The sequence below is a fragment of the Apteryx mantelli genome, chromosome 4, assembly GCF_036417845.1.
Source record: "Apteryx mantelli isolate bAptMan1 chromosome 4, bAptMan1.hap1, whole genome shotgun sequence".
Taxonomy (NCBI): domain Eukaryota; kingdom Metazoa; phylum Chordata; class Aves; order Apterygiformes; family Apterygidae; genus Apteryx; species Apteryx mantelli.
In genome coordinates this window covers 43,866,871-43,938,959 of record NC_089981.1, presented here as the reverse complement: position 1 = coordinate 43,938,959, position 72,089 = coordinate 43,866,871, and the positions used below count along the sequence as shown (strand labels likewise).

Below are 72,089 nucleotides of genomic sequence, written 5' to 3'. Positions count from 1 at the left end.
TAACAGTGCATATCCTACAGAGCCCATTGATAAATCCATCCCTAATAATGATGCTTTTCTGACCCTAGTTTTAAACCTAATACAGTGACCACTTCCCACATTAAGCCTAATGCATTTTCTGAGACCTTCACTAGCCTCTCTTAACACTACAAATCCCAAATATCTCACCAAAACCCCTTTTAGTCTCCTACTGTTCTGAATCCCACCCAACCCTAGCTTCACCTCAAGCCACCCTGACTGGGACTTAAACATCCATTTGCCCCTCTTGGACCCAGAGCTCATTCTTGCTCCGTATTTCTGGCAAGACAAAACAATAAATCCTAATTCTAGACCAGATCCTGGCTTTGGCTCTGGCACAAAGGCACCAGGCAGTTGTGTTTATGGTACCATCGCTTGTGCCTAATTTCAAAGCAGCCTTATGACTCTGCACTCTCACAGAAGACAGAGTTAGGAATAAAATTACTCAAGACCAAGTTGCATTCACAGACGCAGGCTGAAGTACAAGGGTAGACATCAGGAATATCCTAAGAACTACCATTGTTTTAGGATCATTGGGCTTTAGCAGGCTACAGTTCAAACTAGCACTATGGGGCAGTAGTAAAGAACAGCTTTCACTGCAATGCCAGAAGGCTTGCAAAGATAACGAAGGGTGTTGTGGTAAGGACCCAGTGACTTCTGACTCGCTTGCAGGGAGGCCTATTTCAGTGCTATGTGAACTCCAGGGTTCAAACTGGATATACACTTCTTTTTCCAAAATATAAGCATCAGTTTCAGTTCTGTCTCCTTCTTGCAGGTTTCCAAAAGTAAGCTGTGCCTGGGTGCCAGAAGGCTCCTCTAAAGCACAGTTACTTTTAAGGCCACAGAGCCTCAGCAGCCTTTGATTAAAATTAGGATTATGGAGAGGAAGTAACTTGGAGTTCCTTTTGTTGATGAATCCCAGAAATCTGCACAAATGGGCAAGAACTATTGCAGCTAGGGCCTCTGGACTTGTGTTTCATTTGTGGTCCAGCCTGAGACTTCAGACTATTTTGAAGGCTAGAGGTATATTTGGAGTAAGGTTTTGCTTTTGGAAAAGAAGTACTGACTATGGGGAGTTCTTATTATGCCCTCAAGGCTTGCAGAGGTAGACCAAGAGAACAGCAGTATTCAAAGGTGTTGTTTACAAGACACAGGGTCTCAGCACATTATGATGTAGTATCAGGATTTGCAGAAAAAAATGAGGAGGGTGTAAATTGTTTTTACGTACTAAAAGGCTTCAATGGATAAGTTAAACTAATTTCAATAGGATACTATAGCTTGTAGTTACTTTAAACACTATGCTGTCACAAAGGCTAGGGTTGAGAAGGAATCAGACTGAATTTGTCTCCCCTGATCAAGTAACAAAACTTGCTGGCAGCAGGTTTCCTCCAACTGTCGATTATTCTGGGCACAGCACTGTAGTACTATGGGAGCTGGGGTCATGGTCAAGGGTCCTTCTTGGACCTGAGAAAAAAAATATGAAAAAAATAATTTTTGGGGGTGCAATTTACAAAGGCTTCAGAATTAGTGTAATCACTCCTATCAGCAACACTGAAATGCTTACAGGTAACTTCAGTGCTTGGTTTCATCACTAGAGGTCTACGCTTAAATTTAGGGCTTGATTTCAGAATGGGAGTAATTAGAAGTAATTGAATTATACAAATGAAATCCAAACGTTGTAGAAATTTCAGGAATACATCATGTTCTGACCCTTTTGATCCTAAATCCAAACATAAGGTTATTTGCGGGCCAGCTAAACACCTTAGGAAAAAAAAAAAAAATCTATTACTCCTTGGACCCACCTGGCACCAGAATTTTTTATATTTGTAGTCTAGACCCAAGCCAATCAATAGATTGATCTTTTCAACCCATTTCATCCCAAACTAAAACATTACCTCTTTTTTCAGTGCCAGAAGTTTTTTAGGATTCAGCAGTAAGGGGTGTCCTTCAGTATGTCCTATCCCAAAGCTTGAAGCTAATCCTAAATTTAGCCAGCTATAGATTAGTAACAATTTCCAGTACAAGAAATTTACCTAAACCACTTGCACTGTTACTCACTGTTCACTCTTAACTAATGTCTCATTTCATTGCCATGAACAAAAAGTTACTGAAGCCACTGAATCCTGTCAGCACCAGCCTTCATCAGTTTCTGAGGACTTGGATGGATCCAGCAGTAAACTCTAGCTTCAACATTTCTTGCCCCAACCCTCACTGTAGCTTTTACTTGTAAATAGGTCCACAAAGAAAATATTTTATATTAGACTTTGCACCCATATTCTTCATTACTCCACACTGTGCTCTTTAAACACTTCTTGTCCAAATTCTTGATAACCCTAAACCTGGGTTTAGGTTCAATGTCACAAATACTAACACCACCACCACCAGACTATTAAGACATTCTCTTCTTCTGTCACTAGTTAGCCCATTGTAAACAGGTGAGCTTTACAGTATTAACCAAGAACAAGCTTTTATTTTCCCTTGCCTAGATTTTAACCATAATATTTTCTCTCCAGTTATCTATGTCTTTCTTTACTGATGGATCCTGTTAGTTACTGAAATCTGACAAAAGCAGCCTTAAGCATTGCAAGCCTTCCAGTATCCTGCGATATGCCACACTCTCAGCACTTTTGGTCCTGGGCTTTTATTCTTATGTGAAACATCCCTGCATATTATAAATGAATTAAATCCTTCAATTGTAGTCCTCTTCCTGCAAACAACAGTACACTCAATTTAATGCTGAATTTTACCATGACCACACAGTAGGACAGGCAGGTAGAAAGTGCTGCATTAAGGACAGAGTTAGAATTATGTTCACATGGTACAGACTTGCTGGAAATATTGCAAAGTTCCTACATGGTCCTGATGGCAAGCACAAGGAGTGAAAACAAAGAAGTTCTGTTAGTTTGAGAGAATAAAGGGTTCAGTGGGAAGCAGCTGTCCTAGAGATTTCAGTGGTTAGACAGGAGCTAGCAGACAAGAATGGCAAACGGCTCACACAGATGGCTTGGGGTAGGCTATCCTTTCCTATCAAGCTGTTTTCAAAGTAGAGACAAAGAGATAGCACCTTACTGTACCTCTGCTTTGCTCTCCTCTTTGCTATTGGAGCATGGCAGCCTTCAGCACAGCCTGAAATGAATTCAAGAGGAGAGGAAAAGAGAAGATCTCATTACCACTTTGCCTCCTATTAAAGAGTGAGACAATCTAGCTGTGGTAAAAATAAATAGCCATATGTAATTATGAGAATCGCCAGACATCTCATTTTATGTCAGGCAAGACTATTGCCTAATAGGAAGACAATGTAATCCTGCTGTTGTATTGCCCAGATGAGAGAGTGCCTTGAGCTAATTAGCTTCCACTAAAGCCAGGCCTGAAATTGCCAACTTTACAATAGCCATCTGATCAGCAACGTGCTCTCTGCATCTTCTCATCACATATAAACTGGTGTAACCAGCTTCTTCGCTACTCTGACAAAGTGCAAGCTCTTCACTAATGACCACGGTGATATTGAGAGAAAGTTAAGAGAAAACAAGGGAGAGTTCCACATCCCAAACATGCTTCTAGCCTGCAGCCTTTGCCGCCCAGAGGGATGTCTTCCCACCTGTGCTCATATCCTGCCAGTGCAAGGGGATTCTCTACAACCAAGGGAACAAGTCAGCTCTACCTGCAGCAGTCCAACCCATGGTTTTGGGCAGCCAGACTTTCTCACCAAGTTTGGATACTTTATTAGCTAAAGCAGGAATTGCTGGGGACTTCAGGAATAGCTGGCAAGTGTGAGAAAGAATACTCAAGCTGGGGTGTTACAGGAGGCAGAAGACTGTTTACATAACATCTGTGGTGAGATCGTATAAAGTAACAGAGAGACTGCCAATGCTTGGAAGGATTCAAAAGGCAACTCCAGCAATCTAGTAGATTGTTTTATAAACAACGGGTTTCCAACGGATCCTGAAACATATGGGAGAGGCAGCAGAGCTACTTACAAATAAAGGTGCTGTGGTTTCTTTATTCCCTGCTGACTCCTTGCACAAACACCCTCCATACGCCAGAGTGCTCCCACTCGGGCACAGGAGATGCATCCGCCCCTTCAAGCCACCAGCAAAAACCAACGCAGCAAACCTCGATATGCTGGAAACCAGCCACCTGCTGCACCCAGCCCTGTCTCTCGGCCATGGTTTTGTGGAGTTCACAGGGGTGACGGCAGGCAGCTCGCTCCAGATAGCCAGCTCGTCCGGCGGAGCAGGAATATGAGGGCCCACCTCGCCCGTAACCAAGCTCCTGCTTCACCTGTACCTGCTTGTCCAGCCAGGTTCCTGCAGACCAGGTGGAGCCCCTTCGTTAAGAGAAACTGGGACTTCCCTGAGAAATCTGCTTCCGACATCTCCTCGAGTACAGATGGGCCCCCGTGCCCCTCTGCCCCTTTTGGCAACCGCTGAGGTCCGGGTGGCCCAGCCACAGACACATGCACCTCAGCTGCAAGAGGGACAGCTTGTCCCGCTGGCCTTCATGGCCAGGTCAGAGCCCCGCATTTCCTCAGCGCACAAACCTACCTAGCCAGGCTGGCCGGCACCACCTGCCACACAGCGCCGAGGCACGTGCCTTGGCCGCGGGGCAGCGCGCTGGGGCTTCGCTTAGGCTCCTTCGGGCACGGCCTCCCCGCCGGCAGGACACCCCAGCTCCCACTGCGCGCTCGGTGCCGCCTGGGGCAGAGAAGCGCGACCCCCTCGGCCCACCACACTCGCGGCTGACCGCCTCGCAGGAGAGCAGCGCCGAGGCAGCGCACAAATTAGAGCACCAATTACAGCCAGGCCCCTTTTTGCATAGTCATTCAGACAAGCTGGGGCAAACAGCTGACAACAAACACCTGGAAATAAACCCGTCACCTTCCCACCCCTCCCACAGCGGGGCCCTGCCCTCCACTCTGGCTCCCTTGCGTTGGGGCAAACCCAACGCCATCTCTGACGGTCTGCGGCCACCCCGCGCCCCGCCGCGCCCCAGCACCTCCCTCTCCTCTGATCCCTGCCCGGGCCACAGGCCCACACTGCCGCCCCCCCCGTCCCCCCCCGGAAGCTTCTGCGGAGGCGCCCAGCACCCCCTGCCCTCGCTGCTCCGGACCCCATGTGGGCCAAACGCGCGGCAGCCCCACAGAGCAAGCCGGCTGCCAGCACCCGCGGCGGCACAAGGCCGGCGCCCGGCTCGCTGCTGCTGCAGACGGGCCTCCACCAGGGCGCCCGGTGCCAGGGCGTTTTCCTGGGGAAGTTCGGCTCTTCCCAAAGCTACCGCTTAGCCTCGCTATGGAGTCTGCTTAATCTTTAGGCTAAAGTAAATGCGTCGTTAAACTAAGAACATTTGTGCAGCTGGCATTTGCCCTAATTTGAAACCTTCTGTGCGCTGCCGTCTCGACACGAACTGGCTTGGGGCTCTACCCCAGTTAGGCCTGCCCCGAGGGACGTGCTGGGCACGTGCGTGGTGTGCTCGTCCGAGCTCTACTTGCGGCACCAGCCCCGTTTTTAGCGATTGCAGCTGCCTTCCCCTACCCTTTCCACGTCCACCTGCTCAAAATTTCAAGAAACATTACCGAGTTTTGTGACCAACCCTGAACGTGCCTAGCAGTGTGGTCTGGTTTATTTTACATGATTGTGAGCACCGGTCAGCTCTAAGGCAACCAGGGAGTTCAAAACCACCGTGTTTCCTGAGGACCTAAACCATTAAGAGAATTATGTGTCGAGCAGAAATCACAGGCCGTTTGCAGGTACGTGTTCGAGACCCGCAGGTGTAGCTCTACCGCTGAGACCAAAAGGCTTCCACACACTCGTATGGACAGTGGCGCTGGTGTGTTTGCACTCTAAAATAAACAAACAAAAAAACCCTATATTGATGAATACTGTTGTCAGCGTGTCACAAATACAAGCTGGTGGGATATGGCTTTTCAGAGTCACTGTATTAAAATCACTTTTCCTGTTTATAATAGGTTTGTACCATTTCCTAATTTTACATACCGCTTGGAGAAGTTACTTCCACGTGGGTTGAAAAAGCCGTGAAAGCAGGAGTCAGCTTTTTTGCATATAAATTTCTGCCATAATACTGACCTATCACATATTTTAGATTGCATAATGGAATTCCCTATCCTCTTCCCTTCCCCAGTTGAGAAAACATCTAATTAAACATTTGCAGTAGGGATAACATGTGACATTCAGATAAACAGTGTCATGGTTCAACACACACAGCTGGGTTTGCCTCATGTGGGATTGATTTCATTTCAGGTGGGGATTTCATTTCAGATGGGGATTTCTCAGCTATTTTCTGTGTTTTTAAATCTTAACACAGCTTTCTTGGAAGCTTCATGCATCAGATATACAGTATACATTTTAAAAAATAATCAGATGCTTTATTTTTAGACAGAATATGTTCAAAGCACTCCTGAAAGTCAGTCCACAATAAACCTCTTCAATTTAAATTCAAGAAGAAATACTATTGTTAAAATTCTTAATACAGACCTGAGCACTGCACCATGCCCCCTCCACACTCCGTTTCCAGAATTTCATGTGTTATTGCTTTCCCAGAGATGAATTATCAGACAAGATTTCTGGGGCTGAAGTTTTTCACAGGATGCTGAGATGTTTTAAAATACAGTCTGGCCAGAGTGTCAGCCTCAGCTACAGCAGGAAAGAACATGGACAGTCCTTAATAGTAGATGTCAAGGGGAGGAATAACAACAACAGAAAAACAGGGCATGCACAGACTGATGCTTCCCTTGACAGACCTTCCCAGCTTCCAGCAAACCATGGCTGAAGGATTTCCTCAAGCAGAGGTTGCATCTGCCTCTGTGTATTTAATAGCCCTTGATAGATTTTTTTCTCAAAATCTTGTCTAATCCCTCTTTGAACACATATACTTTTAGCGCTTGCAGCATTTCATGGCACCTCCACTGGTCTCTCCCTGACCTCATGGCATTTGAAGAGGCACACTAGCTTTTTGCTGGGCAGCAGTGCGAACTCAGTCACACATCTGACGCTGTGCATGCACTGGAATAGAAGTTACAGCCATGTCTGCAGCCAGAGCACTGGGGCACTCCTGAGCCCCAACTTATATTTTATTGAAACAGAGAAACATCAAGAGACTTTTCTTTAAGAAAGGCATTTCAGATGACTACTTTGCTAGCTCAAGGCACTCCACAGAGCTTTATACTTCTGTATTTGAACAGAGGTGTCAAAAGAGAACAGTACTGGCACTCCGGTTAGTGCCAGTGAACAAAAAGTGCTTTGTTCTAAATGAACCTACAGCTTCCAGGGAAAAAAACTGTTTTGCCAAAAGAATTCCCAACCAGTGCTAACCAGAGTCATTTACAACATGGTATTAATAGGACAGCTTCTCTTCAAATACTTAAGAGCGTCATGGAACAGCCTCTGCCAAAATTAAAGGTCTCTCTTCTGGGCTATTATTCCAGGCTGTCTGCAGACATCACTGCATGAGTTATACTATTCTGACATCATTTTTCAAGTTCAGTGCCCAAAGCATAAGCCTGTACTATAATATGGTTTTGATGGGACCTCACATTTCCATTCAAGTAAATCCTAAATAGTTTCCAGAAGTGCTATGTAGAAAATACCCAGGAAGCATGCTGGGTAAGCAATTCATATGATCATATGCTCTGGGATTCTTGCTGTCTCCAAAAAACTTCCATATGCCCAGTCTGTAACTCCAGGCAGGACAAAAACAAGAAAGTTAGTGCTTAGTGCTGGAAGAGATTAGAAGAATGAGCATTGGGCTATCAGAACCATTAAGGTTAGTTACATGGTGCCAGGGCAGCCACATTCAGGAAGAACTACAGACCAAGAACTTCCAGGGGAATTGCTTGGACAAGAAGAGACAACATGGAGAAGGCTTAGGGCTATATACAGCAGGCAGCACTGGCAGGAATCAGTACAAGTTGTCAGACAGGGTCTGCAACTATGGTCACACAGTGAGGGTGTGGAGTCCTGTGGCAGTTCTAGATCTGGCTCAGGTCTAGAACAGCAGTATGATAGCCTCACATGGGCGTAAGAAAATAGTCCCTAATCTGGCTGCTATTGCTCAAAGCAACACTATGAAGGAATGGGAGTCACTATCAGCTGGAGCCCACATGAGGGAAGAGAAATGCCTTCCAGTTTCCCAGAAAGGTGGGACCTGTTGTACTTCCGTTAGTAGGTTCCTTGATTTTCTACTTAGCTCTGGCTTGTTGGGGACAAGTAAGCCACCTCATGATGCTGCTGGTTAGCAGAAGAAGCAAAGGAAGGAGGACACCAAGACATAAATTTCATTGAAGTGTGTACAAATACCATCTTCAGGAGGTAAGGAGAATTTTTCCCTCTCAGATTCTATGCCTCTTAGAGCACTCACATACTACTTTGAGCATTATCCTTTTCTGAAATCCCTATTTTAAGTAGTGGTAGTATTTTTGCCCGGAGAACTGAGAGTACCTTTTTTCCAGACACAGAGTATCCAATATTCCCCTAGTCCCTCTCCGCAAAAACCAAACAGCACACACACATCCCAAACAGTTATATTATTGGGAGCTTAGAAGGGAGAAACCAGAGAACTTATACATGTGAGAAGCAGCAATCGATGGCTAGCATTATAAAGTCTACTTAAGAGAAGTTAGCTTCCCATGTTTGGCACAAGGCAAGAATTTGCATGTGTTGTGCCTGCACACACCTGCTAGAGATGGTTTATAATGGCTAAAACACACTTACAAGCTTAGCTAGCAACAGTTTACTAATAGCATAGCTTTGTTTCAGTCATCCTTTGGCTAAGGATCTTTTGCCAGCTTACAACTATTTGAAGACTTCCATGTTAGCAGATAGTACACCAACAAGTTTTTAGTGTCAACCTGGCTTAAAATCTCATTCAGAAATCCTGGCTGCTAACTGATGTTTTTTCTGTGTAACAAAAGGCCAGGGCTAGAGCCAAGAGTCTCAGAGGCTAATGGGTTAGAGCCAGACCATGAATAACTGAGGGTGTTCTCCATTTATGGCATTGAGTGATAGAAACTGATTGCGAAAATGCATTTGTAGGAATTCCACGGTCCTCAGGCTTTTCAAAGGGCCCAGTGGCTGTTGTTACTCACCTTCCCCGACTAAGTCACAGAGTCTGACACCACTGCTTGCAGTCCGTCCTTCAGCAGCTGGAATGTGGACCTCTTTTGAAGCCTATCAAACTCATCCTCAATTTCTGAGCCAAGCATATAGGGATTAGCCATACCACCACATGTGGGAGAGCTAAAAAGGGCAGCAGCCACATGTTACATTTGGGTATGGGCCATGCAGAAACCATCATAGATAACATGATGCCTTGTAACCCATAGGCTTACCCATATCAACTCTAAGTAATGCAAGTCCTCTTCCCATTCCAGAAGGAAAAAGTCCCATGGGGAGAACTATAGCAGCTTCTGGTCCCTTGTGATCATGCAGAATGAAGAATGTCACCATTTCATTACCAAGGACCTTACTTGAGGCCACAGGGGGATTACAACTATGCTGATACTATACTAATTATGGAACTGAGATGGCTATATGTCAGCTTATTGGTTATGTACAATGTGATCCCACGTGCTAAGCTACTGCAGACACCTGCATTATGGGTTTTGCTGGAGAAGCACTGCAGCTCCCAAGACACAAAGTCCATGTGTTACTCTGATTTCTAGTTCCAGCAGCAAAAGTTCACTTCAGGAGATGAGCTGGAAGTTTGGCCCAAGATACATACACACCATGGGAGCAGCATCGAGCTTCTTGCTCTCTGAAGTTCCAGCCTCTTGGAGTCATTTTTCAGAACAGGTTTGTAAGCAAACTTTTTTGCAAGTGTTTTCCCCCCTTCCCCCAATGTACTTCCCAAAGGGATTGGGAATAGAGAGAAAGGGATGGGAACAAGGAAAGAAGCAGGAGGAAGAGCTCCTCATCCTGTCTTCAAGTTCCAGAGATACTTAGGGCAGTAACCCAAGAAGGAAGCACAACCCATATACAGTACTAAAAGAACATGCAACAAAATATCCAACTGCATGCTGCTCCAAGGGATGGCGGGGTGGGAAATTTGTCCCTAAAATACCAAGCAGGCAGCACAAATTGTTTACAAGGAGAATACATTTGTAATTACAAGTTATTTTAGCTACCCTGCTGCCAGGAGTAACTACTAGCAGAAGGAAGCCATCAGTGTCATCATCTCTTCCCCCAGGGACCAGTCAAAGCAGATGATATTGCAGCACCAGGTCTGAGCTTTCTTGGTGAACAACTCCCTCCAGTGGCGAAACAGAAGTTGTTGCCATATAGCTCGGACAGTTGGGAACTGAACTGGGGACAAGCAGTAGTCCTATTCTTCCCCAATTTCTCCTTCCAACTCCAGAGAGACTTCAGGAGAAACAGCAGCATCCTTCCCCACCCAGAAGCCATCTGTTCAGGTTCAGTATTTTTGCCTTAAGCATAGTACTCTAAGTTATGGATCCCTGGGACAGTGTTGCCACCTGACTAGAGCAGGGCTCTGGGAAATCCGCCAAAAAGAGGGGAGATCCCATACAAGTCTGAATCAAGCTTTCCTCAAGCACAGTCCAGCATGGCCTAAAGAAACAAGTTTTACTTGCAGGTCATTGCACCCCCTGTGATCCCAAGTTCTCCAAGATGCATTCAAGCACCTTCTGCTCCCTGCTCCACAAGTCAAGGCAACTGAAGTCTTGACTTTATGCCAGTTTCCAGTAGTGTTTGTTGGTAGCTGTAAAGTTCACACTGCTTCTTTGACCACATATTAGGACTTATGCCATGTTTACGATTCCCTGCCAAACCAATGACTTCAGACTCCACTACTGCTTGAGAGGAAATGCAGGTCTAAGAACAGCCATTTTAAATGTGTGCATGTAGCCAGCAACTCACCACAGTGCAGCAGGATCTGAAGTTTTGAGAGCCAGCTCACAGCTGCTTCTTAACTCTGCTTAGCTAAGGGAGGAAGATGATTTATACAGTTGCTCTATCTATTTCTCAAGAACTTTCCAAACACTCAAGCCCAGTCTATGGTGGTATTACCTACAAAAACAGCTGCCTCAAACTTCTTCCTCCTCAGTGGCAGGACAGGGGCAAAGAAATCTTTTCTAACAGAAGCCTGGAGAACACTGCTGAAGGTGGGAAAGGAGGGCAAAAAATAAAGCTAGCTAAAAGGAGGAGGGAGAGATCATGTGCTGTAGGCACAGTAGCAAGCTTTTTTTGGTCACAGAGTTAGTCCCAGAGGCTTATGACTTCATACAACACAGACTGTACAGAATTTGAAGTGATGTCTTCAAACATGGAGTTTGTTCAGCTTGGGAGATGGCAGGTAATTCAAACGAACTATCATTTAGCTCACCTAAGAAAGCTCACCTTCATAAAACAAGGCAAATTTTATACTAGATATAGCCTAGTAAAATTGTCACCTGCCTTTGATGGGTGATAACTTCATAGTTCACATTAATCTCAGAAGCAGGCCTCAAAATTGCATTTTAAGATCTCAGAGCATACTGGCATATATTTCCTGCTTTCTGACAGATCATTTGCTACCTTGAATAAACAAGGTGTCAGTGGTTTGCATGTAAAGCAGAAGGGGTAGAGAGGAAGCAGGGGAAAACCAATGTAATGCACAAGTCTTGGGGGGGGGGTTGTTTTTGTTTTTTGTTTTTGTTTTTTTTTTAAGCAAAGTCTTTATTACAGAAATATTCATCCTCTAGGCTTTTAGATCTGTACACGCATTTCTTCCAGTGGGAAGATGTTGCTAAAAACAGACAAAAACAAAAGAAGGAAACGCAGCACAGGTTCCTTTTTACTTGCTGCTCAGCATTGGCATCTGTAACTGAACATGAACCTTACAAATAAGAACACATTATGGAATAGACTTTGAACTACAAAAGCTAGCAAGCTTTACTGCTAAGGGTGCCTTCTGCTATAGCAAAGGTCAGCTTGGAAGATCTGTGTGGGAGGGGACAGGGGTCTCAAAACGGCAAAGCCTTATCAGACCTCCATGAAGTCAGTTGCCCAGTTATATCCACTCTCCCCAGTCATCACTATATCCAGAGATGAGGACAGAGCAGGGCCTCACTGCTGAGACCCTGATCCCCTAAAACGGGCCTTCACCACTTCTTTCTTGTCAGAAGGAAAACAAAGAAGATAGTGGAGCCAACCCTTTAAACTGCTACTAGGGCTATTCCTACCAACCCCACCCCTGACAAGAGACAGGACTCTGACAGTCTTCAGACCACACCTGTAAGGAAAAGGCAAAGGCTCCCTCACCAAGTACCTTGTATTCAAGTTCAGGTCTCAGACAAGAACCATCCACTTCTCTCCCACATCACTTTCCGCTGTCAGAGTAAAGACATGCATATGCAATTGCAGGATATCTACTCTGCCCAAGTCACCTCTAAGACTAACTGAGGATTTGCACCCAGCTCCTTTATCAAAGAAACTGGGGAAGTTTTTCACCTGCATTTCTTACTTTCTTGTGCTCTAGATCAGTCCTTGCTTCTGGCCATTGGCTGAATGGAGCCAACAGCCCAGCCATTAAATAGAGAAACTACCCTGCCTGCACCAGTGCAGAAACCAGCTATTTATCTGCTGCAGTGCTTTCACACAAGACAGAACTCAGGATGCAGCAACCAACAGCCACAGCTCCAGACCACAGTGGAGGCAGCAGACTTTACAACTAAAAGCAAGTTATCCTTATATCCAAACTACATAGCTCAAACCTGGGCACTGGTAGCAGAGATAACTCCAAGATACAGAGTCTGCAATCCAGTCAGCTATCCCTCCATATTCATAATTAAAAGCCACAACTAACAAATCTTATGTTCGTAATGGGAGCAGGGGGAGAATCAAATTAATCATAACCTCTACAAAAGTTGGCAACCCAAGAATGCAACCAGCAGAGCCAGCCTGGGGCTGAGCCCACACTATGCAGCAATCATCGATGTGCCTCCAAGCTGACAGGAGCAAGCAAAGCAGTGCTAGGGTGAGAGGAAAGCAAAGAAAGGCAAATGGGAGAAACGTGTCAACTCCAGAACTCATGGGACCCATTCCAAGAGCAGCTGAACAACACCACCACAATCTGTCAGGCCACACTTGGAATAGGAAGGCCTGACTCCTTCCTGGTGGCTTCTCATCACACGACACAGGAAGAGCTCTGCTGAAGGCAAGGCTTGGCTGACTCCAGAAGCAGGAGAAGTGAGTACGAGAGTAGTGCTCAATGTTTCAGATGAGTATAGGCTAAAAGATGCATCGTAGGGTTAACTGCAAGGGAAGAGAATGCCTATAAAGCATGACTAGTTATCACCACAAGTCAGTGAAGTAGCTGAAGTTATGAAAGCACTGGAATCTCAATAGGAATCCTGGTTCATAGGACAAAAAGATGATTTTTCTTTCTGGGAGGAGGGGGAGATGGGGGAGAGGAAATGGGAGGGAGGAAGAGAATTATTCTATGCTAGGCCTGGTGAATTGTAGAAGAATGGAGATATGAATAGGATTATATAACATGGAGCAGGCAGCAAAAGCATTGTCCCCTCAGATTAATCAGTCTCATGTGATACAAGAGAGTTAAAGTTCTGTTTCTTGAAGTAGAAATAAACCAGCGGCAGGATACAAATGGCCCAAGGGCCCTATCGCCAGAAGATCAGGCCATATTGCAGCTCTAACAGTTCTTAGCAGAGTGGTATCAGAAATGGAATGTCACAGGAATAATGGTCAACGGTTGGACAGTCTGGATATGAGGCAGGAATGTTCTGTTTGCTCCTTCCTCTGGGGTGCCGTAGCTCTGGGGTCAGCAGACTCAAGACTTGGGCACTTTGGTGTAGTCTTCACTGTGTATGTTCTTGCAGAGTGCAATGGACAGTATCATCCCCAGCAGCTGCAATAAGTAATGAAGAATGGGAAGTCAGTCATCAACCAGAAAGATAAGGAGGTGTGAGGAAAGGGTGGTACAGAGGAGCAGAATGCAGTGGTCTCCTTTTAATGACACCACTCAGGTGGGCAAAGTTGGACCCCAATACAAGGGAAATCCAATAGCCAGGATGCCAAAAATATTTTGCTGCAGAAAAATGTGCCTTCATCTGGAATCTGTGTTATGGGCTTTACAAGGCAACAAGTGGGATCCCACTAGTGGGATGTAGCTTGTCTCATTCTTCCTGGTTATGCATGCGGTGAATTCCCAAGTACTAGACACACCAGCAGGAACCACGAGCAGACAGGGCTCTGACCAACTTTAATTCCACCAATAAAAGGAGGAACTCAAAGCTCCAGGTAGACACAACCAAGAGCTACAATTGCACTGCCTTAAACCAGATGTCTACTGCTATGAAAAATATAGCTTTGCCTTTAAAAGAGTTTGCATGGGAAGATAGGATCACATGGCAAGGAGTCACTTACCTCTATAACAGCAACACCTGTGCAGACCCCAAGAATGATACCAAGGTTGTCCTTCAACCACTTCTGGACACCATCCATGCATCCCTAGGGAGAAAACACGGTCACGGGGGAAGAAGCAGAAATCTAAGCATCTCAAGACTAAAGATCCATAGCATATCTCCTCTTTTGCATGTAGAGATTATTCCAGTTGCATGCTATACCAAGTTTCACAGCAACAGCAGAGAAGGGCAGGATCCCTCAGCTGTTCCCCATTGCCCCAACTTCCATGGGCACTTCAAGCAAAACTGAGGTGAAAAAGTGCTCTAAAATAATTCCCAGAGGAGCAAGGACAATGCGATTTCAGTGGAAGCTTCACAAGACTGAGCTTCACTCACCTGCTGATGAACAGGCCAGTCAGCAACTGCTGCAGTGCTGTTTAAAGGGATATCTAGATTACAGAAACCGCTATCTGCCACGGAGTCCTCGGAACTATTGGAGCAGGAGCAGGGATATGCGGTCATGCTTCTGTTGATGAGAATTGCATTGTCTTCCCAGTCCTCTGCTCCAACCCAGCCACAGCAGGCAATCTAATAAACAGAGATAGAGCATTGTGGTCTTACACTCTGCACTGGTAACATACTGCAGGTGAAAACAAATGAGCGGAGCAGAGGTGCACAGGACCTCTCCATGCAGTAACAACAGTTGGGACATACAGTTTGCATGAAAAAGTTGCATCAAACTGTAATCCTACTTACCAGTCAATAACCTATGCACAGAGCAGTCCCAAAGAAAGGGACATTATTTCCTACCAAAGGATCACTCTGCTAGCAAGACAAGAGTTAGAGGGCCACTTCTAACAGACTTTGAGCATAGCATACCATGATAATGCAGGATGCAGAAGCCACAGAGAAAGCCTAGATAATCAGACTTCAGTAAGGCCACAGAGCTTGACATCAGTTCTACAAAATGTGATTTTGACTATAGGTTTTGTAGACTAAAACTAGAAAACCTCATCTAACTTCAAGGTGACAATGCTGAATAGAGGTAATACTGCAAAATAGATGTTGCTGATGAGTCAGCTGGAGGAGGGCAGTGTCCTGTATGATACATTTAAGACTTTGCAGTCCCTCTGGTTCATTGTCAACAGATTGATTTGGCAAAGGAGAAGCCATGCAGGCAAGAGATTAACATATTAACATTTCAAAGATGTCATAGAGGACTACTACCTAACCTTCCATTAGACATGCCATTTCCATAGGTTTAAATGCTGAGGGTTTGTTTTTCTTCGAGTAGCGCACACTGAGCAGATGCAAAGTAGAAACCTGAAAGTCAGAAGTTCCTGACTGCAAAGTACCATTTAACTTAGCTTTGAACCCAAGCAGCACACCAGCAGCCAGCCACCGCACGATGGCGTTGACATGCTGCCAAGCCCCAGCAAGCAAGAACAAGTCTGTGCCTGCCTCACTGCAGCCAGGGACTGGCTGGAAAATGGGATGAGGAAAGTTTTCCATTCAAAGAGACATTTACATTCCTACACCCCCACGTGATAAAACTGCAGACATTGGAGGGGAAAACACATCAGGAGGTCCAGCAAAGACTAAGATCTGGGAACTTCGCTGCAAGCGTGAATCCCAGTGCTTCCATGGTGGCACAGAACAGGGAGGCTGTTGGACTTGAGGTGTAAGTCTAGGGAAAACCCTCTCTTCTCAGAAGGAAAATGTAATGTTTCAATCTGACCTAATGTACATCAGAGTGGAGGCATGAACAGCTGAACACCCACACTGGGATTAGCATTTGGTTTCTGAAGAAGTGTTGAAAATTCAGCATTTAAGAACCTCCACAAGGAACTACCTCTATCTCATGGAGGTTAGGACTTTTAACTCTATGAATTCTACAGAACAATTCCCCCCTCCTGCCTGAGGCAAATGCAAACTCTAGCGTATGAGATGAACTAGATTCCTAACACTCGACTTCTCCACCTCTGCAAAACTTTTTTATTCTGCTCCTATATAAAAGGGGGACTAAAGCAGAATTCTCTCTCCACAGTGGACTCAGCCTTGAGTCCATTAGTGAGGAGCTGCAAATACAGTGATAAGACATGAATAAATCATTCTCACTCCAAAGAGGAGAAATACCACAGGTCAGTGTTGCGGAGACACAAGAACAGACAGAAGAAACCTCTATTCCTTGTACTTACTACATGTCAGCCTCATGCTGGGTGTGTATTTAACCACAGTAGAGAGCCAGCGCTCGTGCTTGAGGTTTGGCAGTAAATAGCTATCATGACTCCAGCATGCCTTAGTACCGACCTAGTTGCTCAAGCACTGACCCTGATGCGAAAGCAGAACCCATGGGCAGTTGGATGGCTCCCAAGAACACTGGCACTTGCAGAGGAGCTGTCACAGTAAACCAGCAACATGCACCAAGAAACAAGGCAGCCAGTGCAGCTGGCTTGCCTGGCAATGAGCTAGGGACTTTACTTGCTACAAAAATAGCCTGCACTGTGGCTTTCATGCAGACTAAGACATTTTGAAGACCCTGCAGATAAAGGAAAGAGCAGAATGGTTGAGGTGCCATGTAACAGGCCACACACACTGGGTGAGGCAGCCAATACTAGTTAGTCTTACCAGCCAGCATATAGGAATGGTTCAAGGTCTTACCTAGCACTAGTAAGCAAAACAGTTTTCTGGTAGACAGGCACCAAACCTCACGGACAGCTCTTTAGATCAGCCAAATTGCAGAGCACAATATGTTGGATTATAGACACTTGTGACTGTAATGGCAAAGCTGGAAAAACCTCTCAACTTGGATAAACAGACAGCCACTTAATTTTACATGGCCCACAATATTTTTTTCTGTGTGCTATAGTGTTATCCAGCAATCTCCTATGCTAAAGATGTGAGTCAAAGACATCTGAGAGGTGCATATCAACAACAAGGCTCCCACACTTACACACAAGTCAAGTGCTACAGAAGGAGATGGCTCCTGTCCAGCACTGAGAACCACAAGGATAGACCATATGACAATCAAAGCTAAGAGGGAATCTTCAGGAGGTGAAGGACATGGTCAACAGCACAGTTTAGAACTGAAAAGAAAAGGGAGAAGATTGAGAAATGTTACCAGGCCTCTTGCAACACCTGTTCCCTATCCTCAGCCTAATTTTAACAGCCACTTGCTACACTTGCAAAACAGCATCATCTGCCTCTTGCTGGCCCTGCCCAGTGGCTCACCTGTCTCTGCACGTAGTCCCATGCATCCTGTAAGTTCTTCTCTTCCTCGTTCAAAGGGTCATAAGTTTCAATCAGCCTTCCAACTATGCGGGACAACTCTTCTTTCAACTGGTAAAGGAAAAAAAAAAAAAAAGGGAAGAGAGTTAGATTGGTCAATTCCTTGTAGCCTCTTCTTTGGCATCTAGGGCAGAAGACAGCCCTACCAGGTGTGCTAGACCTGTAGTGGGGCCATCTCCCTAAAGGTGGGGAAAAACACAGATGTACCGTGGTCAGGGAGATTTTAGCATTAAAAGACTTTGCTTTGCTATAGCTCCAGTGAATAAGGCTAGAGCAAAGCAAACACCTTCAACACTATAATCTCCATGATGGCAGTTCTGGTGAGTGAGGCTAGAGAAAAGAGACAGACTGCAGACAGAGATGACAACACTGCAACAAAAAACACAGAGGAAAGGACAGTATCTTCTTAGTCCTCTTCCAAAGGGCCTGAAGCAGGCAGTAAGAAGGGCTCAGACCATCATAGTCCCAGAACACTAGCAGCTCTTTTAAAGTTGCAGCAAAAAGACAAATAAAAGTATTACTAAAATGATGGAAAAATAAATATTTAAGAGGCCCACAAGCTATGCTTAAAGAAAAAAGCAACACAGGCAGTGACAAATCCCCCAGACTGACATTGAGATGGCTTGCTCTGCAGTCTTGTCTATGTTTTTAAGAACAAGCAATAAATATAATCAACACGTGAAATACAGAATGGGTTTACCAAGATAAAATCCCTCTACAGTGACCAGATGGCATTTGCTGAGAAATTTTTTTTTCTAGGCAGACCTAAACCCAACAAATCCAGCCTAGATTTCAGTGATGCATGTGGTCTGCTGCTGTGTGAGAAGGCAGTTATTCTAGAGAAGGTGAGTTAATTCTAGGTCCCTATTTCCTCCATCAATCAGTTTCTTCTCAAGCTTACTGAGTGGAAGGGAGACTGCTACTCAAGTTCCTCAAAAGATGAGGCTTGGAACAAATTCCTCCCCTTAGTGACTACAGCAATATATTTAGAGTGTTGGTGGGAAGCATACTTCATGCACAGAGTTCAAACATCAGACAGAGCGATCATGCAACCCCTAAAACCAAAATAGAAAGGAAAATAAATTTCACTATCAGGAAGTCAAATTTGTGAAGTCATGGGCCAGTAAGTGTTATAAAGCATGGAGATCAACCAGATACCACAGAAAAGAAACTTGGCATGCTCGCTGGCCACCAAAACCAAAAATCTCCTATTAGGCTCCAGTGACACAGAGTCAGAGGGGAAAACAAAACAAAACCAAACCAAAACACACAGGCATCCATTGATGCAGGAGAGACTGAAAAATAGTAAAAAAAAATGGTACAATGCACAAAGTAGACCTCTTCTAAAATACTACATGCAGCTTTGGTTACTCAAATTTTAAAAAGCTACCTGAAATAAGTAACAAATACAGCTGAGGGGATACATAGGGCCTCAGTCTTGAAGGGAAGGCAAAACAGGAGGAAATGCACAGCTCTGCTATATAATGCAACAGCCAATGCACCCAGCAAGTCTGTGCCCAGCCACAGAGAAAGGCTACTAACCTGATGAGCAAAGGGGAAGCAGTGTGAAAACAGGGAACTGGGCATGTTTATCATAGACTGAATAATTGCTGCCTGCCCCAGGAGAGAGAGGGGGAGGATCAACACAAGCTGAAGAACAACAGTGGCATACACACTCATAGGCAACATATCTCTAACCTCGCAGTGCAAGTGAGATTCTGATCCAGAATCTCAACCCTTGAGGTTAATCTTCCAGCACAGCTGAGGCCCCTCTCTGCCACTCTGGGAAGGTATGAGTCACTGCCTACTCTTGTAGGCGACTGGGTTTTCTGATATACAGCTGTTGGAAACTTCCCTTTTTCATAAGGCATTGACCTGCCTCTCCCCGAACTCTTACAACTGTTGCTTCTATACTGAGGCAGCAAGTACTGCATTTGTCTCAACTGCTCACTAACAGTCTTATCATGAAGTTTAGGCCTATCATTAAGTCCCACCCCCTCACCCCAACTCCTTAGGCAGAGAATTTACACCATTTCTCAGTTTGGTGAGAGGTGAAAGCTACCATCCCAGCAGGCTTCTTGACCCTCTTCCTCCCACCTCCATCTGAAGTTCTGCTTGGCCAGCCTGGACTTGTGGATAGCTGCCATTGTGAAGGACAGATCCCAATCACAGGAGCTCAGAGACTTGTCATTGGAGTGCTTGAGGGACAGCATAGAGTCACATCAGTCCTGAGCACTGGGATGCTCTCACCCCTGCATGTTATCCTTGTGTCAGTGATGCTACAGCATATTTCAGAGCAGTGGAAAGGTTTTTCCTTTTCTTTCTTGTTAAACAATGCAAACTGACCTTGGTAAACCCAGGGACACCTAGCAGCAGTAAGCAGTGTCTACTGTTAGATGTTTCAGGCCATAGCTCATTTGCAATGAACACCAGCAACTCTTCTTCCTAGGGAAACTGCAGCTCAGCTCACTGCAATCAGCTAGGTCAGGCCAGACAGATGGGAGCCACACAGTCCTTCCTCTCATGATGTCTAACTTTTCCCCCTTTAATTACTTAGCTTCCCCTTTTCCTTCCCTTCAAATCAAGGCAACTTGACCTGGTTCTCACTAATAAGATTGGCCTCAGCTGCTGCCATAAGCCTTATAAGTTACTGAACCTCCAAGTGCTCATCCTCACCCCTCCCACACACCACTGCTCTGCATGTATGATGGGAGGTGAGGAGAACTGGGTTTGTTTTCTTACCCTGGGCCCATCTGACCTGTCAGCTATTAGCCCACACAGAGCCAAGGGTCACTTCTGTGAGAATCCCCAGCAGAAATGCTCTTCACAGAGCTGCATCACAAGCAGAGACAGCACCTGAACCAGACACCCCCAGTCAGAGCTCCCTTAGAGGAGCTATACCTCTGCTCTGCCTATTCTCCTTGCGTAAGAATAAAGGAAAGAAGTCTTACAAACAGATCCAGTTCTAGAATTAAGATATGTTAAGTTAATAAAAGAAAGTCAGATATTTTTAGGCTTTCAGAAAGTAACTGGAGAAAAGGGTTTTAATACACAAACAATAGTACAGGTCTGGAGAGCAGACGCAAAGGCAGCTTGTTCACAGATTTAACTGGCAGAACCACCCAATGGGAAAACACAAGCACCTGCAGCTGAACACTCAGCCTTCTGCATTTGTCACTGAAAGAGCAACAAGCTGGAAAGGCATATCGGACACTTAGGCAGGCTTTCAATATGCTTCCTGTCTTCTCCCATTAAAGGCCTGTCAGGATTCAGCATTGTGTGGAGCATGATGGCTCCAAGAAACTGCTACCCTTGCTTTCAGGGCTCCTGCTGCTTTAGAGCACGAAGCATCCCAGGGTCAGAAGGTACGATCCCCTGCTCCCCACCCCACAGCATGGGAATTCAAAGCCTAGACCAAGGCTACAGGTGATTGCCAGAAAGCAGCAGGATTGTCAGGCTCCCTTTCACATGGGTTTACGGAAGAAGGGAGCTGGGGGGAACGCTGAAGACCAGAGGCCAGAGTGTAGGTCTTTGATTCCAGTCTTGATCACAGAATGAATCATGGGGACTTCTTCCACAGTCAGACACTGTGGATCATCCAGCCTGTCCCTCTGTCTGGGACTCAAGCTAGATCAGTCCCCTCACATTTACTAGCATCTAGCCTGCACATGAAAATAGACTCAATGGGAGGGGGCCCTCATACCCCAGTCACTTCGGATCCTCAACCAACGCATACTCCACAGCCCAAGGCAAGTGGCTGCACACAATCCCACAGTCCTGTTTGCTGCAAACAATAGATAGCAAGTAGGGCAATTCCCAAAAGACCACTGCTCTCCTTTTGCTCAAGGCATTTAGAGCCAAGCTTTAGAGAACCGCGTGAACTAGGCCAGAGACACATTACTGGGACTCTCACATGTTTACAATTTTGTGATCCAAGGAGAAGTAGTCGAGTAGCAGCACTCAGCTTGCAAAGCAGAATGCCATTTGCCAAATTCGTGACAATATTGTTTTTTCTTCCTCACAAAACCCCTCACCCCACCACAAGTTTCAGTAGATAAGAGACGTACAAAATGGATGTTACACCATCATCCTCCTGGTAGTACTGGGCAATTCCAATCTGATGGGGCATTCCTCTAGCAGTGCCCATCAGGAAGGCAAAACAGCAGCCTTTCTGTCAAGGGACTCAGCCTTTTGCAGTTATGCTAATGCTATTTCAGCACACTTCCATGGGTTAAGGGTGGAAAGAGATTTTGACACCGATTGTAAACAGGTATTCCAGCAAAAACTTCAGCCCTGAAAAGGCCAGGGATACAGGCTAACAAGTGAATTTGTTCAGTGGTTACCAATCAAGAGGAGGCTGGACAGGAACAAATGCAAGTGAGCCTGTCTACCTCCTGCAGTACGGAATAAAGATTTCAATAACAACAAGTGGAGGAGTGAGTATCACCTGTGCTACACTCTGGATCCAAGAGGATCCACTCCTATTATTCCTTTTTTTACTTCTAGCCAAGTTCCTGAAGTCAGAAAGAAGAAATAATCATGGAGAACACAATGAACATCTAGGGACTGGTTTTCAGTTTTCAGTCTGCTTCACTGTATTCTGAACTTCCCTGGGATGACGTGCATCAAGTGAAGCAGAGCAACATTCACAGCATCACTGAAGCGCAGCCACAAAACAGTGCATAGGAGGTTTCGGCCAAGACCTTCTTGAAACAATATTTCTTAGTCTTCTGGGCAGGTACTCCAGGATTCCTGAAGCAGAAAGGCTCCAGAAAGGCTCTTCCATAGATTTTGTTCACTCAGGATTGAACAGGAGCATCTGAAGTTTCAGTTAGGAAGCCTAGCACTCCCCTGCCCCTTCTGCTGGGTTTGGGGGGGTGATGAACTTAGCACAGAGGCACTGACATGACAGAGCCCCACCAGCTCTAAGAGCTGTGCAAAATAATCCCCAGCTATTTCATCCCCTCCCTAGCCTGACTGAAGTCCAAAGGAAGAGCCAAAGCTTTAAAAAAAATAAAATTAAAAAAAAAGGAGGTAGGTGCAGAACTTCATGGTCCAAAAAGTCATATTTCCCCACTGCAGGGAAATACCCTTCCCACACCTCTTCCTTTGCATTAGTCAGATCTGTTTGCTGAGAATCAGCAGCTTGTTTGAAGCTGTAACTTTACACACCAGCTAACCAACATTTCAGCTTCTCTTCCAGCTTCAGGCAGCACAGAAAGCAAGCTATGTTCACACCACATTTGGCAAGGAATCCAGCCAACAGCTGCTCACAATCACCACAGCCACCTGTACAAAGCTCATATTAGCTAGACCAGGGACAGGCACTTCCCCTCCCACCACAAACTCTACCAGCAGGCCCCATCCATAACTTCTCAACCATCTGCTTTCTGTAAGCACCTAGCAGGAAGGCCATCTTAGGAGAAGAAAGCACAGCACATTGCAGTGGCGTGGACAGACAGTTACGTGGCAAAGACAGGATTACCAGCAACTGGTACCAGCAACCCGTGTACCAGGACAGAAGCCAATAGGGACACCACAGTTATAATTTGTTTCCACTGTGTGCATGTGACTCCCAGTTTAGCCTCTGAGCAGTTAGAGGCCTGACAGGGCACTGCCCTGGCCAGGGAACCTATAGCCAGGACTGGATGTTGCAGTGCAGAGTTGCAGTGTGGAGTTATTCTCTTCAAGCTACACTGTGCAACTGCATTCCTGACAAAGAGATTCACTTCAGTTGTTAAATCTCTTGGCTCTTAACTCGAATTGTAGTACAGAAACCATTGGATACTGGGTTATGGTCTGGGGGAAAGCTGGACAGCTCTCCCATGGAGAGTTTTACATACAACTGCAAAAGGGCTGGAAGTTGAGAAGCAGTCCTACAGCATGGAGCAAGATGACACAAGGAAGGAGGCCAGTCAGAAAAGCAATATACTGAGACTGATAACCTGCCAAGGCAGCAGTGATGGCACCATGGTAATAACCATTACCACATGTCCAAATGGTGGTTTGTAACAGGATCGAGAGGAGCTATGGCTCAAAGCCTTTCAGGAATTTTTTTTACTGTTCCCAGTACCCAAAAATAAAGCCTGCATAGCAAACAGAGCTTCCTACCCTTTGAGAAAGTAGTATTACTGGGCCTGGCAGATGCATGATAAGCAGACTACAGCAAGTAGCTGAGCTAGAGAAAAGGAAGAATCCAGTTATGCCTGCTAATGGCATAACCCAGATTAGAAGAGAGAATTTCCAGGCATTTCCTCCTCCCCCCCCATCACCCCCCCCCAATAAAAACAAAACAAAAAACAGGCAAGGAAAACATATACAGTTAGAAACGCTCACTGTTTCTTTCTGGAAGTAGATGATCAGTCCAGCAGCCACCTGAGTTATGAGGATCACCAGCAGGCAGGTGAAGTACTAGAAACAAAACAGAAGAGATGAACACTATCAGCCTTTAGAAAGGTCTGTGCATAGGTAATAAGTTTTGGTAAGATTTCATGGACAGGAAAAGTCACAAGGACTAGCCAACATCTTCCCCTGCAGGCAAGCTCTGCTAACAAAATGCTCTCCCCAGTGACAGGCTTAAGTTCTGGACTGTTCACAAGTACAAGCAGCAGCTAGAACCAACCTCCCAGGCTTCCTGGCCAATACACTTCAGTGCCTCTCCCATCAGGTCAACAACAGGAAGACTTCAGGAGGGAGAAATATCTGCACGTGTCATTCCAGCTGGGACTTCCTTTCCCACTCCAGTTCCATTCCCAGTCCACTCTGCTCTCAGTGGTGGGGGGGGGGTCTGTCCACCCCAAGTGGACACTGAGAAGTTCCTAACGCCAGGACAGATAATGTGGCTGTATCTGGTATTCTATATATACATGCACTCTGAATAGGCAGAAGACAAGTAGCAGGCTGAGGTTTACAAAGACAGTTTCAACTCATCCATCAGTCAGAAAATCTGGTATAGATGAATCATTTGGAGGGAGATCCTGACATACAGGATGTTCCTAATAGAGTCTCTCTTGTCTACTGCATTTTCCACAAAAGCTGAACTTAACAGCACAGCAGGAAGCTGGTCACTCTTCTCACTCTTTCTCACTGCTCTTAGTACTTGTCCTTGCAACACAGAGCACAATGCCAACTGGGAAGAGGTGTGAGGGAACTAGGGGGAACAGAGGTTCACTTAGGACATCTCTTTTCAGTTCAGCAGTCCTCTACCTCCTGTTTTCAGGAAAAATGTTGTCATTGAGATCCTCACATTTCTCTGAGTCATGTTGCTAGCTCATCATCAGTGATGTTTTAGGAACCACTGATGCAGCTTGTTGCCTGTTGGAGAATAAGGGGTGCAAATAGATATAAAGTACTGGATCTGAGCTGACCTGGCAGAAGTACCCTCTCCAGGAGTCCCGAGACCCAAGCTACAACCCAATAAATACTCTGCAGGAGAGGCATCAGACAGTGGATCTAAAGGTAGCATGAATACTCTCACCAGACCCAAGAGACATCGGATTTCATTGACTGCTCCAAGACAGCCCAGGAATCCCATCAGCATGGTGACAGCCCCAACACCAATGAGGATGTATGCACCAGTCTTCAGGGAGGGAGATGAGGTCTCTGTAGGGGCCACAAAAGGGGACAAAATTAGCCACTGACAAAAGTTACATTTGCCATCACCATTTGGATAACTGCCTACACATCCACTCGTAATGGTCTGATGTCAACTATGGAGAGACTACAGAGGCACATCAACTGCGGGGACAGAATGCTGCTTCTGGTCATCTTCTGATGAGGAAGGCTTCAAAGGCAACCTACATGTCTACATCATCTCAGAGACGTGAAGACCCCAGGTCACTCCAAATATGACAGAAAGTTAGCTGCTTAGTGGATTTTAAAACCCCTCATGAATGCACTTGTATGAGTGAGAATAAGGTAAATAAATATATACTACCCCATCACTACTACATATTTTCTTCATTAACTACCTTTCCTACCTTCAGCAAAGCTATTTTTTTAATCTTAAAAACTCCTTTTGGTTTGGTTTTTCATTTTAATGTGCTCTTGCTCCAACCATTCTGTTTTTACTTATCCACTTGCAGTCAAGAGTGGGATATGCAAACCCAATGGAGTGAAACATTACATAGCAGCTACAGCTAGTGTTGAATGTAGATTACGCAACAGGTTACTTGACAAGCTGGTGTTAAATGACTTGTGGCCAGGCACTCATCGCAGGCTGTTGCCTGCATGTGACCCCTACAAATAGAAACTATTTCAGGATCAAAACAGGGATCATACCCAAATCTAGCTATTCCTACACATCCTCCTGGCTATCCCCTACCCTTGTGTGGAATGACTGTGTCCTCCCATTCTCAGTTTTTCAACCACATTTAGGTAGCATTATTTTTGATGTATGGTGGTGCTCTCAGTCCTTCTTCCTCAACATTTGGTACTGCAAGCAACAGAAGAAAAAAGCTTTTATATTTGGGTTTGTCACAGGAGCCTTTCTTGCAGAAGAAGATTGGAAGGAGCAAGCATTATGGCATAGAAGTCACAAAGAGATACTCTTGTGTAGAAACAGTAATCAGAAACCTCATTAACCATCAGATATTTTTAAACCTGCATGTAGATAGAGAGTAATTGAATCTAGACTAATACTCTTCCCCCACACACACACACACATTTCCGCCCATATCTGATACCTGGTAGAAGTCACTGACCAGCTCCAAAACTTTTTCCCCACTAGGATGTGTTGAACAGAGGAAAGAGACCAATTATCAGAAAATTAGAACTGTTTGCTGTGCCAGTCAACTCAGACACTTTAGCCTTGATTCATCTCCAGGCCAGAATCTCCCTGGTTGGACTTACGTCACGGAAATCAGGACACTAGAACAGTCCTGCTCCTCCCTCCGCACCAGCTCGGGGACTCTTATTAGGCCCTGATGTTGCATAGCATTTAAAGAAGCAGCAGCCTTACAGGAGTAGCCTTCTGATTTTAGTGGCCTTCACAAGGCTATATTATTCTCTCACCTAAAATCTACTCAGCTATGATAGCAGTTTAAGTGCCCAGGCTGTAGTGCACCTGTAATGCTAGAAAGCAGTTGCTTAGTCAGCTTCTCATTAGGAGAGGGGGGGGGGAAAAAAAAAAAAAAAAAAAAAAAAAAGGTATTTCCAATTCCAAAGCCCTTCAAAGAAATCACAGTAGAAGCAGAATTTGCATTTGCGCTTCTCATCTGCAATACATCTTTTCTTGCAAAAGAAGGCTCTGCTGGCAGGAAAACTCCTACTCTGTTTGCTGTTGCTCCATGTTTTCTCCTGAGCTGGGCAGGCGGCCAAACAAGTACAACAGGCCCCTTTGGCAGCAGGCTGGAATGCCCTGCTGTGCAGAGCTCCCTTCCCACAACACCAGGGTTACTAAAGCAGAGGGAAAGAGGGGCAGGCATGGGAAAGGAAGTGAGGGGGCAGGGAGAAACAGCTGAGGCTGGAAATCTCCAGGAAGGAAGCTAAAGCCTCAAGTGCTCAGTTAGCAGAGATTCTGGGTAAAATGGGAAGAAGCAGAGCCAAAATCAGGGACTTAGTGCCTCCATGAATGGCAGCAATACCCATCAGCCTGTGGGAACAGCTGCAGGACCAGTGGTAGTATCAGGTTCTCAGACCGCAGGTGGTGCTGCACACAACCAGGCCCTGGTAAGCTCCTTTTTGGCTAGCTGCATGAAGTACATTTCTGTTCCTGCCCCCACTTTATTAACCACTAACCCTTACTGTGCTTCTTACCCTTCTAATACTGCAGTAGCAAACCAGATGCCACAGCTCAATAAACAGAGCAAGCAACAGTGTCTGGCGTGTTCTGGCATTAGTAAGGTGCTGTCTCCACCCAATATCTTCCAAAGTCAGGCCAGAGTGGTCAGCAGGGCTGGGAAGATAAAACCACCTGCAGGAGCACTGTAGTTGGGAACAGGGTTATGAATACCATTACTACTCATTCCCTGGGCAAAAGAAGTTGGGGCTGCAAGCATGTATGCTACTGTCCTGCAGTATCTGAAAAGGGTGCCCAAGCCAGTGATTCTGGAGATAGTGGAAATGAGTAACCAGATTTGCTGAGCAAAAAAGCTGTTTGAAACCCCCTCTAGAGAAAGGCACAAAGGAAGCAAAGCTTGTGAAAGAGCTGAGCTACTCATTTGGTAAGAATCTGCTTACATTGATGCTAGGCTCAGCTAAGCTAGCTCATTTTCTTCATTGTTGCAAAAGGCAGTCCCTCTGGTACGACTCAGGTTGCTTCTCTTGACTGACTCAAAGGGGAAGGAAGCTAACCAATCACATGTGTGGTGACGCAGAGCACCTCTGATGTTCAGGGTAGAGTCTCTTGTGAAGTGTACACCATCCAAAGCATTTTAGAAGCCAGGATATTAAAGACTTCACAGCCCCACACCTCCTCCCTCCCCCATCTGGATTTGCATTCTCTACTGCTCAGGAACAAGTGTGTACTGCACACTTCCAGTGTACACGAAGTATCAGTAAAACCAGGGTCCCTCTTCCTTTAGCATTTTAAATAGTTGAATTGAAATAGGTCATTACAGTGGGTACTTATGGGACTCATATCAAAATTACATTAAAGTGTTGGGGGCCTCAGGACAGGATGGTAATGAGGAAGCTGTTGCGGAACACACAGCATGCAATGAAAATAAGATGAAATATTTCATCTTAAACATAAGAAAGGACTAGTATTCTGCATTGTTGGGTCAAGAGGCAATGGTGTCATTCAGTGTGACCCTGGTGTTGCAATGCATGAGACCGGGAGAAATCCTATTTTTCCAGTGTTTCTCCCTTTCACCCTGTTCTTGCTAGAGTTCCTGCTTATACACCAGGTTGCTGCCCAGGTCACACAGCCCACACAACAGCACTGTCACCCCCAAACTACCTCCTGGACATTCATAGCACCAGAATAGAGTCAGTTCAGAAGGAGGGAGAAGATGAATAAACATGGTCTTACGTAGAACTGCAATGAAACTGGTTTTGTCAGCCAGAATCCATATTCCAAAACCCAGGATCACAGCACCCAGGATCTGAAAAAGCAGAAAATATATATTGCTAGCTTATTAGTTTACACAAGTAAGAAGAGGCAACAACCATTCCCTATACTTCCAGAGGAAAAACAATCATTCTTTTGCTGTTGCCACCCATCTCCTCCATGGTACTCCTCCCAAAATAAACAGGATTAGCATCACTTCAGGCAGACAGCCTCAGCCAACTGCACAGGAACCCCAGGTTCTGCTTGGCAGTTCTTCATGCAGCATTTCAGTAGTACATGATGTTGTACAGGAGGATGGTTTGAAACAGTCTGGTGAGAAGATCCTCTGCTGCTAGAACCTTGCTGTCTAGAGAAGCACAAGGTAACAGCGCTCAGCTTCTGTGAAGAACTGATGGAGGACAAATATCTAATACACATGATTAAAAAGATCTTTTGAATAGATAAAACCTTGATGATATGGACCATGCTGGGAACCAGCAGCCAGAGGATTAGGTATCCGGCAGCTGGAACCTTCCCAGGAAGGAAATCCAGGGTTTGTCAGACTGTTATATTGTTATGGCTCCAACCCATATATGTGAAAATTCACTTTGCATGCAGGTTCCTTTGAAGTGCTTTACACAGTGTGCCCCTTCCTAAGTTAGGCCTAGGCACTTCAGCTTGTGTCCCAGAATATCCCAGCCCTTCAAGCACTCCAGCAAGCACATCTTATCTTCCCACCAACAGAAAATCAAATGTTATGAAACAGCAGTCATGGTCCCCATCTCACTCACCACAATCTATCTAGGGCAAGCATTAGCAGAGCAATATATTCCTGAGCACTCAGATGAATCCAGACACAGAATCAAGAAAGCAAGAAACCTGCAGCTTCCCCACTTCAAAACAACAGCTGGGAGAAAAAGGCATCCTCATTTTAGTTTCTGGATATCACAGTGTTTTATACTACTCTGTGAGGTGTTTGTGTATAGGTGATCACAGCTCCCAAACGAGGATCAGAGCACTACAGTACTATAACAAAGTCGCTTTGCTGAGAAGCCTGCAAGTCTTCAGGTTTGATAAGAAGTGGAAGCTTGTGCCATTCAGCCAGTTAGAAGTGGCAAAGGCTGGAAACCACTTGCTGGGCAAAGATCTAAAACAGACTTTGAAGAAACAGGGGAGGGACAAGGAGAGTCTAAGCGAGATGGTTCCAAAGGAGAGGAGCTGCAGGCAACAGTTCTTACACCAGCAGGATTTCAGAACAGGATAAAGTAAAAGTACTAAATAAATCAACAAGGGTCAAGAGAAATGGCGGTTCTGTACTTCATTAGCGGATGCTCAGATATTTGGGAGAAAAGGGAAATGTCAAACCATCACCTGAAGCAAGCTGGCAAACAGAACTGTGGGGACAAGCATCATCTTTGCATTTTGAAAGTTTATACTATGCTTCAGCTCCTCAAATGAGGAAGCTTTTCAGAGCTAAGATAAAGTAACACTCTGAAATAAGTTGCTTGCAAGCTCTCCTGGCTTGGCATAAGGCATAACATGCAGTTTGCTCTGGGAACAGGATTAGAAACTCACCAAGCAAGTTCCCAGTACTTGAAGATGGATGAAGATGACTGACTTGGCTGCTGAAAGCATGTAACTTGTCTCCCAGAAAAATGACAAGATGGCAGCAACAAGAATTGCCCCTTGCTGCACTGCATGCTGCACAACAGCACAGCTGCACTGGAGCAGCTGACCAAACCAGAAACTCCTGGAACGTACAACAGCTGGAAAGTCCTAAAAAACTCCTCTTGAACTTGGTATTCCCAGAAATTGCTGAATTTACAGTTTAGGGGAGTCTCATATTTAACCCATAGCCTTAATATTTGTCTTGAACAAAGATGTAAACCAGGCTGTATGTGACATCTCTTTTGGCTCGCTGACCCTGAAATGTCACCTAAGTTTTGCTGTTGCTGACAAAACACAGAAATCCTGCTGAGCTGAGTTCCTGGGAAGTTATTTGTTATGAGGTACCCGCATTATCCAAGGCCTGTTTTCACTCTGATCTTTGCCCCAATCCACAACTCATGCATTTGCCAGGAGCTGCTGAGGAAAATAGTAAAAGGGGCAAGACAGGGAGGAAAGAAACCACAAGAAGAAAACAGTCCTGTTAACACTATTGCTATTTCTTGTTATTTCCTAGCAGGATAATATCTCTTCTTGGCATCTACAGGAGTTTGCTTAGCATAACAAGGCTGTTTCTACCACTAGCTTGGCTTCAGATCCTCCATAAAGGAATTATGTCCGCCTCCCATAGAACTGAATTCATCTGTTCCAGTACTTTAAATTACTGAGGTGAAATGTGGATGTCTTCCCCACCCCAGGGGACAAGACTTCAGCAAGATCCCTTCAGAGCCTAAGCCAGAAGGATGCAGTTCCCTCAACCGCAGGGCCAAAGGCAGCAGGCAAGGGACAGTCAGACAGTTTCCTACAGCAGAACCCAGTGAACAGGGTCACTGCAGAATTAAGGTGTTACTGAACTTCAAGCCCAAATGAGCCCAAGCTCCAGAGAAGTCCCACTATCACCATCACCACAAGACAAGCTGCTTCAGTGATGGACCCAACTTGCCTTCCCAGAAACAGCAGCAGGGGGTGTCTGGCTCTCCTCTTCCAACACTACCCTCCTTCATGCTCAGATTGTGCAAGGCAGGATCTGAGCCTGGCAAAGAGAGGCCAACAGAAGGGGTCTTAAACCTGAGGGTTTGTTTAAGGTAGCCTTCTGCTCCATTTGCAGGAGTGTTTTAAGTAGGACAAGCAGCCAGTCTAAACGAAGAGTTTCCAGAGGCTCCTGAACTTACTTGAGGGAACTGTTTTCCCTTTAAGGAGAAACATCTACTGTGACCCGTGTTTGCTACCCATGAATGAAGAGACGCATTAAGTCTTGACTAGACAAACTGAGCTTATACCCTAAGCTTACATTTCTAGCATCCTTCAAAGCGAGTAGGCAAGCAGTCCAAACAACCTTCTTCCCTTTAATCAAAGCAGGTCAAACCTTTCCCTGAAATAAAGTTCTGAGGCTGCAAAACACCACCAAGTCCCTGAACTACTTCAGCTAGCAAGGAATCTTCTTACAGTCCTCTAGCTGTGGAGAGGTGCTATTTCAAAGACTGACTAGCTTCCAAAAGAGCTACTGGTGTCTCTAAAGGTTTAATTCATCACCTCCAAGCCAGATTGGAGAACACACTTCAGACCAGAGAGGGCTGGCTTGCACAGTATACAATCACAGAGGCTCACTTCAGGGTCCAGAACAGACACAGAGCTCCATCACCAGTATTAGCATTCATATTTGTGCAAGCACTGGAATTTCATGTAATCAGTGCGGATGTGCAGGAAAAAAAAACAGTCACCTTAAGTTGACAGTGGAAAACAAGTGAGCTGGAATAACTGTCCAGCATACAACTTTCATTGCCAGGTCTGACTGCCCTTAGCCTAGACACAGCAGCATAAGCTTTAGCAGGTCAGGGGAAGGGACAGGAACAGTTTCCTGGGCTTGCAGTCAGGTGCTCTCCATAACAAAACTCAACGTCTACCAGTAAACCAGTATGAGGTATGCAGAACCTGTCTTTGCTGGGAGCTCATGGCAACTAAAGAGAAGCAGTTTCTCTATTAGAGTAATGCTGATCTAGAAACACTCACATTTTCTATGCTTAAGAATCTCCATCCAGACCTTGAACAATTATAAGAGGAAAAAGTCTCATGTCAACTACATGCTTTAGTGGGAGAACAACGGATGTTGCCTTTCTCAACATCAGGTATGTGCAAAAAGCATGCCATCTGTTGAGACAGAAGCATGCTCCAAATCTTCACTCTAAAGAAGCATCAAGTTCCCCACCAGAACACAACAGCTTTAAAGATCTCCTCTCCACAGAGAAGCTTAAAGGGAAGACAGGGCCTGTGCTGAAAAGCAGGCTTACTAAAGAGCTTGTTAAAGCAGCTTCTCCCTTCGGTCAGAGACCTCCTTCCATCCTGCCTTAAACTTATACTCTCCAGACTCAACTCAGTACATCAGTTCAGCTTTCCACTGAGAAGGAGAGGGCTGGTTTCTAAACCAGAGGAGTTTGTTTGGAAGAGGCTTTGCATAGGACAGGGAACAGCTGAAAGTGTCCCAGAGAACACCCATTTCCCATCACTTGCAACCCAACCAGAGGGGCTGGGGCTCCCCAAGAACCCATGGAGGGATTTGATGCCCACCATCCTCCTAAAGTCTTGCAGAATACAGGAAAATGCTCTTCAGCCCAGACCTGGATCAGCCTGACAAAGCAGGTGCACTCTGCCTCCTGACACCTCAGCTATCCCCAGAGGCTGCCCAGGACCATGCCTGGCTGAGCAGCAAGGAAAGAGAAGGGCGATGTGGAATAGACATGCCACAGCCACCACTTAGGCATCCAGCGACAACAGCAGCAATGCTGTAAGGCACCACAGTATTTCAGGCTGTTGACTTTCATACCTTTCCTCTCCTATACTGGGCTGGGCTTCCTGAAGAGAACTTTCCCTATACAGGGGTTGGGTAGTGTTCCTGTGCCTGAGCTGGTTTAAAAACACCACCTCTTTTCCCTACTGCTTCCCCTCTGACACCAGTTGTGAGTAGATACAGTGAAGTTCAAGCTTCCATTAAAAAAGAAAATAAAGGACAGTACTTACTTCAAATACAGATTGTGGCTATCCTATCAGCCATCTGAGCCCATCACTTCACAAACTAACTTGGACCTACAACTGGGGTAAAGGCAGACAGGTGGACTAGAAAGTGCCCAGGTACTGGGCTTGAGGAAGACTGTCATTCAGAACACAGCCTTATATAAGTAGCTCTGCTTCCTAGGCTTGGATGGGTTAAGTTATAAGCTGCTTAAAAAAAAAAAAAAAAAAAAAAAAAAGATATCATCACTTCATGAGATGAGATAGCCTGGATACTAATGTTTCTTCAGAGGAGTCCTGTGCTGGTAGGAGGAAGGACCATACAGGACTCAGCCGGACTTTTCCTATCCTTAAAGTGGAACAAATGGAACTCTGAAAGCTCTAGTGTTACTTTAAAAGTCTCTCTTCCCCCTCCCCACAAAGTTTTCCCCATCAATGCCTTGAGCATCCCTGACCTTTGACTCTTAGACCAGAAGTAAATACTCTAAAGATGGAAGCAACACATGGAGAGAAAAGAGCCAGCAGAGCAAGCCAAGGGGTAACCAGATCCAGATGTGTCGCTTACAAACTTGAGCCTGTGCTCCAGCGTCCGTAGCACAGCAAAGCAGTGCAGGAAGCAAGAGTAAAGCTATGTTCAGGGACAAAGATCAGAAAGCAGTACTCATCTTATCATGCTTGATTTCCCTCCCTCCCATCTTGGCCCTTCCTTCCCCTTATATGCTGCACAAAGAGTAATAAGATAGGAGAGGCTATTTTCTTGATGATATGAGGAAATCTGAAATCACATACTTCCCTACTACACCATCTCACTTCAGAAGGGCAGCATCAACAGTACCACCTCCAGCCCACACCAGTTTCTCTATTCAGATGACACACTATTTAAACTTTATAAAAGGATGCATGTGAGAATGTGTGTGGGAGGAAGGGCAATAGCCGAACCCGGGTCATGCAGCCAAGCTGCTCTGCCTCCCTCAAAACATAGGCCCTTCCAAACCCATCCGGATCCAAAAAGGAACTCAGACTGGATCTTTTGCTAAGGCTCACACTCAAAAATAAGTCCATCCAGTGAGCTGTCTCATTTCTCCAAACAAGCCTGCCCTAGGCCCCCCCTTCCTCTAAATTCCATTTCAAATAGACGACTTGGACTAAGTCAACTTGTTAAAAATCAAAACCAGCCGTTGCGACTTGAAATGAAATTAGAATTGTTCTTTGAAGCCTGTCTGGCCTATTTAAGAGGGCACTTCTGTTACTTGGCAGGTTTTGTAGTTTGGCTGCTCAGGGGCAGCTCAGCTGCTGCTCCCGATGCGGCAGAGAAATAAGTTACAACTGTTTTTCTTCCAGAAAAACCCAGTAGCCTCTGTCTTCCTTTCCCACTGAAGGAACCTGTGGGCATGGGACACATCAGGTGGGTACTGGGACACTACTGAATACATCTGGGAGTTGCACAATAGCTGTGATGTCCCTTAGCTTCAGGAATTCCCTCCCTTCTGCATCTCTTCCAAAACTCTGGCTGTTTTGTTTAATGAACACACTAGGCCAACATCCAGGGAAACCACCTTTCCAACTAGTTTTAGTTCAGGACTTCCTATCTATTCTGCAGACGCTCAAGATACTTACAAGGAACAGGAGATTGAAGAGAAAAAGGAAGTATTTGGTGACTTTTAGGCAGCCAGACCCCATCTTCTTTCACTTACAGGATCTAAAAGGAAAGCAGAAAGATAGCCAGATGTGTTAGTACCACGTCCCCTCAGGCAGCTTCAGAGCAACACTCCTATTCTGTGCAAATCTCCGGATCTTTTGGTAGATCTCGGAGCAAGCACACAGAAAGCATGTTCTTGACAGAGACTGAGTTGCCTTTTCAGGGCGGCAAAACAAGCAGCCACAGCTGCCAAGATCTCCTGAAGAATGACAGAGGGCTTGCAGCAGTTACAGAAGGGATTTAATCACAAATACACTGCTAATTCCATCACTATTTACAAGGACTTTGCATTAACAGCATCAACCAAAATGCCAACTGTAGCTGCCAGTCCCAACCGAGAAAAGTGATTTACTCTCGAAAAAGAGATCACAAGGCCAGTCCCCTCCCCCAGAAAATCTCATCTTTGCGTGATCTTTAAGTAGTTGAAGGAACACAGAAGAGTAAGGCCAAGAGGTCAGTTTAAAAGGCAGCATCATATCAAGCTTCCTGTATGCAACTCAACACTTGATGACTTGGCAACTCATGAATTTAGCAGTCTGCTCCATAGTCACATACAACCAATTTATTTGCAACATAAAGGCAGGCAAATGTTCAACAGGTCCATTTCCAAAGCCATCCTCACAAGTTTGAGGCAATGTGGGAGCACTGATGAGATGGGATGGCAGTTTTAGCTTGTTAGTATCAGTCACATAAACCACAATTTGTGGGGCAGCTAGTAAGAAATACAGAGCAGGCAACAGATACATAACGCCAGTGCAGGGCTTCACTATAGAGAGAACATGGTGTAGGTACACATGGAAGAATCCATGCTGTGAAGAACATCCTGTACAGAATATTCCTTTTCACTACATCATGTCTGTGTCAAGTCAAAGGTAAAACATTTATAGCTTTACTGTGTCTGAAGTTAGCTCTGTTCAATTAACATTCCTGGAACCTAGGCAAACCTGGATCATAAGAAGAAAGAAGGGCAAGGTGGCTCTTGCTGCTGCAAATTCAACAGCAAGATAGCAGGATATCAGCAGTGGATCCTCATCAGGTCTTTGCACTACAGGACTTCAGGGTAAACAGATCTGTACTACCGCAAGCTGCCCCAATTCTCACTTGTCTGATAGCAAAGAGTTCAGAAGTTAGAGAAAAGCCCTGCAGACCATCTTCACTGCTGGAGTTAGTCTCCTCCTGAGGAAGCACCAAAGCCGAGTGACAGATGGGAACGGGTGGGGAAATCTGTTCCAGAGGTCAGCTTTCCTGCTTCTTCTTCCTCCCTTGCACCCATTATGTCTCCTGTGGAGGCAGTGGAAGCTCTAAGTTCCTTAAAACTTGCTCTAGCAAGCTGACTGCTTCACACTGACCGTGCTGTCTGAAGAATCAATAGCCACAGGAAGAGCAAGACTGGACTGGAGGCACCAGTCTGGCCTGGGAAGATCCAGTCCCAATGGGGAGCAAGGTCAGCAGGGCTTCCTGATGCCAGCCTGAGCATACGAAGCATCACTGGAGCTCAGTAAGATCTTTTGTTTCAGTCAAAGGCTTTTGCTTAATCCTATTAAATATTTAGGTTAATTCTGGAGCTAAACTGGTATGTGAGCCCTGTTATAACTTACTAGTCTTCCAACCAAGCAATGGTCATTTGCAGACTACCAAGAGAGAGGCTAAGCCTGAACTCCGTGGCTGAAAACAACACTACTGCTCTGATTTCAAAGGATGTCCCAGCTTGAGGCTGTGCTATGCCTGCAGCTGCACTGCATCTAAAAAGATGCTATTGAGAAGGGAAAGTGGCACATAAATACAGTCTCAGCAAGCTGTGGCACAGCCTGTGCTTCAAAATCCCAATATATAGCAGTTGTTGTACTTCTTAAGGAGTTCTTACTACACAGTCTGGTTAGCATCATCTCAGTCATTTTTTTAATTCAGTTGCCTTCTCAAATCAGAATGCTGCGGCCCATAAAGCTCAAGATCTCGATGGCAGTAACACACAAAACTAGGTCCTTCAAATAAAATGGGAAAATTCCTCTGGGAGTTTCCTGGGCCATGCTTACACCAAGTATCAAACACACAGTATTCCCATTTTCAGTCCCCTCAGCTGCATTCATCAGCTATGAGCTGCTTCTGTTCCAGCATTAGATGCACTATACAACAGTTGCATCACTACCAACTTATGAGAAGCGAGGGACGGCTACCTGTTGGCAGACTTTCACCCCTTCATTAAAGCAGAGAGTATATTAAACAAGCCTTGCCCATGTTAGAGCAGTTATCCTACCACACATCATATGCCAGCTTACTGTCAGAGAGCAGCCACAACCCAAAGACCAGAACTTCCCTTAATGGTATCTCAGAAAAGGGTAGAGTGTTTGAGCATGGACAGCATAAATGGTGCTTCCTTTGAACTGGGTGCTATGCCATTTTTCCTCTGCAGGATGAGGAATGTTCTCTCTGGCCATTAATCCTGGCAGATGCAAACAACTAAGACTGGATAGGATAATTAAGACACCAGTTTTCTGGTCCAGCTGGCTTGCTTACTGGCTTCACCATGAACACAACTCCTCTTCACAGGATCAGGAACTGGAGCCTGACAGTCTAACCAGAACACTGAGGCAGCCAGGTCCTTAGGCAATGATGAATGTCTGTTGTGAGGGATAGGAGTGGTTTTTTTCCTACTCTTCAACATAGCCAAGAGCTAAACTAGATAATAATCTACTGCATAAGCCAGCAAACTTTTTACCTGAAGATGTCATTCTCCCAAGTGCAATCCCCCCTTCCCCCCCCCCTCCACATTGAAAGACAGTTTCCAGTGCTTGCTGATTTGTTGCATGGCACTAAATAGCCCTGCGCTGCCTATCTCCAACTCTGCTCATGCTATTTTGATTAATCAAGAAAACAGATTTGCAGAACTCTTAAAATCATTATAATAGCTTTCTAAGACAATTAAGTAGGTTGACAGGAACTGGTTGGGAAAGAGATATGCCAGGTGACAGAGTAAAAGATTTGCTTTCAGGACTCTTCTGCTCCCAGCATTTTGTTTAAAGCATGCTATCTTTAATGGTTTAAAAGAACCAACTGTGTGCTCTACAGCATTATGCACTCTTCTCCTCTTGCCACAGGGAGATGTACCTCTTGCATAGCTCCTGGCCACAAGAAAGTAATTCAAAGCACATTTTGCAATCCAAGAGAGAACCAGGTAGTTTTTAGGGTTTTCATTTGAGCTTTTAGGATACTTCAGGATTTTACATATTGAAACATTACATGTTTTCCAGTTCTTCTGCTATACTGAAGAAGATAAAATTACTTTTGTTCACTACATTAATGTAGAGAGACTCCTCAAGGCCCCACTTTCTGAAATTGCACAGCTGCTCACAAAGTAGCAACACTGCTGTACAGAAGTAGCAGCTGAGCCAAAACTGAGAAGGGTCAGGTTTGGAAGCAGATGAGTTAGGAGTCACCACAACAGGGCATATCTGTGGACCATATAATTTCAGTAGCTTCTTCAACAAGCTAGACAGTCACTTCAGAACAAAGTGACCTGCAACTTCTGTCTGCACAGCTCTCATTCTTATACTCAGCAGTGAAGCTCTTGGTTAAACTCTGGAGTCTTGTCAGCCAGTGCTGGCTGCGTATTGTGGCAGTCCAAGCTGAATATTTGCTTTTTAAAGCTGGCCAAGTTTTGAGCCTTAACATCCTGCAGCAATGCACGTGAAGATTTAGTATATGAACTTTCCAACTTTTTAATTTCACTAATTATCCACCACTGTTCTTTGCTTCTTCTTTTTCCTCTCCACCCCAACTACTTGGACCATTTGAATTTTTGTATGCTTTCATTACATCTTTTAACTAAGCAGTCCCACACATTCTTTTCAACAATCCTGCCCATGTGCCTCCAATTTTCAGTATCATTCTCCAGACTGATGTCAGTTCTGCAGAGGATTTCATGAGACTGTACTTCAACATATATAATAGCATTTCTCCTAGCCCCTCATTTCCCATCCTTTAAAGGTATGCAGGATTATTTCTGCATCTCTAACTGTTTGCTGTTTTGAGGCACTGCTGCAGTAAAAACTTGGTTGTCAACACAGCCTAATCTGCTTCTGTGCAGTTTAATCCTAGGTTTTAGCCTGGCTTCAGCCCCTAAGAGCTGTAGTGAGGACTAATCCCAGGAAGGCATTAACTGATCCAGGACCTTGAGGTTCCCCGTAGGAGAGGATCAACACTCAAGTTCATACAGGCTAAGCAGACATCAAGAGACAGCCTCCTGTCCTCTTCACCACCTCCAACTTTCAGGCTTGTTCTTCTCCCAGCAAAAGGGAAGTCAGCAAAACTAGTACGTGGAGCACAAAATCCAGGACGCATGTCTGAGGAGAGGCGAACAGAGGCCTGTTTTGTTAGTGACAGCAGAAGAGTCTTGTCACGGCTCAGGGATTAATTTATTTTTGTAACAGGAGCCTGTGATACTTCCAACCCCCTTCCTGCAAAAGGGTGACTACAGAAAAGGATAGACGATACTGGGAAACCTGAACGCTTCTCCCTCCCAGCCACACACAGCGAGCAGCACCAAAAGCTGTGACCGACCAGTAACATGGGAGGGGGAGCTTGTGCATAGATGTTACAACCACATCAACTGAGGGGCTGAGAGGCTAAGTTAATTTTTAATTGCAATTCTGCTCTCTTGAAATAGATGCTATACTGCTTCCATCTAGCAGGCACTGTATGTTTGATGCTCACTGAAGTGTAATTTATGACATTTGGCTCAGGCTAGCACTGTACGTGCCTGCAGCTCTGCTAGTAGAAGTTCAGTCTTCATCTGCAGCACCACCCTTGCTGTTGCAATATAGGGTTCTTCCTGATCAGCTCTGGCAGCTGAAGCACCTAAGCTGTCAAACTACTGTACAGTGCAAATAAGGGGCTCATTTACAAGAGTGACAAAGGAGAAGGAGACAAGCCAGAACAATCTTGACACAAACCAGAGTAGATCAGTTTGTGGAAATAACCATCACAGTATGTTTACAGGCAAGTGCAAAGTTTCTCTGAACTCTCCAAGAGAGTGCACATATATGCAAGAACAGCAAGCTCTGAAGGTCAGCTCCAATCACTATGCATCAAGTAGGAGAGGGTGCACATTTGAATGATAGCCTGGAAGATGCTGTCCCCTCTCCCCCAGACTCTCTTTCCTTAAGGAAAGTAAATGATCAATCACAAAGTGGCCACAGGTTGTTTCTGTGCGCTTAGGCCAGTTGCTCCCCACTACCACCCTCCAGCCACTAACCCCAAGGAATTTAAAACAAAGGCAGGCACTAAAGGCATCTGATGCTATTAGCTTTTACCAGGCTAGGTAGAAGTCAAAACAGCACCAGAATCAGAGTTTTCCCAGCTGCTATTCTCCCTGTCCCCACAAACACCCTAATGCTCCATATGGCTGAAATACCAGCTTGTTTCTACTATCCCTCCTGCCTGCAGTTGGCTGAAGGAGGAACTTGTAACTTTACAGAAGTCCAGATGCAACAGTCACCATTATCCTAGTTACACAGCACACCCCAAGGCTCTTGATTCTTCATATCTTGCATCTGATTTTGCAGCTGGGATCTCTGGAGGAAAGTACAGCTACTCTACTGAAGCAACCTCCAAACCAGCCTCAGGTGATCAGGAGCACTGCAAGGCTTCCACACTTCTTCCCGGCTCAGCAGGCAAGCATCATTTTCCTGCAAGTACCTGAGTCCTATATATCGTAATAAATTATTTCCTTCCAGATACTATTCCCAGGCTGAACTTTAATGCTCTCAATGATCTGGTCTTGCCTCCATTCCTTCTTTCCATGCCACAACAATTACCAAGGTTATCTGGGTTCATTTGCAGACAGATAACCTGAAAAGTCTAGGAGAAGCAGGAGTTCCCACTACCATACTCTGGTCACAGAACTGGCTCCATCTGACCAAAACAGCTAATATCTGTCCCACCTGGTGAATCAGGAGAGGATCAGCAAGCTGCTGGTTCCATAAACTTGCTTACCAGCATGTTAATTTGTGTAAAGTTAAGGCCATTATTAAGGGCAGTGCAGTCACTTTTTAGAGGAATGTTTCCTATTCCAAAGTTGGAAGCGGCAGCCACACACCTCTTTCTCTAACACAGAAATTGGAAGCAAAGTCAGCTATCCCAGGCTAGAGACTCACAGAAGCGAGCTGGGGATTAGAAGTCACTCACCAAATAGTCATTCCTACATCCAGCTCCAAGCCTGGCACCTGCATGCAGGAAGAGCTAGAGAATAGGCAGCTCAGAAGGCCCCTATCTTTAATAGCAGGGGAGAATATGGCCCAACTTTTGCAGGATTTTGAGTCTTTGCCCCCAAAGCCCAGCTATTGGGAACATATCTCTATCCACACACATGAAGAACTAGCACTTGACAATCAGAAGGACTCCTGGTCATCAGTGATGAGAAATGACAGCTTCACACAACAGTACAACAGCACCAGTTAATGAATAATGACAGAGTTACTAAGTCTCTTGTTTACCAAGTACAGCATTGCCCTAAGGGCAGAGAAGACTGAAGTTACAGTCATGTTAACTTCCAAAGACTATCTGATGGAGTTTATCTTGTTGACATTAATATTCAATGGCCTTGGACTCTTCATACACCTGGGAAGTACATCTTGTCTCCGGTGAGCAAATAACTGCAGAACTAATGAAAAATCTAGGTCTGAATTCACTGAACTTTTCTTTAAGCTCCACTGAGATAATACCAGCTGTGTAATGACCTTGAAAATAGAAACACAATCATGTTTGGGACAGAGATTTTCCAAACAGCATCCCTTTTCAAGTTCCACATCAACAGTAGGATTTGAGGGGGAAAAAGTTAGGGCTGCTAATTAGAATTACCCTCTCAACTAAGGCCATTGTTGTGGATGCAGATGTAGGTATATGGTTATAGTTTCTTTTCGGAGGAAAGTGTCAGGGCAAGGTAAAAACTATATTTCTTTCTGCATAATACAAGTTCAGGAAGCAGCAGCAAGGAAAAAAGTTTATGCTAAACAGAACTTGTCTCTCATTCCATCTATTCAAGAGATAATTGCTTCTTATCTTAAGTAGAAACCACTGCCTTCTAACTGGAAGAGATTGTGCTGAGGGCAAAGCACACCACAAAGGGCAAAGTCAGAGATAGCAGGGATAGCTATATCAGCCTGTGAACTGCAACACGATGCTTAACTGTCAACAAACTTTGATCTCGCTAGTTAGAGCACCAACAGGCATAATGACACTGTAACATGACCTCCTGCAAAACATTTGCAAGTCCAAGACCCAGGTAAGCGTACAGGGACTGAGCGCTTGCTATCCCTGTAGTAAGAGTCATAAACTAAAGCAAAGAGCATTGCTACAAGTACTGCAGAAATATTTCTGGAAAGACTAATTTCTCAGAAGAAGCATTGACTTAAGCTGCAGAGATAGATCTGTTCCCAGTGCACCTGATAAAACAAAGCTTTTCTGTTTGATGTCTGTAGTTAGGATACTGCTATGTTAATAGTCTGACAAGTAACAGTGTCATCTAGTTGAGATACCAATCAGAAAGCAGCCTTAGAGTTGCGTAGGATTGCAGAGGTTCTTCAGCATGTTTTACAACTAAGCAGCAAGCAAATGTTGTGCATTTGGCGGGCAGAAAAAAAAAAGTATTTTAGAGATGTATCTCCAATGCTTAAGGGGAAGTGATCAGATATTTATAAACCAGCATCATAGAAATCAACTCACATTTTGGTATCAGAGAGCAGTATTTAGAAGGACCCATCATCGCTCTGTATATTTGCAAGGGATGCAATCAGATTTTAAGAACATCTGGACCTCACACTTACGTTTGAAAGCCAATATTTAAGTAGGTCTTCAGTTCCTACAACTGGGAGATTGAGAAACTTTTTGCTATTTTCAGTCTATACACTCATGCCTGCACAGCATGACAGTCTATTTCCCCAACTTAAGCAAATTTTTCCATACAGTAAGACCAGAGGTAAGTCTGCCAAAGGGGGGGGGCAATAACTGTCCCAGACATCTTCTGTTTCTCCCCCCCCCCCAAAAAAAACCACCACTTACTAGAAATATCAAGCAGAAGAAAAAGCTACAAGAAGTATAGCTGAGTGGATTTGTTTTCTCTTTTTGATTATCCTATATTAGGAAGTTATCTGTGAAATAAACACTGCAGGTGAAGTTCAGAAAGAGATGTCCGCACTGACTAAAACCAGCACATGCTGCAGTAAAAATGCATTGATTACAGAAAACTGGTTGGGCAACTCTGTCACTGGACTATATTGACTCTTTAATAGCTTCCAAAATGAAACTAGTTCAGCTTTGTTTTTCACTTGGAGCAGTTTTGCTGTAAACTTAACCTCTGAAACAGATGCCTCTGCCAGCTCCCTCCTCCTGTTAACAGCACCTACTGTGTCAAAGGCACAGACCTCAACCCTGCCTTGCTCCACACCCTTCTCTTCTGTGGAGGAAGGGAGACTAGGAGCTTGTGAGCAGGGCCAGCGCCTGAAGCTGCAGCACTCCTAACTGTGGAGGAGAGGCTGGCACAGATCAGTGGCACCTTGCTTGCACTTGGGTAACCCCCCACACAAACACGCATGGGACAGGCTCCCAAGCCTCCCTTCTTATGAAAGGGATGTCTCAGAGGTCAACAGATCTCATCTGAGGAGTTACACAAAACCCCTCCAAATGCCCCTTTGCTTGGTGCCTTCCTGAGACTGGCAGCAGCCTTTCTTCCCTGCCCAAGTCATTTAGATGATGCTGCAGTTCAGAAACTTCTACAGGCAGAGGACAGAAATCCAATATGAGCTTTTCTCTAGCTTAAGAGACAGTGCCAGAGATTCTCAGATTCTGCAGTAGGAAGCAGGTAGTATTTTTATCTTTTGCCTCCTCCTCCTCCTCCTGTAAGGTGCAAGGGGCTGAGAACTTTCCGCGGTGAGTTTCCTTTCAAAGCAAACTGTTTTTCACAGTTACTTTCGTTTTCTGAGATGCTAGGCAGATAACTAGAGGCTGTTTAAATTAAGAACACCCATGCCAAACCTGTTTCCAAGAAGTTACGGGGATCTGCCTTAACTGGGAAATGAGGTTTCCCATTCCTTTGGTTCTTTCCAGGAATTATCAAGGATGTAGTAAGGGACCAGAAGGAGTAGTTTAACTTTAGAAATGAGAAGTTTTCCCCAGTTTAGCAGCTTGAGTAGGAATTAAACACCCTCTTTCTCCACCTCCACTCTGCCCCTCTTAAGCCTTGTGACTGCACGCCTTTCTCCACAGATACGTGGACGGACTAAATAGAGCTTTGGTTCTCAGCAACACCAGACGTTAGAATAGTTCACTTGATAACTGGAGTGAAAGGCTGCTAAAAGCTAAGCACTAGTGATTTTCCACCCAGAAAAGCCTAGGAGGAAAGAGCACTCCTTCATTCTTCTTGGGCTGGAGTCTCCCTGCTGAGCCAATTTGACCACTAACCAGAGCCTTAAGATCCCACATTGCTGGGCCCGACCAGCTCACTGAGAAGTGGACATACCTTCTGGCACCAGGATTCTGCCCAAGAGTTTTTCCCCCAGGGCCCATCCACAGTATTTCAAGTTGCAGAAAGAAAGAACAAGAAAACTGCCACACAGCAAGCAAAGAGAGACCCCTCTGGCATGTCATTCTGAATGACTGCAGCATTAGAATTCAGTCAGCTATCCTGAACAATCAAAGAGACAGGCTATTAGTCTACTTTAATTATACAAAGCATGTGATATCAGATCCTTCACTGATAGCAAGACACCGATCTGAAGAACCTAAGGTTTTAACATCTTAGCCTCACAGATCAAGCAGAACTAGAGGAGTATTGCAGACCTAGCATGTCTAGGAATTCACAAAAGTCCTATTGGCATAGAAAAGTGCCCAAGCCCACAAAGGGGTGTGACTTTTGGTTTGTTCACACAAAGAATTTCCTTACTATTTGTCATCTTAGGCATCTTGTTTTTACCAAGTATCCCATTTGCTAATTGCAGCATCCTCATCATTCACCAACTGTCTGACTGCCTACAGCTCCTCATGCTATTGAACCACTCCTTTTCCCATGCAAGTATGTCAGCACTGTTATGCACGACTGTAGAAGACTGTAGATAAGGAGCTTTAATCATTATTCTATAACCTTAGTCAAGATCTACTCTACCATAACCATGGCCCTTTCACTAAAGCCTAAAGAACCCTATTGCTTCGCTGCCAATGCCCAGAGTTAGAAGTACATGATTCCTGCTCCATCCAAGCAGGCTTGGACCGGGAATTTGAACCTCCTGACGCAACCCAGGAAGCCTGTGAGATGGACTGAAATCCTCTAGTGTCATATTAACCATGGGTATCTGCAAGGGTCTTGCATAAAGTATCTTGTGGTCTCTCCCAGACACTTATATTGGGATGGGCAAGGAAAGAAATTCAGCAGGGAAGTCTCCCTAGTCAAACTAAACCAGTTTGCTAGAAGCTGATAGGTATAGTTAAGCAAGGGATCTCCAAACTCAACAGGACAGAGCGATTCACAAGAGAACAGTACCACAGCCATGAAAGGCTGTGGCTGGACACAGTCTCCGCGCTTACAGCCTTCTGCCCAAGGAGAAGCATTACTGTCTGTCAGACTGTCCTGAGGTCACGTTCAACATGAGACATTGCACCTCAGCAGAGTTTGGTCTGCCTGCTGGCAAGATGAGCGTCATCGCAGACTATCTGTGGACAGATATTTTACAATATTCTGAGTTTGAGGCCATGGATACTGCTTGAGACTACCAGCAGGCATGAATGAAAAGAGAGAAATCCACTGTTACAAGAAATTCAAGATAAAAGGGCCCCTTCTGTTTCAGGCAGTCTCTCTTTCCAGAAAGGGGGCTGGGGGCAAGAAGAGCCCCAAAGTACAAGACTTTAGAGCACAGATGTTTTGAATCATTTCTTTCTGCCCAAGAATATCCCCCTGCAACCATGTTTTCCCCCATTTGATACCACATTGTCCTGCATTTATAGCTGACAATACCTGTCCACAACAGCCAAACCCCTCACTGATCTGAGTACTTTGAGGATATAGCTCTGAAGCAGTCTCATGCTATACTCTGAAAGAGTCAGTCCCAGCAGGGACTGCTGTACAGTCTCCAAGATTTACTGCAGTGTTGTCTAGAACCACCTTTTCCTCCCACCTTTACAGGTAAATCACCTCATTCCCCAAGCCCTTGCTACAAGAAGGAGAAAAAGAGAAAGAAGAATTTTACAGCAGTAAAGAGCAGCACTGTAAGTAGCAAGAGTAACACAGCACAAGTTGTTACAGAAGTTTTAGTGAGGCAGCTTCATTTCTAGGCTAAGCATTTTGTGAAGTGAAATACTGCAATAAGGAATCTCAGCAGACAAAGCTGGAAAACAAAGGGGGCCTCTTGATAGCACAGAGCCAGCTGGAAGAGAGGGTCAAAGGCTTTTGGTTTCACTCCAGTGAAGACAACCCTGGCAGCTGAAGCAGAAGGCAATGCATGCAGGTGTTTTGCTAACCCACTGACTGCTGTGTTACCAGGCAGGTGATCCCAGCAGACTTAATTGGAGCAATGCAAGAATGTTACTCAGTTACAGATCTGCCACCTGCAGTTAAGACTCCACCATCAAACACCATCCAAAGAAAATCAATCCATCCTTCCAACCACTGCGTGTGTAGGTTATGGACAGGGCTGCCTCAAGCCAAGAGGAACAGACATATGGCTTAAGTTCCTCAGGAATTTGGCAGTTAACATAGACAGCAAGATTTTGAAAGCTGGGTCTGTTCTGGGAAAAGGAAGGGCCTCCTTGGAGTCCCTAGATTTATACATGGCGTTCTACTTATGGCAGTCTGGAAAATGGGTTAAGCTGAACCAGAACCAAGGGAGGCTGGGTGGCCTTTTCTGGTTTCTTGAGTGTGTTTCTGTCCTTTTCTAAATTTAGAGCACAAATATTTCAGAAGACTATTTGGCGGAGCAAAACTAGAAGAACAGGATGGAAGAGTTCAGAGTTTTCTTTAAAAAGAACGAACTTACAGCCAGAATAGACAACTGATTTACAAATATCAGGTAAGCCTCAATGCAGAGATAAGTGCTCCCATATTAGAAGGTGAAAGCAGGACTATCCTGTCTCAGCTTAAATCAATGAATTAAGATTCAGGCTAAGAATACTTTTTAATATGGATGCAGACAGATTTTTTGGAGAACTTGCCTCACTCCCATCATGTTGCTCTCTTCCCCCCACAGCCCCTTCCCTGAAAGAGACCCTTCCTACTTCACATTGGTTCTACAATTTTTATCACACCAAACTTGTTATAATTTGGTGTCATTACCAAGTTGTCTTATGCATGATACCTAGGTAGCTAAGGACCAAGATGGGAGCCTCCCTCTGCCCCAATATACATACACTCCTGTCCTAATGAGGGGGTGGGTAAAACACAGACTAGGAAATTCCCACTGCCTACTACCCCTTCTGCAGAAGACATCCAACAGCAGAATCACCCACCACAGGAAGCTGCTGTGCAGCTGAATGAACTGCAGCTTTGGTAGATGGGGCTCTCCACCAAGATACTGGGCACAGGATTAAACATGCGATAGCACTGGAGTGCATGACTGCTTCTATGATGAAGGATGACCTGGCTCAGCTTGCACACCCTATGTAGACTGTTTTTCCTGACAGCAGACACCCCATCGTGAAGGCCTCCTCTCTTCAAAGTGAGTAGAGAGCCACTGTTTAGGTTCCCACGGAACAACGCTGGGTGCCTAGTCACCTAGTTACACATACTCTGGAAGATGATCTGGAAGATGAGAGCATTAGCTGGTCAACAGAAGCACAAAAAGAAGTTCCCTATCTATCCGCAGCTACACAAAGGCAGGAACTTGCTTTTATACTACAGGGTCAAACCTAAACCACTGCCAGGACAGTGACAGTCCAGTCTCCTCTCCCCTGGAGGCTCAGAAGCCACAACACAATGAAATTGGAATGAACACAGAAACAAGCCGGCTCCAAAACCACAGGCAAGACTGCAGCATCAAAGGAGCCTTTGAGGTCTTGGACTCAGATGTTAAAGCAGCTTTCTGTTCCTTGAAACAGCCGTTCCTTGCAATGGCCTCTTCTGCTGAGGTAACAGCCAATTTGATGCCATTTTCAACACTAAGAAATTCACACACTGTTTTGGTAACGGTATTTCACTCACCTCATTTTAGTTCCAGGGACTCAAGAGTTGCAACACTGTCACCTTTATCCCCAGGGAGCAGGTGATAAAGGAAACTCCGACATGTAAGGAGTCCCATACATGTATTCCGCATAAAAGGCGCCAGCAGCCATAGGTAACCTCTCCCATCTAGTACCCCTCAGAAGCAAGCACAAACACCCCCTCATTTTAGCTGCATGCAGAGCTCCTCCATTCAGACTAGGAGTTATTCCTCTTGGGAAGCAACTGGTGAGAGGGACATGGGGAGACGTGTGGGCCCTCATGGTATCTGCCAAGGGGCAGCCACTGCAGACAAGCATCCGTGTCGTGCTGTGCTACACCACGGCTGCTGCTCCCAGGAGGAGGAGGGGGCAGTAGCCGCTTAGGGAACCCAAACAGGGGCTCAGGCTTGCTTTCAGGGCCTGACCTGCCCCACAGGGCCCCACTCCTCCGCACCACCAGCCTTTTGTTCCCAGGGCTCTGTGACGGCCATGGCCCCAGACAGCCATTGTTCTCTGGGGACTCCCATTGTATTCCTGCACCCCTCCTTCGCATTCCTGCACAGTCCTTGTCAGGGGAGGTTCGCAGCAGACTCTGCACAGGGGCAGAAAGAGCAGAAGGAAGAAAGGCTGTGCAATTTACTGTTTCATATGGTTCACCAGGGCTTCTCCTCAAAACTGGGATCTACAGACAACTGTCAGCTCAGCAAGAGCTGTCTTGCACGAGTTTTTGAGTAGGAATCTTCTCTAATTAAAAGAGCTTCCTTAGGGCATACACAGATCTACTGCACAACTCTAGAGGGCTCTTCAGTTATTCCATGCAGTTTCTCTGCAAAGCCTGCATTAGAAAGGGACCTGAATGCAAAGAAGAGCACAGCAACTTCTTAGACTGTTAGGAAAGGTACATGCCTCAGCAAGGCTGTTTTTCATTTGGTCAGGTTTTTTTTGGAAGAGACACTTTGGAGATGAACATAATTAGAATTGCTGCCTGCCTTTCAAGGCCCCAGTTTCTCCAAACATCTAGCAGAGATGCTGTGAAACAATGAACAGAGTTGCAGTCTCTGCTGCATCAGTCCAGAATTCATGACAACAGCAGGGGAAAACTAAGCCTTGCTGACCTGCAGGACAGTGACCTCCTCAACTTCAGTCCAGCACAATATATTGTATTCATACGTCTGTTAACAGTGAGAGAGAAGCCTAACTTGGTAATCAACAGACAGAAAAATGGGAGTGAGGAGACACAAAACACTTCTCTTGGTGAAATGACACAACCCAGCCTCACTGGGAAGTTGAGGGTGTTCCAGTGAAGCCACTCAAGACTGACTCATCCCCAGTGACTTCAGTCTGTGCTGACACACATGACCAGCTCCACAGGGGTCAAGAGGATGCTTTGATTGTAGCACGCTGCCAGCAGGAAACAAGCCTCAGATTCAACACACAATTATAATAGCAATATTAGAAGCGGTGTCCTATCAGCACACCAGCCAGAATGACATCCTTTTGGGTAAAGAAGTCTACAGATTAGTTGATTACAAGCAGCAAGGAGATAAACACAGCAGTTTGCCTGATACCCTTAGAAACCCAGGCATGTTAGTTCAAGAAAAACATTTGATAGTCACACCACTGAATAAAGATCCCCTCTAATTCATGTTCACACATAATGCACGCCCCTCACATTCCAAAAAATGTGAAGTAAACCAGTTGCAGGACCAAGGAGAAATCAGAAAAATCAAGTGAGAAGGGAATAAAACATTCCTGGCAGGGATATTTTTGCCTCTAAGACTGGTGCACCTAGCAACACAGAAACTGAAATGCCATTAAAGGTACAGAATCTTCCCTGGAAAGGTCTAACTAGAGTGTAAATCAGTATTCAGCCACTTTATGCAACAGTAGTTTCTCTAATTAATTTAGATTTCACCATTGACTCTCAAGCAAATTGCTAATAATCTATCATAGGAGACATTCTGGCTCTGGGTGCTTAAGATTTGCATGTTCTTATATTATGGAATGATAGCAGCAGCCCTTGGAGTACTAGGAAAGTGCCAAAATGTCACTTCAACATCTGCTTTGTGTGCAATTCCTGAACTCCAGCACCAACAGAGCATAGGCTGAGACACATGCACACTTCAGAATCCTCCAAAGCAGAAAAATTCTAGAGGAAATTTTCTCAAACCAGTGTTGTTCTGGTACCATGGCCCAACAGAAATTAAGGTTGGAATGAGTTGACTTTAAGACAAGACGATCCATTGCACCAAGTCTCTCCATACACTGAACTCTTCAGAAGCGCCTCCCCCCACCCCCCAAGCCCACCGCAGGTAGGACACAGCGACTCACTACGAGCAGAGGCAGCAGCCCAAGCACAGTGTTGTTGGAAGAGACAGACACTGAGTGACCGCAACCCCTTCTCTAGGGCAGCCCTGGGAAACAGACTCCTTTGTTACCAATCAACAGGTAAAACCACTTTACGGAAAGTTACTGCCCAGGTATGCAAATCACTGTGAGCTAGTTCCTCTCCTCCCCCTTTCCCAAACTGCCTCCAGGGCAACTAATAGGAAGCAGCAGCAGAAGGGACTGATTACAGTAAATTCCAGCTGTGAGAAGGACAGCATAGTTCAACGTGCATAAACCATAGCTTTGAAGTCTTATGCCTGTCTTTGCTTGTGTATGAGACACTTCCTTATACCTTAACTGGGATTATTTTTACCTATGAGGGGAATTCTGCATTATGTAACTTCAAATCTCTGGGCTGCTGGCTATCCTAACATATAGCTCTTTCCAGATCAGCATTTCTTTAATGCACATGGACATGGGATTATCATCATACTGGAAGAGATCAGTGGTCTGCTTGCAGTCTGACAACAATTTTGCAGTAAAGGGTAAAACACTTTCCTTATGCACCTGTTTGCACAAGGCTGTGCTGCAAGGAAACTGAAACAAAACTGGGGATGAGCCAGCAGCCAGGCAGCGCCCTGAGGCAAAGGACTAGTAGTATTTGCTATTTACAACACTCCTTATGGCAGATGAGAGCTGGCCCTTCCCAGCTGCTGGGCTCCTTAGAGAGAGGCTATTTACCTTAGTAGTACTTAGCAGTAAATTTCAGAAATTAAATACATGAAATGCACTTTCATTTGACTTGCTTTTAATTGCTGTTGTCCCAGTTCTAAAGTTTCATCAAGGAGATAAAAGAAATCGAACAGCCAACCAGACAGTTGATGTTTGTGCCTCTTTTCACAGGAGAAAGCCTGTCTTTGGCTTAATTTTCTTTCCTCCTGCTACCAACCCTCCCATATTAACCTCGAATGTGCCCTGAACAGTTGGGCTTCTGTAGCTCTGCCACATCTGAGAGGACATACGCTTGGCCACAGAGACAGGCTGCACCACAGTGTTATCCAGTCCCAGTCCCCATCTTGACAGGCTAATATTTTCTTCACTTTTTCTGCTATCATCTAGTGATAGTCCCTTTTCTAGGACTGCCCACAGTAATGCCTCATCTTTTTCCAGGAAATTCATTGGCTCTGAATCTGTCAGCACATGCAAACAATGATTTAAGCAATCTCCAGTATGCTCATCCTTGTGTTTTGGTTATCACCCTGCCTAGGCTCGAGTCAGCCATTAACTACCTCAGTGCCTCTGAGCCCTGATAATCCACAAACAGCTTTAAACAGAGCACAGAGCCGAGCAACAAACAGGCTCCACCGCAACCTACGGACCATTGAGGAATCACTGCTGTTTGCTGTGCCTCACGTATTAATTTCATACCATGCCAAGAGACAGCCTGCAATTTTTAGCCTTTCCTTCATTTAATTCCCTCTTTGAGAATACACCTGCACCAGGCAGAGGTGGAGGTTATTAGGTAATGGTTGTAGCTCATTAAACAGTTCCTGAAGGGAAGGTGGCTCATGTAGCCCGTTTTGTGCATGCGTCCAATTACTTCCCTGCAGAAGGCTCCGATTCTATGTACCCCAAACAGACGTATTGGTGCAAGAGGGTAGTTTACTTCTTAGCCCATCAAAGCTGAGAGCTGCAGTGGACCACGCTTACACTTTTTTATACGTGAAGACTCCAGATCTAGAAGTGGATGCAGACACAGTGCTCCTGTTTTAGAGGATCTCCTGCACCAGCTAATGGTTGTGGGTCACGTTACACCTGTCTGTCCCCTGAGAACTAAAATAAACACGACAACAGGAATGAAGAGAGTCCAGATGAGCTGCATCATTAAAGCTGCTAAATCCTCTTAAGGGAGGAGCTTCTGTGCAGTAGGATAGAGATTGCCTAAGGGGAAAGCTTTCTCCAAGCATTGAGCTTGCCTTTTCTATTTCTGTCACATACAGGTAACAAGCCGAGCGAATGCTGCAGGGCTTCACCCAGCTGCCTCTGCCCTGCAATATGGAGAAGAGGTTTTCCTCCCAGCCCCAGGCCCAGTACGCACCATCCACAGGGCATTTGCAAGAGTGGAGGAACTCTAACTGAGCTGGGTTCAGACCCAGAGAGGCTCCACTGAGCAAAACTATTTTGGAAGCAAGATCCTTCTAGGAAAAGGGTGTTAAAGAAAGTTAGGAGTGAGGAAAAGCTATTTACTTCTTTGAGCCACTCCAAATCTGCATCTTGACTTGAAGAGCAATTGGCAAAGGTCCTTTTCACAGGTGTGGCAGCCCAATGTGAGCAAGCGTACATGAGCAATTATTCAAAGAAATTTAACCAGAGGTGTAGAAATTCTTGCTCCAACCAAATAACCAGAAACATGCAGGAACATAGAAGCTATCCCCACTGCAGCAACCACAAACAGGTCCACCAATAGGACCCTGACAATACTGCCACTGCACATGCCTTGGAATTTGAATGTCACTGATTCAGCTGCCAATGTTCCGTCCCATTTTGTATTTACAAAGCATTAAGCAAGACCTAAGTAACTTGTCATTTTTACAGTTTGTTCATCATATGTTTATCTTCACATCAACATATGGCAGCATACTTCTGAGATGGCTCCTCCCACCAGCCGCCACTCTCTAGGCCATCAGACCAGTGATTCCACAACTGGACCCTGTGTTCACCAAAAGGCATCAGACTGCAGGATCCTAGCCACCCAGTTCTGGTGTAAGGTTCTCAGATAGGAAGCAAGTATCACACTGCCACGCTCACACTGCCACACTCAAGCCTCAGGCTTTGAAAAGACAGATTTTCTCAAGCATAGAGTGCCTGAGAAAGGAGAAAAAAAATAAAAAGTCTTATGTGGAAAGGAAGTATCACTAACCCCAGGTTTCAAGGCAGCACTCTCCAGTCTCATGCTCTCACTCACACAGAGCTCCATGGGCGTTCTCAGGAGCTTATGTCCCAGGAAACCTACATCACAGCTAGCAGCACCTACAACTCTGAGAACTGCTCTTCTGCCCCAAACACTACCTCAGAGATAGCACTTCAATGAGGCACCCAGTCCCTCACCTGGAGGGCTATTAAAGTTTCAAGCTCTGACCTCATGAACAAGATGGAAATGCCAGAGTTGGTCCAAGACACAGGAACACATTATCTAAACTAGCTATATTCAGTTTATGAACACACTGAAGCCAATGTTTAGATTCCAGGGTGCGTTTTTTTTGTACTGAGAGCTCCATTTTATGTTTAAAGCATACACAGAACTTCTAGGCTCTACAGCAGACGTGGCATATCTGGGTTGTAACAAGTCCTTATCCTTGGATTAACAGACTTGTTAACAGTCACGTTGCAAGACAATTCACAGCCAAGGTCTAGCTGTTGAAATGCATGAATTCTTCTCACTGGTATCTTAAAAACAAAAACAGAAAAATCCCACACAACACAGCAGCCTGGACCAGCACCAGACTTTTGTAGTCACCAGATTTTTCTAGTCATAATGGGGTTAAGATCTCTACAGATACATTTAATCCAAGTCTCAGAAATGAATCAAGACAAAATCCTATTGAAGACAGTGGTATCGCCCAACTCTCACCAGTACACAACTAAGGCACGTTCATTCCACTAAAATTGCTTTTAACCCTGAAAGACTATGTTACACAACTAAAAGCCTGGTCAGTAGGACTTGTTCCTGCATGGTGTCAAGTCCATCACAACCAACACCATGACTTTTTAGGCCATATATTGACCACACAAGAGGATCAAAACTCACCCACTGATTTAAAAGTGTTGACTCTGACACACAGGCATGCACATGAGCTGCGAACAAACAGGAATTACACCCAAGAAAGACAACTCCTTTGCCTACACACTAATCAAAAGCCCAAGGAACAAGAAAGAGGTCCTCTCCTCCTCGGGAACATCAGGGTACAGTGAGATGACCTTTCAAAGCCTCAGTGGGGCATGCAAAGAAGCGCCTTGCTATGCTTCTAATACTGTGAAATCGCTCCAAGATCCGTAGGTGCTGCGGTAGCACGGGCAGAAGGAGCCATCAGGCTGGCTGCACCTACCCTGCCGTGACCCCCTGAGAGAGAGGCAGCGCTCAGCAAGGTGAGGGAGCAGCCAGGGGCTGGGTGCAAAGCTCCATCACCGCACACTAGCAGAAAGGCGCTCCCTGATTCATGCCTGCCTGGAGCAGACAGGTTATTAGGTCGAGGCACTTGCCAAAAAAAAAAATAATAAGAAGAATAAACAAATAAATCTGGAGGAGGTCAGGGAACGGCAAAGCCACCCGGGTCGGGGGAGGAAAGGCGAGGAGAGGTAGGTGCGCGCCGCTCTCCGAGCCGGAAGGGGCGCAGGGCAGGGGCGCAGGCAGGCAGCGGTGCGAGCGGGCGGCGGGAGCCGCTCCGGGCCCCCCCCCCCGCCGCACCGCGCCGCACCGCCCCCCCGCAGGGCCCGGGGAAGCCCCGCGCGGCCTCCGGCCGAGGGTTTCCCCGGCCCGGCCGCCCGCGGAAACCCCCCGGGAAGTCCCGCGGGCCGCCCGCCGCGGGGATCCCCGCCGCCGCCGCCCCCCGCGCCGCGCCGCGCCGCGCCGGCCGTGCTGCCCCCAGCGGCGCCCCCCGCCCGCCGCCGCGCCGCGGGCGCCGCGCAGCCCCCGGGCCGACGGGGGGCGCCGCAGCTCCGGCCGGGCGGAGCGGGGCGGGGCGGGCGCCGGGGTCGTCGAGGGAGCCCGTCGCCCCCTCCGCTCCGCGCGGCCGCCCGCCGCCCCCTCCGCTCCGCTCCGCGCGGCCGCCCCCCGCCTGCCGCCGCCCCCCGCTGCCCGGGCCCGCGGAGCCGCAGCGGCCGCAGCGCCCTTACCTGCTCGGCTCGGCTCGGCTCCGCCGCCCGCCCGCCTGCCTGCCTGCCTGCCCGCCCGTCCGCGCTCGCTCCGCCGATGTGGCCCGGCCCCCCTCGCGGCGCGGCGGCGCGGGGGGGCGGGGCAGCGGCTGCGCTGAGCCCGCCCCAGGGCGGCGCCCCCGCCCCGCCGCGCCCCCCCCCTCACGGCTCGGGGCCGCCGCCGCCGCCGCCGCCACGCGGCCTCCGCGGGCGCCGCGCTCTCCGTGCGGAGCCGGGCGGGCTCGGGCCGCGCTGGCGCCGGCGGAGGCCACCGCCGCCCCCCAGGGCAGGAGCTGCCCCTCGGGCAGCAGCTCCGGCCTCGCTCCCTCCTGCCCCGCAAGGCCTGGGGCGGCCCTGTGGGCCTCCGAGGCGGGGCGAGGCGAGGCGGGGGAGCAGCGGAAGGCCCCCGATTTCCTTCCCTGGCCCCCCGGCTGTCGGCGTACGTGGCGCGGCTCCCGCGCTGCTCTCCGAGCCCTTGCCCCCTGCTAGCCTGTCCACGGCCTGGGCTGCAGCGCCGGGAGCTGCGCTGGTTCGAGGCTGGGCCGGCTCGTCAGCAGGGGGTGCAGTCACGCTTCGGTGTAACCCCCTCACCCCAGGAAATCTTCTGTTACCCTCTTGCGGTGCGATCATCTCGCTAGGTCATCACACCCCATTGCGTGTGCTTCTCACACAAAATAATACATCCTTAGCTTTTCTCCTCTGAGATGAAGTTCCTGCGGATCCTCCTCAACTGTTGGGTCTTTACTGCTACTTCCTCTTCTACAGCTTTGATCAATCACATGGGAACATATGTACCTTGATACTTAAGGCTACTGTGCGTGCAAGATGCACACTGTGGTTGTCTGCCAGATGAAGTCAGCCCTGATGACCCACTCAAAGATCTTTCCACGGGCAGTTCTGCTGAAGCCTGTGAACATCAGCAGGACTGCCTCGTTGTTCCCAGCCCCATTAAGCTCTTGCTGGCTTGCTTGCCCCAGTGATTACAGAGATGTGACAGTGGTGAGGTGCTGGTGTGCTGTGACTGCTCTTTACTCTGCTGACCAGTGCCGTTGCATTGTTTCCCTGGGCTTCCCCATTCTGTCTGTTGCATCCGCTGCCCAAGGCAGGTAGCAAGCTTGCAGCATGTGTCTGCGTTCTCTGTGCGTGTAATGCGCAGCCCAGTGGGACCTTGCCTCTCATTTCCTGGCAGAATAGAAGTAAAAAATGATAGTAATAAGGCCATCTAATAGTAATAATAATGTGATCCTCTTTAAATCCCCCATTTAAAAGATATTAAAACCAAATCAGCCAAGCCAAACCTAAAACCAAATTAGGGGCAGGTAAGAGTCTGCGATAAATTTTGAAGAAGCAGGAATATTCCCCTGCCTCTCTCCCCCACTCCTTCACTCAAATTATTCGTTTTCATTCTAGAGCATTACTCTTTTTATGCCTGTGCCCATGTCACATAACTAGCACTTAACTGGGTGGTACAAGCATTGGTAGCAGTGCTGTTTGTTTTTCCTTTGGAGCAACAGCTGCAACACCAATGAGAGCTTTCTGTGGCCTTTCTCACCCTGTCCCAATTCCTTCTTCTTTTTGAATCAAAGATCAACAGAAGAGTTTAAAGCAAACTGGTCACTGTGCATTGTGGTGGTAGAGCTACCTGGGATAGGAGGCTGCCTCTAACATTTTTTGAATCTATGCTTAATATTACAGCATCACACAGGCACAGCTCTAGATGCCAGTGAAATAAGAATTTACTAGGGTAGCTCGTTGTTTTGAGCAGCAAAATTGCCATGACCCTGCTGCCTACTTTGCTTGTGTCAAACTTTGGGAAAGCCAAGCTGACTGCTGCTATGACTAAAGAAGAAATTTGGGTAAATGGGACAGCAGCAACTATTAGGGAGGAACAGGAGGTCCCTCATACCCTCCTGAGGAGCAGCACTCCTCACATATATTTTCCTTTGTCCTGGCAAAAGGAGGAGGTGCAAGCTCATACAACTCAAAGCCCCAGTCCTCATTTCTGGGGTAGCAAAATCCAGTTTGGCCTCAGTACTGAGAAGTGTTTACAGTGGCAGTCTTACTCTATCCTTTGTCAAACAAGATGCTTCTCAATCCTCATTCTGTGCCTGCAGGATAATTGCTCACTATGTCACCAGACTTTGAAGAAAAGATTTTTAAAAGGTCCCTTTCTAGGCTGTGCTTTATTCATTGCATGCACTTGGCTTTAATTCCTACATTCAGAACCCCCCAGTTCAAATCTTTCCCTGCAGCTCTCAGGGTCTGCAAACAATCCTTCTTCTTTCGTATCAAGATTAACCATAATCCTTCTTGCGTTTTGCAGCAGGGGTTCTCAGCAGCTTTCCCACTTGTCTGTATATTATCTTGCAGATGCCTCACATTCTCGGCAGGATGGACATGTGGTCATGTAATGGACAAAAGTAGGCCACAACAACTGCCCCCTTCATGTGTCTTGAACAATGTGAGAAAGAAGGGGCTGAGGGCCTGGGCTGTGCCTGTAGAACAGGTACCATGGAGTGGCACACACCTTGCATGCAGCACACCTCCGTTGCCGTGCCCTCCTCTGTGGCACCGGGAAGTAGGAGTGGACTAGGGAAGTGCAAGCTGCTCGGCTGCAGCTGGTATGTGGACTCAGAGAGGGAGAGGTGCTTGAAATGCAGGTGCCGAAGCAAAACAGAGAGGATAAGGTGGAAGTGAAATGAATGACTCACTCTCTGTGCAGGGGCTTTTATAGGTGTGGCTTTATCATCCCTATTTCTGCAGCTGTCCACAGAAATACCAGGCCTGCAAACTGCCTCATAAATCTAACCTCACTCAGGCTCCTTTCTGTTAGCAGAAGAGTTGTAAGGCCTGCAGTTGTTCATCTAAGACCAGAAAAAATTTTGCCTCAGAGTTATTTAGGACAGTGTCTGAAAACCCAATTACAACCTGTCTTGGGGACTAGGATTCTACCTGTCTTTCTGGAAATTTGTAACATTCCAGCATCTCTTTTCAAGCAGAATTAACCTTGAGTAAAAATACTCCTATTCTCAAACAAAATTTTGAGAATACTTTTTCCTTCCTTTCTCCCTCTCCCTCCCTTTCTCTCTCTCTTTCTCTCCCTCCCCCATTAATAAGCTAAACACACAGTCAGGCTTATGCCAGAGCTCTGTAACCCAGAGTGTTTACCCATAAAGGTAAATAAAGGTAAAAGGATCCTTGAGTCAGGAACAGTTGTGTCTGCCTGTCCTTACATACAGTCTTCTTCATCTGTGCAATGGCTGAGTATCTGAGCCTACAAGTACTGAGCATATAGCTTGTTTCTGATTCTTACAAGAAGTGTCCTATTTGAGGAAGGAAGTCTAGGCTCAAAATATTCTCCCCAAGGATTAGTGCAAAGGCTGGTTTTTAAAGAAAATGGTTTTAAAATAAAAAGTGATTGCAAGTCGTAGTGCAAATGGATTGTTTACGTGCCAGCAGCTCCAGTGCCTGAATGAATTTGTGTCAATGGCTTTAAGAATAGGATATATGTTAGCAAGGGCAGTGCAGAGGTATATATGCATCAGTGACTGCATGTATAACTAGCTATGCTTCAGTGCCACTTGGATATGAATCAGTGAGTCTGTAGAAAAGCATTAAGTCTATATCACTGAGTTTGCTGTGAACGGGAGATAGGTTTAAAAGAGAGTTTGCGAAGAGCTAGAATTTTATTGGAAAGTCTGAAGTGAGTCACGTCTTCTGAAGGCTTGCAACAGGGAGTTGGCAGAGAAGAAACAGATCTACAGAGATACTGCAGCTGAACTGTGCACAGATGGTAAACTAAAAGCCCAAGTATAAACAGCATCTTTTACAACATACACAGTAGGCTGGATTCTCAGCTAGTGATTAGACAAAAATGTCTGTAAGAAAACACACAGAATGGAGAAACCCACCATTATGCGGCATGTAATTCCAAAGACCGTTTCAAAGGCAGCCAGGTATCAGCCAATAGGTCATTCAGCCAAGCAATCTATTATTGTCTTGGGTCATCTTCTTTTCAAACAAAACAACCATTCCCTGTTAAATGAATTCTTTCTTATTAGAAGTAATTAATCTCTTTAGCCAACTGAGTGATGGACTATTCCGTGGATAAACACAGGGAATCTTTGCACACCAGTCCGACTGGCTGGGATGCAGACTGTTACAGGTCCAGAGCCGTTTGTACACGAGCTCTCCTTCGGGCACAGTGGAATATGGGTGCCTTGCATGAACCTGGCTTTGTTGTGCCTTTAGGGCCAGTTGCAGCCCTGTTTGGGGCTACGGGAAACTGCACAGTCCTCAGAGCCCTTCTGCTTTGCGATGAGAAACACAGGTACCGCATGGGCAGCTACTGAAGAGGCGGAGGCAGCTACAGCCCCCTCATTCTCTTTTGGTAAAACTATGCCTGGCTGGTGGGATGCAAGCAAGCAAGCAAGTTCCTGCATTTTTGTGCGCAGGCTGTGCTTCACAGCTCTCCATGAAGCAGGGATGAAAGCTCTCAGGGCTACTGTTACGTAGCAAGCTGCAGGGTAGAAGGGACCAAGCTGCTTTACTCTATTCTCAGACCTTCTCTGAGAAGAAGGGGACTGAGGTTGAGCCAGCACAGGTTGCTTGCCCAATGTCATGTGTATCAGAGCAGGAAATCAATCCTGGTCTAGTGCTTTCACTGTTGTAGCAGTTACTGAACTAGCTGTTACTGCGCTAGGGCAGTATAAAGCAGTCTCAGAGTGAATGCTTGCCATTAGGAAAAACAGAATTTAAGAGAAAGAGGAAAACGTATGTGGATTCATTATGTCTGCATATTTAATTCCCCTGAAAAAGTCCTTGAATTAGCCACACATTATTATGACTCTAAAAGGGGAAGGATTTCTATTCTGACAGGGTTGTGCATTGAGGGGGTCATGTGATAGTGAGGAGTGTTACTGAGTAATTATCAATGCAAACTGCCTAACTTTTAAAAAATGCACTTTTGAAGTTGCTATTATAAGGAGGAATGACTTCAAAATAGAGCTAAGAGTTGCAATATTTGTTCTGTTTAAATTCTAGGCTATGAAAAACATGGCCAAACAGCCTATGATCCACAGTTAGTTTTTCTTTAATAACATAGCATAAAATAAAAAGAATACAAAAGCAGAATTGATTACAGATTTTATCAAATCTAATATTGGTAAAAGTGCTTTTATAGCACTATAAGTGGAACTCTCTCCTTGTATTTGCTGAAAGCTGTAATTTTATTAGCAAAATTAGGATGTGGATTAGTCATATACAAAAAAAATAGTAGTTAAAGTGAAACAGCAATAAAAATGCAGTGATTGCTGGGGTTTGGGGGCAAGTGGAGAAAAAAGATTTAAAATTGAACTGTGAAAATTAAGAATGAATTCAAAACTAGTTTAATTTACATTAGGGAAAATAACTGGTTTATTAAAAGGCATGATTTTAAAGTGGTCTGTTCCCTTTCAGGACTAATTATTTTTAACATTTCTGAGTTGTTACTCTGTTTTAGAATCTCTAAGTGAACAACTTTAGCCAACTGATTTACTTCTCCTAATGACCAGTTGCCCTCCCCTGGCTGCAGTGAGAAATGCAGGCAATTGAAAATTTCCAGCAGAAGTTAGACCTGGACAAGCCAAAGGGAGACTGTCCCCCCAGAGCCGCGGCATAACTGAGGAGCAGCTTCCTCTGTAGCTTCTCTGGTTTGGACCCTGCGGGGACCCCTCATAGCTGACTCTTACAGAAGTGATTGAGTGCCCAAATGCAGTGTTTTGCAAAAGAAAACTGCTTCCCCTCCACGGGTATTGAAAAATATAACACATCCAGGGATGTGTCTCCCTAGGCACTGACTTTGGGACTTCTGAAGTCTAGGTTTTTGTGATCCATTGAGCATTGACAAGTATGAGAGCATGTCTCACCTTGAACCGGGTATTTATCTGACCTTTGGGATGGGAAACTTGATGGAACAAGGTGTATCAAGATTTGCCATCCTGTGCTTCCCAAAATTTCTCCCCCCATTTTTTTTTTTTATTTCCCATAGAAAAAAATCTCAGAAAGTCTTTCACAGAATGTGAGCAGGTCACAGGTATCTTTGGATTGAGCTGAGACCATGAGGAGATGCCAGATCAGTTTCAAAGAAGCATCCCCATCACTAAGGAACTCTTACTTGTGTTGCTGAGCTCTGTTCAGTACCTGGGCATACCTGGGCTAAGGACATCCATAGTGTGACTTTGTGGAACTTAATGGAGTTAGCAATTAACCAGATTTTACAATCATCTTTTCAACCTTTGCAGTCATCTTTAGCAACCAGAGATGCACTTCCAAAGAGGTAGCATTCAGAGAAAGCACTCAGTCCTTTTAAATATGTAGAGATATGGATGAACATCTGAAGAACTTAATCTAACTCCTGAGGCTTTCATACTAGGCACCAAGATCTTCCTTCCTCCTTTTATACAGGAACACTCTGCTTGTCCCAGTGTGCTCTCTTCCTCTGGCTAAGCAAGGCATCTTGCTTGTGCCTTTTGCAGGAGACATCCTACCTTAAATCAAAACCTTCTGTTCAGAAGGCAACAAGACTATCCACCATTCCCCCAGGACCCAAGTAGGATTTTGTTTCTAAAGGCAGCTTGAGCACAGTAGGTTCCACTTATAACCTTGTTTTGATCTATTACTTACAAATTTCAGTGACATTCTGGATTTTATGTCCAGCTTTGCATTCAGAGGTTATGAAATCCCAGAGCACCACAAGTTTCCTCCACTCCCACAAGATTAGAGCTATTTTGCATAATATCTTTCCATTACAGTGTTTCTGAGGTGAGGCTGGCTGGTGCATATGTGTATTTTTCTGCACAGTAGGAAGAAGGTGCCAGATCACTGGTAATAAGACCCATTTCCTTCTGAGACAGTATCTTGAATGCAAAATTGCATGGATTTGCCCCTGTCATTCAAGAAGGAAGAACAGAATTGGCATCAGAGCCAATTTAGTGGAGCTGGGAATGATTTCTGTTCCTAAAATAGTAAACCTGGAAATGCAACCCATAAAGAGGAGATAATAGCTTGGAGACCTAGAGACATGACTGTTCAGAGGCTGAGAAAAATTTCCATTATGCCCTTGGATTATAGTTTGATCTAAGTACCTTGCCAAATAGAGCCAATTTCAAATCTTGCATTGAAAGGAATCTATTTTCCACCTTTGCCACCCTCACTCTTTCTCACCCAGATACATGTTTTAATGCCCACATGGGCAGTAAGGTGCCAAAATGCTTTCCTGGTTCACACAGTTATGCATGTAAAACTGCGGTGAACCACATGAGACAACAGTGGAAATTAAGTCCTTGAGGCCCACTATGACTTGCAACTGGTCATGTGCCTTTCTCCCCACTTGGTGTCTCTCTTTAGTCTCAAATCTGGGGCTGGATCTCCAGTATTGCACTGTTGGGGGACTATTATTTGTTCTTGTTATTTTCATTGTAGAAGTACCCCGAAATTTCAATTGGGCAGCAAAATCCCATGGTGATTAACAAGGTATAGAACTAACAAAATGTGAAACGCTTTCTTTCCCTCCCTCCCCGGTTTTCTATACTTCTAATATATTTTCCCCATTGTTTTTAAATGTGCTGAGGAAATTCAAATATTTATTATTGTGTGCTGGTTTTTGACAAAAGTATAATGTTCATTGTCCAGCTTGCTCTAATCTGTGTTACGGAGGAGTAGGGCTGATTTGACTCGCCCTCTAACAAGTGCTAGACAAGTTTACAGGCATGCAAATGAAACACAAGTGTTACTTCACTGAATGCACAAAATAGCATTTTTGAAAGGGATGATTTCAAAACAATATCAAATAAAAATGCAGCCTCTGTCCTTGGCAGAAACAGTGAAGATGGGGGAGAGTTAAAAAAACCTGTACAATACTCTAATTCTTCATATTGTACTGGAAATATTTTTGTTGGGGGGGGAGGTGATTTAAGCCCTTTTGCACCAGAATCCAACACCTTCACATTAAACTGACTTGAAAGGGGAATCCACAAGCCTGGCTTCCCTTTCAGTTTGTATGAAGTGCAAGCCAGTTTTTCAATGACAAAAGTTACACTGAAACTCTTTGCTTTGAAAGACTTCAGATGTTTTCTGCTACACATGGAAAACACTGTCTGTGGCTTACAGCACAAATGCCTTAATGTGCTTGATTCACTCCTGTTTCTGGACCTCTTCTGTTTTGCCAGTTCCTCTGAGATTAAGTCTCTGAGAGAAAGTGATCTAGATCTAATGTGTTCGGCAGTTCCCACAAATAAAAACTCCTTTCTCCAAAGACCTCTCGGTGCCTTGCTTAATTCTCATTTGGAGGAGACCTGAAGACTAGACTCTCAGCTAATATAAACAAGTAAATTATACCACATAACAGCAGCTGAGGATCTGGAAAATAATATCTACCAATAACTTCTTACTTCATGTGAGTTCTACCCAAATAATTCACTAGCCCTCCTGTGGGAGAACAAAGCACTGTATATTTCCTTTTACAATCTGTTTTGCACATAAATGCTCTCTGCAGCCCTAGTACATGTCCACTGAAACCAGTGAGAGCAAGTTTGCAAAATCTGTGTGTAGCTTATTTTTAAATCTGTTCAGAATCACAGAGGAATGTTCATCAGATTGCAGATCCGCCACACAAAAGAACTGCAAAGCATTCCAGTGTTTTCTAAAAGCAGAAGATGAGATAACATTTAATTCTTTTCCTCTGTCTGTGTGGGATGAGCAGGACATCCTGGACTTTTGTGGCTGTAGGATAGTGAGTTTGCTTGAGGATGTAAATGCCATCTAGCGGCCACTCGCCCGGTAGTGTTCATAGCACAGAAGTGCGGCTTGGGCTACATTATCCCATTTCTCCTTTGTCTCTAGAAAATGGAAAATCGAGCACAGTGGATTCTTATCTGCAGATCTCAAGTTGTCTATCTCTCCTATTCACCACGGAGCTGGACAATCTGTATGAGGTTCTGGCTAGTGAGCAGGACATGCCACAACATAAGTTTCTAATAGTCAACTGATTGAGGTTTTGTCCAGTGTCATTTGAATGGACCCTCGAAAGGGGGTTTCTGTCACTTCTTGTGGGTGAATGTTTCTCTCTTCAGAAGTTTTTTTTCCTCTTCCACTTGCACGGCTTTCCGCTCCCCACCCCTGATTTCACTCCTACCCTTTTGGGCTACCCTCAGCAGTTCCTTTCTGTCCCTGATGTTTACACTCTTCTAGGGTGGCAGCACTGCAGAGGAGGCTCCAGAGTGGCTATAAACTGGTCTTTAACTCTCCTCATGCCAAAAACCGACTAAGGCTGCTATGAAAGGGATGTTAGATGTGGGAAAGCAATTTGCAGTCCTCAGGATCCTGCCTGCCACCAGCAGAGGTTCCCTAGTGAGAAGAAGAAGGCAGAGAGGCGTACTACACACTGTCTCTAGACACCCTCCACCAAGCCGGCACTGAACGATCCCATACATTGGGCCAATATCAAATGTAACCGCAGAGAAGGCTTTCCCTTATCTTTCAGGGCAATTACCAAGCTATACATCACTTGAGTAGTCTGGGAACTATGGGAGAATGTGGTTTTTGGTAAAACAGGAAAATCTTCTCATGGTTAGCGCTGGCAATGAAATTTGTATCCCACCTCCATCTGGGCTGAGCCACGGGTGAGCATTCTCTGAGAGATGAGCTTCTCTCAATGTCAAAGGGCAAGTAAATAAATAACTATGTGCGAATGTGCATTTCAAGGAAAAAAACATGCTCTTTTCCCTTTCCCCCCACCCATCATTTTGCCTAGGAGAAGTTACAGGTTTTCTCAGGTCCTCAGAGAGATTGAAAACTGTCCAAAATGTGCTTCAGGAAAGCAATTGCTCAAAGTGAATCAGTTTTTCAGGGTCTGCTCACCATCTGTGCGCCTTTAGGAGATTGTCACACTTTCGGCTGGCTTCATCCATCTCTCTAATTCCTTGGTTACAGTCAAAACAGTTTTAAAAGGGCTCAGTTCCCACAGTGGGAAAGTAACTGGGACGCTTCCTGCTAGCATCACTTCACCCAAGAGCAGCTGACGCCTCATGGAAAACTTGGAAAAGCAAGCTTCTCCTCTGAGTCAGTTCTGCTGATGCAGCTTCCACTAGGAGTATTTCTTTGTTCCCTTCTGCTTTTGTATTTGTAAGGCTGTTTGTATGAGAAGGGGATCCTGCTTTCCTGGAAGGATGCGCTGCTTCTGGTGAAGTCACAAGCATCTGTGGCACTGGTTCACTCACCCCGAACAATCTGGACTGGTTGAATTTCAGGCAGAAGGAGTTTGATACGATGAGCCATGGCGCTCTGGTTTGGCATGTTTTGAATTATTATTCTATCTCTGTTACATTTTTCACAAAAGTGCCCCAAGCCACTGGCAGACTCTGTTTAACAATAAAGAAATAATCGTCTCCGCAGCAGCTAATAGGATGCCAACAAACATGCTATGTGGCTGAGTCATCTTTGTGTTGCAATAGTGCTGCCCAGCTAGCCACCCTACAAGATTTAACAGGCCCAGGCTTTTCAGCTGGGATAATTCGTCTCTTGCAGTCTCTCTCAATAAGCTTCAGTAACTAGAAGGGTAAAAAAAAGAGCCCCTTTCATTGCAGAAGACAACTGATGGTCTCACCACCTAAGCTGCTGACTGTCCCAATATGTGTCTTCATTAAATGTGGCAGCCAGTGAGCATGCTTGGAAAAAACAAGTCCTTTCATTGTCTGAGAGCTTGGAGGAAGGTCTCATAGCACCCAGTCATCTATTGCAGACAGCTCAGACTGGTGGCCAATAGCTGGATTTCTAGTGCAGTCCATGGCAGCTAAAAAAGCCTTGGTAAGTCCAGCTCAGCCACTGCTGTTTCACAAATTCTCTCACATAGATTGGACTGTGTTGGGGACTAACCTGGATGAATGATGCTTGAGGGTTGATTTTGAACAGTCTTGTCCCATTGCTGGAGACGTCTACATTTCTTTGGGGTCAGAATGATGGTCTTGAGAGTTTAGGGACGTTAGGGTAGTTTTGCACTCTACCACAGACATCATGAGGTATATCTGTACCATAGGCCTCATCCAACCAGTGGGTGGAATTACAGATACAGAGAGAAAGGGGAGAGTACTCCATTGTGAGTAAATGTGCTTTGCTTCTCTGGGATGCTCCAGACAGCTTATGAGGACAAAAAACTTCTGGTTTCCCTGGTCTTCCGTGGAGGCATGAAAATGAACGCTGGTCTACTGATTTTTTTAAAAGATCTTATGGATCTGCCAGGGTAGAACAGGTCTTGGAAATTGATAACCTTTATGTTTTTAGGTTTGTTTATCAGACAACAGAAATCTAGAGGTAGGAAAACCAAAAAAGAGCCAGCAGAAATCTGGAAAATCTCTAGAAGTAAAGAGACTTTTGGTCATTTGTAAGATTTCAAAAGGGAAACATAGAGGGATGGAATAGCTGTTTGGCTTCCAGGATATGCTTTCCTGTGCACATGGAGGGATTAAGAGCTGCTCTTATTCAAGACTTAAATCCTAGCTACTTTTTTACATCCAGCACAATGTGACGTGTCAAGAGAACAGTCTTGAGTGCTGGCCCAGTGTTCCCTGAGGACAAGAGCCCAAGCACTGAAATCTAGGCTTCAGGCAAACTATGGGCCTTTACATTTTACCGCAAGCCATACTGAATCCCTTCTGCCATGCATCAACTATCCAGGTGCTACTGAACATATAGAACTGGCTTGTATTGCTGTGTCCTGATCTGAAAGCACTGGCCTGCAGGAAATCAAGTTTGTCTTATAGCAGTCAGTAGTGGAAAATGCAGATGTCAGATCAAACAGGTTTCAGAGAGAACCAGAGAGGGTAATATACTGAAAGCCCTTCAAGGTGCTAAAATGCTCCAGAAAACTGGGAGATCCCAAAGTTGGGAAAGGCAGATCCCAAAGATGGAAATGGAAAGCAATGGAGAAAGTTGTGCAGCTAACCAGAGGAACTGGAAGAAGACAGACTGTATGGACCACAGGTCTTAGTGTTGTCAGCTGCTGATAGCTAAACTTTCCCAACCTGTGATCTCAAGATAGAAACTGTGAGGGAAAGGAAAGAGAAGGAAGTATGATGAAAGGTACCAACTGACTGCTTGAAAAGGGGCAAGTCAGAACTTTCTAGAGAAATCCCACAGAATGGATGAATATTTGTAAATTCTATTTGCAGACAGCAGGTTTCACTACTGCTGATGAGAATAAAATTTAGCCATTTCAGTACTTAGAACTATCTATTCTTTAAACATATGGCAGCACATATCCCCACTGAGTCCCCATTTTATGAATTGCCAAGGTTATTTGTGAATTTTGTCAACTGTCAATTTTGTCAATTGTGAATTGTCAAGGTTATTTTGGGATCTCCTTACTCGCCTTTCCAGTAGCATCATTTATAGATTGTTTTTGTAGGCTTGATATCACAAAGCAGGTACCAAGCTGTGTCCAGGCTTCAAACCCCTATGAGCCTATGGGCAATTGAGGCCATATTAGCAACTGAGGCCACTACACAGCTTTCCACACAACTGAAAAGAAAGGCAGCATGCTGTGTCCCATGGTTGAATGCACCACCACCACACTAGAGACCGATTGGGTTCTTTCTAAAGACTAGGAGTAGGCATTTGGCCCTTTCCACTCTAAGGGTGACTACGTGACTGGGAACAGGGAAGAGGCCACTTTCCAGTGGCCTCTGGGAGCAGACTGCTTCATCCTGGCAGTGCAGAGGTCCAAGTGGACATTCCTAGCACTGCTCCCCACAAGGGATTTATGGTTTGGCTCTGTGCTGTGGCAAGCTGCTAAATATTCAGACTATGGTACAAAATGGTTGGAAGAGAGGCACAGAGCCAGAGCTCCATGAGCAGCCTGCAGGAGGTCTTGCTGACTTTTCAGTGTGCGGCAAAATGATGGCTGAGGAGTCTGCTACCATAAATGTGGGTGACACATGTGCTGCTCTAGTAGATGCAGCATCATGTAAACATTAACACTAGGGCTCTGAAAATGGCATTCTGAAAGCACTGAGTTGTTTGCTCTGCAGAGGAGGGCCGACTCTCTTCTTCATTATCGTAAGAAATAGGTACATCCCTCCATTCTTATTTTATTCACTCAGGTGTGCACTCAGACAAAACAGAGAGTGAAGAGAGGTAGTAAAAAAGAAAAATATGTTTTTGCATGTCCAACATTCAAGCAGCTTGCACACTGTAGGCTCACTTGGTCCTTGGAGCCACGGTCTGGACTCTAGCCGCAGGCCATGCATGTTTGATCTGTTTGCAAATGGCTACCTGTTTTTTCAGCTGAAGAGGGAAAGTCAGCTGTATGTGCCATTAGCCACCCAAATTCCTTGAACGCTGCTGCCCTCAGAATTGGTGTACCATAGCAACACGAGCCCAGCAGGCCTAGCAGGGCCTGGGTGGGCTTTTAAGCTTTCTAACACCTTGTTTAAATGTGTTCTACGGGGCTCTGGTGATGGAGGGGAAGGATTTTTTGCTTCTGGTGAAAATCCTTTTGAGAACTTAGTGTTACCAGAGGTCATCATTGCTGATGGCTGTTGCCTGTGTGAAAAAAGTGGGCTGGTTTCCATCCGAGCCTTAGACTCAACAGCACTGAACCCAGCACCCCATCTGCTCTTAGAGCCGCACAGCCCCTTGCTGGCAGACTCAGTAGAGAGCATAGTGCTGAAATATGGTGCAAAGACTGATGACACAGTGTCTTTTGTGGAGATAAAGGGAGGCTGATCCCTTTCATCACTGCTTAAGCAATTGTTTCAGATGTCTTTGCCTTGCTTTTGTTCTGGATGGAGGAAAAGCCGAGGGCCCTGGCGTCTATAGGACAACCTTTGCCTGAAGGTACAGCTCCCTTTGGGAGGCATGTCCAATTCCTACTCCTGGTTCGCTGGAAGGGCAGCCCCACACCAGGACAACACCGTCTGCCTTGGCCCTACTAGAAACTCCTGGTGAGCGAGGATGTCCCAGTTCCTGTCCATCAGGACCTCTTGTGAAAGGGCTCTTCAGAAAGATTTCTACTTCTGGCTTAAGAGCTACAGCAAAACGCAGCACAAACTAGTGACACTCACTTCTATCTGACCCCCGCAGTGGCCTTTTTCCTGAATTAAGTCCCAGCCCTGCTGTTCCCCTGCATGCAGTATGGCAGCCAGGAGCATGGCTACAGAACATCAAAGTTAATTAGAATCCAAAAGCAAATAAATCAATCAATATATTCCCAGCCCCTTTAGAAAACCTCTTTATTGGGAACCAACCCAGGCAGGGACTCCCAGGAAGAACTACAGAGAAAAAGATTCTCCAAAGCTGTAATGTTTAAGGTTGTACCACTTGGAGAATAATTATAACCAGCAAAACAATGTTCACATCTCACATTAATATAAAGTAATGACTGCATGCCTGTAGCCAGCTAACCACAGAACTAAGAAGAGACTGTCAACTCTTCTGTCCTGCCATAATACAAAGCATCTTGGAAATGCTAACAGCCACTGCACGCCAGCATCTTGTCATCCTTCCTTCTTAAAGACACAGAGTGAAGGCTGTTTCACCCTCTGAATATCACTTATACAGATGTTGTCATTGCTGAATTTGTTTTTTGTCTAAACTAAAAATGAAAAACAATACAGTTTTCAGTGAAGTAGAATTTTAAAGTCACTTCAGATATTTAAAAACATTTTGGTTTCAAAAAAAAGATTGTTTCCAGTTTTGAAAATGTGTCAAATTTCAAAATATTGTTTTGACTTCCTTCCTTTTTACATTGTATTTCCTATTATTTTTACACTAGTTCCAGGTGTGTCTCTAATGTGTGCCTACCTTGCTAGTGGTGATATGTGATGAAACTGAAAACAAGAACATACAAATGAAAAAATAAAATAAAACAAGATGATATATTTGAAACTACAGCAACATTTCTAACAATGGAAGAATTTTCAACGTGAAGTATTTTTCTGTGGGAATTTTCACCAAAGTCAATGCAATCTCAACACTTTCCTGAAAATGTTCTAAAAAAAATTCTAACATCCAACCAAAAATCTGAAGTGAGTCTCAACAGAAGAGTTTATGGAAATGCAGATCAGGGCTGAACCTTAAATTGAGAGACATCCGCTCTTGCAGAGGCAGTACGGCTCCTCAGCCAGTGCACAGCAGATGGCCTGCCCAATGCCAGCAGGAGTTCAGTGGCAATTCAGTCTTACATTGTTCGGCCAGGGACATAGGCATATGGTGAGACAAGGACAACAGGATGACTGTGGGACCAGGGAGGGGTGTATGTGGGAGGAGGAGGAGAGAGACATTTTGCAGAGATGGGTGGGGACGGTGTGTGGGACAGTGGAGAATAAAAGGAGAGAGCATAGGTTGCCTTATGTTCAAGTTCAAATTCTCTCTTAATAAAAGCTTGGACTTAGCTTTTATGTGAGATCCTCTCATATTGAAGTAGGTGCAATAATTTGGATATGAGCCTGCAGCAAGAGAAAACTATCATCTGTTGGATCTAGCTATCGGAGAGCCGCATCCACTTTGTAATTCTTGTAACTGACTTCTGTCTCCATGACCTCTTGCAGGGCCCACATCCCCTCATCCTTGGAGGGCCCAGCCAGCTTAGTATATATTTGTAGTTTTGTCATTCCCTGCAGAATAGTTGCTCTTGGATACCAAAAATTAAGTTTGTGATATGAAACCTTGGGCATCCAGCATGCTGGCATCCTCAAAGGGGTTTGAAAGGAGACAAGATCACTGTAGAATTGTGTCATGTTTATTTTGACTAATCCTTGGCTTCTGGTTGTCCTCTGGTTGTCTGTAGAGGCCAGGAAGGACCTTCCTTTTACCCTTTGAAGCCTTACTTGGGAGGGTATTTTGGTTTCCTGTGAATTACAGGAGATTGGCCAACACAGGGACAGGGTGATTGGTGTCCTGAGGCTCTGTGTGGTACAAGAGTCTCTTTGGGTCATGAAGGAAATCCAGTCCCAACCTCACCCCCTTCCTCTTGGCCTCCTTCCCCTCTCTGCTCCAGTCTCCACAGCAGTTCAGCCCTCTGCTCCCCCACAGGCCATGCTGCATCCCCCAGTTTAAGAATCGCTATTGGGAATTAGGACTGTTAGCCTGTGATGTGTGGCTTATGGAGTAGATGTCCTATAGACACTTTTAAACTAAACGTCTGTTTTATGACCATCTGGGATTGCAGTGAACTGTATCTGATGACCCCCATAGTTCTTTTGCAGTCTTATATTCCATCCATGAGAGAGTGTGGAAGACAGGGAGCATCAATTCCCGAGGAAGTGACATTCTTCCTGTTCCTCAGTCAGGTGGGAGCAGGAAATCTTGGGACTTTTTTTTTCAAAAACTGTTCCAGAAAGATCCTTGAGCACAACTGCAGGATGAAAAGATCTTGGTGCTGAGCTGAAAAAAAAAATTCAAACAGCACATGAACTATTATGCTTTTTCCTAGGCAGTCAGGATATCTGGAGGAAAAGTCCAAAAAGAGAGGCCAAAAAGAGTTCTGAGCTGGTACTCAAGACCCATATCAGTATTTGTGCCTACAAATTTAACTCTACAGTTTGTGATGTTAAATAATAAAACAATGAGAGTGAAAAATAGAAATCAGAGACTGTGAAATC

General features: G+C 45.5%; 1 protein-coding gene across 1 annotated transcript; it reads right to left on the bottom strand.

The window, feature by feature from the left end:
* Positions 1-11,801: 11,801 nt before the first annotated feature.
* On the bottom strand, positions 11,802-55,512 carry CD82 (CD82 molecule). The gene is made up of 9 exons (XM_067296322.1): positions 55,438-55,512; positions 34,959-35,040; positions 28,653-28,725; positions 25,158-25,282; positions 24,017-24,091; positions 17,624-17,731; positions 14,789-14,980; positions 14,415-14,498; positions 11,802-13,896 (listed from the first exon to the last, which is right to left on the bottom strand). The coding sequence occupies exons 2-9, from the start codon at positions 35,019-35,021 to the stop codon at positions 13,819-13,821; spliced, it is 798 nt and encodes a 265-aa protein (XP_067152423.1). The 5' UTR covers positions 35,022-35,040; positions 55,438-55,512; the 3' UTR covers positions 11,802-13,818.
* Positions 55,513-72,089: the final 16,577 nt, after the last annotated feature.

Coding starts and splice junctions, on each gene's coding strand:
- CD82 (XM_067296322.1), bottom strand. CDS start 35,021: ATGGGGTCTGGCTGCCTAAAAGTCACCAAATACTTCCTTTTTCTCTTC. Junction 24,092..25,157: donor TCCGATGTCTCTTGGGTCTG/GTGAGAGTATTC, acceptor TTTTGTTTCTAG/TACTTCACCTGCCTGCTGGT. Junction 14,499..14,788: donor ACTGGCCTGTTCATCAGCAG/GTGAGTGAAGCT, acceptor TTTTCTCCCTAG/GGATGCATGGATGGTGTCCA.